The 72089-nt window shown below is 41.1% G+C and overlaps 1 protein-coding gene across 4 annotated transcripts; it reads left to right on the top strand.

Annotated features, from left to right (window-relative positions):
• Positions 1–26221: 26221 nt before the first annotated feature.
• On the top strand, positions 26222–71577 carry LOC131254707 (BRAP2 RING ZnF UBP domain-containing protein 2). Of its 4 annotated transcripts, XR_009175808.1 has the most exons (13): positions 26222–26670; positions 30421–30536; positions 31754–31862; positions 32002–32116; positions 54579–54676; positions 54974–55080; positions 59675–59924; positions 63385–63438; positions 64059–64202; positions 64376–64440; positions 64619–64783; positions 69200–69254; positions 71100–71166. XR_009175808.1 is itself a non-coding variant. In XM_058255406.1 (12 exons), exons 1-12 carry the CDS (start codon positions 26449–26451, stop codon positions 71153–71155), a joined length of 1386 nt encoding a protein of 461 aa, XP_058111389.1. In that variant the 5' UTR covers positions 26223–26448; the 3' UTR covers positions 71156–71577. The 4 variants fall into 4 exon arrangements, 3 of the variants coding, with proteins under 3 accessions (XP_058111389.1, XP_058111388.1, XP_058111387.1); XM_058255406.1 differs by lacking the exon at positions 64619–64783 and having other exon boundaries at positions 26223–26670; positions 71105–71577; XM_058255404.1 differs by lacking the exon at positions 64619–64783 and having other exon boundaries at positions 26224–26670; positions 71100–71577.
• The last annotated feature ends 512 nt before the right edge of the window (positions 71578–72089 follow it).

The raw sequence follows: 72089 nt of genomic DNA, 5'->3' as shown, positions 1-72089 counted from the left end.
AACGTAGATTAAATCTAAACATGAAGGAAGTGGTTAAGGCCGAGGTTCTTAAGCTATTGGATATGGGTATCATATACCCTATATCCGATAGTCAATGGGTAAGTCCAACTCAGGTGGTTCCTAAGAAGTTCAGAACCACCATCGTAGCCAATGCCAACAATGAACTCATGTCAACTAGAGTTACTACTAGTTGGAGAATGTGCATTGACTATAGGAAGTTGAATATCGTCACGAGGAAAGACCACTCCCCTTTACCTTTCATTGATCAAATCTTCGAAAGGCTAGCTGATCACTCATACTATTGTTTCCTTGACGGGTATTCGGGCTACAACCAGATAGAGATAGCCCTTGAAGATCAGGAAAAGAGCACATTTACATGTCCTTACGGCACCTTTGCTTACCGAAGGTTGTCATTCGGACTATGTAATGCCCCTGCCACTTTTCAGTGATGCATGATAAGTATTTTTTCTGATATGGTGGGGTAATATCTAGAGGTCTTCATGGACGAATTCTCTGTCTTCGGTCCATCTTTCAGTGATTACTTAAAGAATCTTAAATGTGTGCTGAAAAGATGTGAAGAAAAGAATTTGGTACTCAATTGAGAGAAGTGTCATTTCATGGTTCGTAAAGGAATTGTCTTTGGATATATCATCTCGTCCAAAGGGATCGAGGTAGATAAGGTAAAAATTAATCTTATCTCTAACATACCTCCACCTAAAAACATACGAGACATGCGATCCTTCTTCGGACATGTTGGGTTTTATAGAAGATTCATAAAAGATTTTAGTCTCCTCTCTCGTCCTCTATGTAATCTACTCCAAAAGGATACAACATACGAGTAGACTTAGCAATGTCAGGAAGCTTTTACTAAGCTTAAGGGCATGTTAACCACTGCACCTATCATGCAGCCACCTAACTGGAGCCTTCCTTTTGAACTTATGTACGACGTGTCTGACTATGCTCTTGAGGAAGTTTTAGACCAGAGAAAAGAAAAGAAGCCCTACATTATTCATTCCGCAAGTAAAACTCTAAATTCTGCCCAAGTGAACCACTCGACTACAGAAAAGGAACTCTTAGCCGTAGTGTTCGCTTTGGACAAATTTAGGTCATACTTGATCGGATCCAAGATCGTTGTTTACACAGATCATGCAGCGCTCAAGTATATTCTTTCTAAGAACGATGATAAGCCCCGCCTAATAAGATAGATCCTCCTACTCTAAGAATTCGATTTAGAAATAAAAGATAAAAAGGGAGTAGAGAACGTAGTGGCTGACCATCTTTCTCGCCTTGATCTCTCTGATTCTCTTGAGACGACACACATAAATGACATGTTCTCTAACGAACAATTGTTCAAAGTCTCCTATTCACCTTTGTTTGCTGATATTACTAATTATCTTACCACAGGTTTCACACCGACACATTGGACTGCGCAAGATAAGAAGAAATTTTTCACTGAGGTGCGAAAATTCTTCTAGGATGATCCGTATTTGTTTAATTATTGCTCAGACCAAATCTTAAGGAGATGTGTGCCAGATGATGAACATCAAAGTGACATCTCCTTCTGTCACTCTTAGGCCTATGATGGTCACTTTTCTACTAAAAAGACCACGGCCAAGATTCTTTAGTGTGCTGGCCCACTATGTTCAAAGACACTCATAAGTTTTCAAGGCTTGTGAGCATTATTAGAAATTGGGAGTATTGTCCCGGTGAAATATGATACCATTGAACCCCATCCTTATCATAGAAGCATTTGATTGTTAGGGTATCGATTTCATGGGACCATTCCCCCAATCCTTTGGACATTTATATATTTTGCTCGCAGTAGACTATGTCACAAATGGGTCGAAGCGATTCCATGCCAGAATAATGACCATCAAACGGTCATTAAATTCTTAAAAGAGAATATCCTTTCCCAGTTCGGAATACCTTAAGCCATCATTAGTGATGGGGCTCACATTTTTGTAATAGGTCATTCGTGAATTTAATAAAGAAATATGGCATCTCTCATAAGGTGAGTACTCCATACCACCCACAAACAAGTGGGCAAGTTGAGATTTTCAATAGAGAGATCAAACACATTTTGAAAAAAATGGTTAACCCTGATCGAAAGGATTAGTCAATCCGATTGACTGATGGTTTATGGGCTTACCGTACTGTATTTAAAACCCCTATTGAAATATCTCCCTTTAGACTTGTCTATGGGAAAGCTTGTCACTTGCCTGTGGAGTTGGAACATAGAGTCTACTGGGTGATCAAAAATCTGAATTTCAATCTGAACAACGCTGGCTCACTACGCAAACTTCAGTTAAATGAACTTGAAGAAATTCGGAATGACACATACGAGAACTCGAGAATTTACAAGGACAAGATGAAGGCATTTCATGACCAACACATTCTTCAAAAATCATTCACACTAGGTCAGAAAGTCATTTTATATAATTCTTGGTTATATTTCTTTCTGGGTAAGCTTCAATCTTATTGGACCAGCCATTTCACTGTTATCAATGTTTATCCTCATGGGGCTGTCGAGATTCAAAATCTAACCAATGGTAATGAATATAAAGTAAATGGACATCGATTAAAGCCATTTGTTGAGAAATTTGATTCAAAGGATATGTCCATACCTCTAATTGATCTTGTGTACCAGGATTGATCTCCTAGTCTGATGGAGGGATAAGTAGGTTTACTGCTTCATAGGATTATGGTAGTTTGCTTTTTGTCGTTCTAGGATAGTCGGCTTTATGCTGTTAGGATAGTTTGCTTTCCATTTGTTCTAGGATAGTTTGCTTTGTGTTGGTTTAACTCTTGTGTTGACCACTTTCACGCTGAGCTCCTTTTGGAAAAGCCTCTTAATTCCTTTCTCAAGTACTACTTTTCCATCCCTTCTCCTTTATTTTCATTGTCTCATATGCATTGCATGCTTATATATTTTACATTGAGGACAATGTAGATTTTAGGTTGGGAATGGGAGATTAGGTTACCTAATTAGTATTTTCTCAGTCTTGAGCAAAAATAGTGAAAATTTTTAAATTTTTCTGGAAATCTTGTGAATTCGAGTGATTTTGAAGGCCATCCTTGATTTAAGAAGTATAAGATACATAATGTTAGTGAATTATGACTCTTGGACTCAGTACCTGTTAGATTTCACAGTTAAGTTCGAATTATTAATCTATGATTAGAAGTTTTTAACAATGATTAAGTCATGATTTCACATGTCACATCTGGCTTACACATTAATGTTTCCGTTTGATATTGAATTGTTAACTTGGTAATCACTAAGCATAGAAGGAACCAACCTGAGGAATTTGTCCATCACGTTTAAAAAAAAAAACAGTTGTAGTCGAAAACGGCTACCTGTTAAAGATCTTTATGAAGGTTGACATAGCGTGAGCCATCGATGGAAAAATCAAAAGCTGGAAGAATAAAAGGACTGAACTATAAGGCAAATTTCAATTTAGGTTTGGTTATCCGGAATGCTCTTTTTGATTGATAATGTTATCGTGAAAATTGAGAATTGGACCTTTAATTGTGATGAGTCAAGATTGCACTCTTTACCCATGGAACTCAATGTTTAGAATTGTTCTAATTGATGAATTAATACTATGAACTTGACCATGAAGTTTACCGTGCACTTGAGTTTAGGAGAAACTAATGCTCAACATTAATGCTTCTTAGAATTTTAGTATCTAGATTGTTTTTCAAAAACCACTTGAGTTTATAGAAATTGTCCTGTAATTCTCAAAATATTTTTCGGATACTTTGCTCGAGACTAGCAAAATGCTGGTTGGAGATTGTGTTGAGGGTCAAATATTACATATTAGACCCCAGTTGTCACTTGGTTTTATGAACATGATAATGCTTAACATTCTATTTTAATCATGTTTGCGTTACAAGGTAAATTTAGGAGCTTGAACTGAAAAGGATACTAAAAGCATAGATTTGATGCTCAAGAATCACAAAGCAAGGGATGGATCTTAGGAGATCGAAATTGAAGAATTCACACGCCAAAGATCCGAGAAAACCCAGTGATTGAAAATAAAAAGGCCTGAAAATCATCCTGGATGCAAGATCATAGGGTTCTCATTATCCATTTGGCACGAAACTTTATATCAAGCCTAAGGAGCATAAAGTAACCATACACGTAAAATTTCATCCCTTGGATCTTTATGGAAGTGGTCCAACGGTAAGATCAACTATAAATCACTGATTTGGGGCCCACCTGATCTCTGGATATGCTTCAAACTTGGGCTCAACCCCTTAAATTGGATGGAAGGATGAATGAAAGGAGCACATTTCTCAAAACATCACTGTGGACCCCACCTTGAGTGGTGTGCTTGTGCACAGCGCACGCACACCCGTAGCGCACTAGACTAAGAAGTTGATCAAAGGTCGCTTACCCAACCGACTTCTTCCTTCTCTAACGTAGAGGAGCGGACAGACGTCCGCTAGGACGTGTGGTGGCCCACCACCTTGGACCATTTCGTTGATCTGAACCGTCCATTCGAACCAGGAGGAGATTTCGACCACAACCATGGTATCCAAAGGGATCCATGCACGTGCTCACAAGAAGACCACTTTAAACACAGGATGAACGGCAGGAAAATTTGATCCCTTGGGCTACACCAAACTCAAACAAAAGTGTCCATTCTGAACCAAAATTTCGAGAGGAATCCAATGGACGGAGTGGATTTCCTCACCGACGTCGATCGTGGGCCCCACAGGGTTCAGCGCAGGTTGATGTGCGTAAGTAACGCATGTCCGAGAATTATGGAAATTTCGGGAAGATGTGGCCTACCACCTCTGATCGGTTGGCCAATCTGAACCGTTTAGATGGATCCCAGGCCAAAGCTGACCCCAGCCATAGAGAAAATCCGGAGCTGAGATGTTCAGCCATCCCGAAAACTTGTTCCACATGCACGCAGTTTGTAGTTTTGTTGTTGTTGCGTAAACTTCACCCTTACACACTCCTAGCCACCAACCTACAGCGCCTATAAAGGAGAGGGAGAACGCACGAGAAGGGGATCATCTAGAGCTGTGGACGTGAGATGTGAAGAGGGAGAGAGAGAGAGCCGTGGAGCAGGTCGGCTTCAAAGAGTTTTTTTTCTTCCTTCTTTAGTTTTTTTTTCCTTTGATGTTTTTAAGAGATTTTAGCTTGATCGTGTCTATGATTGGCTAAACCTCTTAGTTAGGGCTAAGAGGTGAAGCTTGTAGCATGATGGGATGCTCTCTATGGCTTTGATTCATGTTTAAGTTGAACTATCTTTGCTTCTAGTTTGATTATAAGAAATGCTTTTAGTTTTTAATGGTTTGTTGTGACTTAAATTACAATGGATCTGTGATAGCTTTGAGCATGTTTTTTTCATTGATGAGGTTGTGAACGTAGGAACCCCTGTTGTTCACCATCATCTCATGGACATGGTTGGATGATGGAACCCTTCCTAACGTTCATAATTCTCTTAGATTGGTTATGGATTGGTTAAATTCCGTTGTTTGCTTTGTCTCATGAGCATGGTTTTGTAATAGAATCACTTCTAGTTCTCGTACCTATCATTCATAGAAAACTAGATCAAAGGAAGTTCAGAATTGATTTTTAATGAATAATCTTCCAATTGGATGAAGATGGGACTTTGATTCTAGTTGTGTTCGTGAATCAAGCATAGATCTCCCCGATCTCTACAAGTGGATCCTTAGAATCCCTAGTTTCCCACCTTTGAATTTTATAAGTTTTAGTTACATAATTTACAATTATCCTCTTAAATTCTTCTGATTTAAATTACATCTTCTTCTAGCTGGTTCTAGTTCTGGTTACTTTTAAAATACGTACAAGTTTCAGTCCCCGTGGATTCGACCTCGGTCTTACCGAGATTATTACTACATCGCGACCCTACACTTCAGGTTGCGAACAAGCAGCACGGCAATAAACAAAGGTGGGTATAGATAATAAGACCATAAAGTGTTGAGGTAAACATCGGAAATGTAATAAATTCTAAATCCTTCACTAAGGATAACACAACTACAATAAACATGATATACATAACATAAACTAACATATAAAGAAAACTCCTTCACTCTCGTCTCCCTGCTAGGCACCAAGATACACACTAAAATCTTGCTCTACTCCTAAGATCCCTGAATATGTTAAATGGAATGCACTAGAGGCCTACGTAGTGACAAAGTACCCCTAAGATTAACATGCGACATAATAGCCAATCATGGTAATGATTAAAGCAGAAGTTCACAATATACGATTTGTAATTATCTATCACGCATAAAATATAATGAAACAACGTAGCATATGAATCACACAAGACTAATCCTATCTAATGTGTAGGGTGTAAAAACTAATCTCAAGGTTGAGGGCATGTAGCTAATTGGCATACAACGGCCTCTAATGGCTAACCTGCCAATAAAGTACGAAAAGACTCGTCCATATTGACTAGCCACCCGGTAAAATCCATAACAAAAGGGATGCCTATAATAAACTAGCTAGCCAGTAAAATGCTTGAAAGTACGTCCATACATATTAGGCGCTTGATAAAATCCACATGCTTTGAATGCCTATCATCAACAATCAACTACTTAAGCTATGACAAGCTAACCTATCATAATTCTAAGTTGGGGATGCGTGTCCCACTGGCATGCAACGCCTATAATGGCTAATCAACTAGTAAAATATAGAGAAAAGTACATCCACACTGGTTAGGCACTTGGTAAAATCTTCATGCCCCCGGTTCTTTCTCCAACCGCCATAAATCTAAGATAAAAATACATAGTTTACAAGCAACACATCCATAAGGCAAACAAATTCAAACAGTCTATCCTACATCAATCTAAACATCCACAAAACAAACAAATTTAGACAGTCTTGTAAATGCTATCTTATCTAGCTCCTAGATTTGTCAAATTTTGTAGTGTCAAAACCTCTTGGAATCTGTATCTTGTGTAGCTCAACTCTATATCATCCTTGCCTACATTCAAGTACAAGTTTAAGAAGTTCAAATTCAAGTTCAAGAAGCTCAAGTACAAGACCAAGAGATTCAAGTACAACATCAAGACGATCAATTACTAGATCAAGTTTTCAAGCTTCAACTATAACAACACAGTATGCATTACTTAAGAATTCAAGCTCAAGTAATCTTCTCAAGCTTAAGCTCATATACTCAAGTTGAAACTCAAGTCACAAGGTCACTAGTTTAAGCTCATCTTCAAGTATACAATGACAAGCTTCATGTACTTTAAGATAAACTATCAACCGAAGCGAACGATGTTTCAATGTTCAATTTTCACCTATAAGGTATGAATGACCCTAGATTGACTATAGGATAGGTCATATTAATTGCATACTTAATTTGGGTCATTATATAATTTTACTGGCTTTTTCTTGACTAGTCCTAACCTATGTTGACTAGTCCAGACATTGGCTCGACCAGTCTAAGAATTTTCTCTACCAGTCCAAGGTTTGTTGTGAATTTTCAGAATTTCTGTTAGACCCTCGACCAATCCTAGAGACTGCTCGACCAGTTGAGCAGGCTTGACTCAAAGTCCAACAACCTTTCTAGGTCCCACTCAACCAGTCAAATGCATTGCTCGACCAGTCGAGCAGGCCATTTGACCAGTCGAGTAGCGATCTTATCTTATCACGCTCAAAATTTTGAAATATTGTTGATCCTTCGACCAGTCAAACCAACCACTAGGCCAGTCGAGTGAACAGTATTTTTGCTTATAAATTGAGGACGATTTTCAGAGTTTTTCATTCTATTCCAAGATATTCAAGTCACAACTCTAAGAGAACTTATCCCCACATTTGAGAAGCTAATTGGTTAGTATTTAAGATTCTTTTAATAGCTTTTTGTATTTGATTTTGTGATCTCTATTCAATTCTATTTCTTTTGAAAGGGAATATTACGTTTACCCTTTTTGAGATCAAAATCAAATCAAGCTAGCCCAGGTCAATTTGATCTAAAAATCATTTAGATCTAAGAACCTTTTCATATGTGAGTTTGTACATTGAACATCTACGTTGAACATCTATATCGAATTGGTTCTACCGGGCTTCATCAAAAGAAGAATCCTCAGATAAGTACATTTCAATTTTCTGTATTTAGTTTGTAAGATTGCCAAAAAATCTTTCATTTTCGGTTTTAACTGAAATAGACAGAAAATCTCAGTGAGTGGGGTTTTTTATTGTGGTAGCCCTTTTGAAAACACAATTGTGAAGGTTTCGGGTGAACCTTGGAAAACCTATTTCATAGTGAAAGCCAATATCCTGAGGGTAAGGATATTGGGAGTGGAGTAGTTATGTGGTTGTTTTCTAACAGTTGGTGTACACACAAGCGAACTACTATAATTGTTGGAGTTGTTGTGGATGGTTGAATGTGCTTAAGTGTGTGAATGTTGTAATTTATTTTCAGCATTTGTAGTGAATGATTGTAATTTACTTTCTGCACATGTGGTGAATATTGTAATAGCAGTAGAAATTTATTTCTATTTTATTCTTTATTCCTCTGTATTTGTTTGGAATTTTGATACACAGACGTTCTAGAAATCATGTTGTCCTACCATAAGCCATTGGTTTTTTGTGTAAGGTTGTCCTTAGAACAACATCTGTATCGACCTCTCAATACTTGTACATTTGAGGTTGCTATTCATTTCTGTTATTTGAATTGATAAGTGCTATCTTTATTTATTTCTTCCTTATTCCGTATTTAATTTTTTAAATTTAGCAGTCCTATTCACCTTTCTAGGACTCTTAGCTCTGCTTTTTCAAGTCTATCCTATAACAATCTAACAATTTAACTACATCGGGTTGGGGATGCACATCTAGTTGATGTGCGATGCCCATAGTGGCTAACCAGCTTGTAAAATACAGAGAAAAATATATTCGCAATGAGTAGTCACCTGGTAAAATCTCCATGCCTCAGATGCCCATCTCCAACCGATACTAATCCTAATTATAAATAGCCCAGTATACATCCATCAAATTATATAAGGAATCCTTTCAACTACCAACCCTATTAACATAAAAGGTGTCCGATCCAAAGGCAATCATGGCTAAGAAAGTCCCATGAAAAGACAACAATGAGTTCTCCTAAGAAAATGACATAAAGGGCAACATGTTGAAATGGAAATCTTTCAACTAATAAAACGGGGCTACTAATTCAAAGATTCCTTCCTATGATTCGTAAAGATAACAATTAAATACACTTAACTAATTTATAAATATGATGGCTAACCCACATACATGCTTTATGGAAGTAGTAAACCTAGTCCACATGTACATAATTTCTACAGGCGACAGTCAAGGCATATAGTTGCTTTCTAAAGGTGGCGAACAACTACACATGTATATAGAGCTCATAATGGAAACAATGAAACCACATAGCACTCCATAAAAATTGATGGTTAATGATGTAAACAACTTCTAATGATCATAATTCATGGTGCTTAGCTATTTTATCAAAGAAGGATAATTCATAACCCATTTACCATTCAAGTCTATTAACAAAACCTACACATGCTTAATGAGAAAACACATAACCAATTACATATAAAACAAACATTACCTAGAATATCATGGAAAGCTTGAAGGGTAAATTTTCACCTTGTCCCAGATAGGGTTTCTAGGTTCAAGTGCTCCAATCCCAATCTCGCTATTGAACGACGACTCCTACAACAAAGAATTGGGGTTTGGGGAAAAACCAAACCCAAGTGTCACAATATAAGGTTTGAATCAAAATCCATCTAGATTAAACGACGACTCCTACAACAAAGAATTAGGGTTTGGGGAAAAACTAAACCCTAGTGTCACAATCTAAGGTTTGAATCAAAATCCATCCAGATTAAACCTAAATTTAGAAGCTAACAGGGATTTCTACCTATCGATTTTCCTAAGCTAAACCGATCTAGCAACGTGGCCCCGAATTTAGGCCTGAAAGGACGGTCCAATGCCACAACATCAAAGGAAAACTTAAGCACCCAGTTGGGCAACGACTACAGGCTGGTCCAGCTCCAAAAGCTTCGCATGTATGTGCTTTCTAGAACACAAATAGCACGCATGAGCCAACAAAGGGGCAGGGAGGCACATGAACGGCGATGTGCATGCTCAACTCTCTCAATCTCGATCTCCCTTTCTCTCTCCATCTCCATTTCTCACTCAGTCTCTCTCTCTCTCTCTCTCTCTCTCTCTCTCTCTCTCTCCCTCCCTCCCTCCCTCTCTCTCTTCCTCCCTCCCTCTCTCAATCTCTTAAAATGAAAGAAAAGGGTGAAAGGGCCATATATAGCCCTAAACAAAAAGTTGATGGATCATAAGGGTATAAAAACTCAAGGACTATCAGTCGGACTAACTTCAACCAACAACTCTGTCAACCAAACCAACAAAGCACCAATTTCACAGGTTCTCAGGCTACATAGATCGGTCGGACCAACAGGGTGGCCGATCAGACTGACTGAACTACATTTTGGGCACAATTTGAGCTTCATCACCGACTTAAGGTTTTGGATTCTAACCATAAGCTATTACGGGTTGACCTAGGACTTTTGGGTTGGGTTTAATGCGGTTTCGAAGGTTATAGGGGTGGAAGGACCAACCAAACGGTTCGAGCAATTAACGTACGGGTCGGGCATTCAACTTGAAGCACTCATATGTGGGCTCTACCTAATCGAACACTCGAAAGCAAGCGGATGAGGGACCCAATGTCCGAGTCCCACAGGGGTCGAAATAGTCAATTCGGTGGGGTGAGGAATCTATCAAGTTATGAGTTTTTGAGGTCTGGGCTCACTAATAGGTTTTTAGGCTATTCAGGCTCGTCTACGCATGGAGTCGCATCACACAAAGGGTTTTTATAATTAGGGTTTTCGCCCAAAATCTAGATTTTCAAGGGAAAGACGTGTGTGGGCACGTGTAATCGCATGACTAATTTTTAAAAAAAAAAATATCTAGTGTTGCCCGAAGACATCCAATACTCGATTATTGGAAGGCTGGGGCGTTACAACACCACAAGAATTATAGGATAATAACGCCCACCGTTAAAACATTGGGCCCTTTTTAGGGCTCACTATCACATGTATCGATCATCTAACCTGTTCATAAGGTTAAACAGACATGAATAAACAAAAAACACAAATATCAGCTTCATCCAAAACTTTTGTGGCCCTAAAGAAGTTTTAAACATTATGCATTCAATTCCCTCTGTTTCAGGTGTTGTGGTCCACTTGTGCTTTGGATCCTTCTCATTTTTGGGTTCATTCCCTACATGAGTTGTTATAATGGATGGACGACATATATGAAACATATACATCATTGTGGGCCCCACAAATTTTTTTCTTAACCTTAATATTAGTGTCAAAAGTAGTAACGGTCAACACCACCTGGATGAATTCCTTTGGTAGGTTATGATTACCTTTTGGCCCTCATTTACCATCATTTACATGCGTAAGTGAAAAAGCAAATACCCCTAAGTTGTAAATCCATTTGGAACTAATAGCTTTCAGCCCTTTAGGTAATTCAACTAATTTCCAAGTCTTATTTTATATAGAGCTTTATCTACTACTCCATATATGCTCTCCATTGGTTAACATCATGTTGACAAAAAAAAAAAAAAAAAAAAGATCTATTGTGAGTTGGTTTGTATTTATTTTATGAAGAATTGCATTGATGCTGTTTTTGTTGCATATAAGTCGTGATGAAAGCAATGTTTATCGGACGAAGAGTAGTGCCTAGAGCTCCTAGAAATTGCTAGCCTTTGCTCCATTTGTCAAATCATTTGTAACAAAATCAATAGCTTGATTGGTAACAACCATTACAAGACCAAAATTATTTGCTAGCAACATAAGTTTCCTAGAGATATTGAAAAACAACGACGACTTCAAAATCATTTCGATATTTTTGATTTGGAACTGCAATAAAAAGAGTAATTTTATTAAATCAATTACAATTAACTTCATAAGGAATATTAAACATGGGGTTGAGAGAGTAAGCTATTAAAGCTACCAAAGAGGTTGGGAGCTTTGTGGTAGTGTGGGTTGCATGAAAAAAAAAAAAACATAGGTCTAATCCCTCGCTAGGAGATAAAATAATATTCAAAGTTGACAAAGACGATAATAATAAAAATAAATACCTAGTGTAGGTATAGATAGAGGAAGCCCATAAACCTTCTCTTAATTCAGGTAGCTGGTCACATAATAGGAGTTATAGAAAATAGTTGAAGCAATTTAGGTAGCTGCAACCAACATTTGATACAATTTTCATGATTGTATTCACGTGACACCACTCTTGATGAGGCAATGTAAGATTAGAGTTGTACACGAGTCAAGTTAGCTCGATCAGCTCGCTCGATTCGACTCGGAAAAGCTTGACTCGCCTCGGCTCGAAATTGGATTTAGACCGAGTCAAGTTAGTTTTTGGAGCTCGAAAAAATTTTGAACCAAGTTCGAGCTTGCTCGAGCTCGACTCGACTTGGATCGAACCTTGACTCGAACCGACTCAGATCGAACCTCAACTCGAACCAACTCGGATCAAATTAGCTTGGTGACTCGTGTCACGCCCCAAACTCGAAAATCGGATTCACAGGAATCCCGATCACCGAATCTAATGCCGACAGCCTCCGTAGTACCCCATTCTCGGCTCCTAGCATTCATACGCCAGATTCCGATCCTGGGATCCTACAATGAGGACTTTTTTTTTCAATGTATATTTAACTCGTAATAAGCATAATCACAAGTATACCCAAATTACAAAGACAACATCATCATCACATATCCACTAATATAAACATTTGAATACAATACTGAAAGAAAAATACATAAATAAAAAAAATCAAGCTCCAGAGGACTGCTTCACGCTCCAAGCTCAACACTGCTGCAACCTATCATCATTTGCACGCATCTATCGTGCATAAGCTTATAAAAAGCTTAGAGGGTAGTGTAAGTGTGTGCACAAGGTAAGTGCCAAGTATTCAATACAATGCCATTATCATACAAACTGGAAATACTGGTAATCCATAAATCGTACAATATCGGAATAAGCAAAGATACTAGCAAGATCATGAATTATCTAAATAAGCAGAAATACTGACAAGAGCAGGAATTATCAGAGTAAACAGAAATACTCACAAGATCATAGATCATACGATAACAGAGTAAGCGGAAATACGAACAAGTCCATGAGCCAATCAATATCAGAATACGCAGTATATAACAGCTATACAAACGAGGAGTCATAAAGAGCCAAATATCAAATGTCGAGAATGCAATGGGGTATATAATTCCTTATATGTTCACAAATACGTCAGCCATATCTAGACCATATAAATGCAGAAGCACAGTAACCCAAGATGTCGTATGCCGCGGATATAATGCAATATGCGGTGTGAATGGAACGAACATGCTGGAGTGTGAAGTCGAGATGGTAGTACGTAGTATCGCAGGCTATGGGGTCCACCACAAGGGACTTCTATCCAAACTAGTCCCATACCTAAATTTGGATAGTCAGACTCAATGTGGTAAACTCCTGATCTCAGGTTAGTCGCGCGCCCCAACCAAAATCCTGGCCATTGCGAAGGCACACGTAACAACTAGTTGCGTACCACCAACCCGAGTAGATAGTGAATGAATGAATGCATGAATGAGTATGCAACTCCTGCTCACTAAATCCACATATCAGTACAGTTCATCTCTAGGATCATCACCGGGGTTTAGTACACTCCAAATGGCACTGCCGCTCTCCTAGCCGCACAGTCCAAGTGAGCGTAAGAAACCTCACTATCCGCCTGGCCAATAGTCTGCCAATACCTATCCGGCACGTCGATAGAGGACCCATTCACGAGCTGGTCAAACTCAGCCTAGTATTGCTCCCTACCCTCGGGTGGGTAAGGCCACACCCCCTCCCAACCGACCACGACACAGTGGGAGACGCGGCCTCCTGGTATTCGGCACTCGGGCGCCCATGCATGCACTCGGTCTCGATGTTGGGGCGTCTCCTGGCCACGGAGGTTTAGGGATTTTCACCCAGGGACATCTATGGCGCCCGTATGCTAGAACCAAACATTTCCGGTGTCCCATTTGGCCATCCAAGATATGCCTGTGGAGGCTACGACCCTGATGTCGCTAGGGCGTACAGTAATCATAATGCAAGATGCATGAGTCATACAATCCAGTCATGCATCAATCCTGCGCACACCGCGTGCTCATGTGAGATAACCTCCGCCTATCAGGGAGTCTCATAACATGCTCAATGACATATGCAATGATCAACCACATCTCATAACAAACATGCAGATGATGCGTATGGGCATGTATAATGATGCTATGCTGTCACATACTCATAATCAGTATCAATAACCGGCATCGACCATCAATCACAACAATGTAGACATTTAACCAACATTGTCCCCCAAGGTATGGCCCACATAAAACCAAACATATAATGGGCCCACAGCCTTACATAAAGGCCTAATATACAACACAATGAGCATTACTCAAGGGTCACATATACGCAATAAGTGGGCCCTGCTCATGGGCCTCAAATACATGACATATGGGCCCTGCACATGAGTCTCGAATACATCAAATAGGTCATGCATCATGGGCCTAATACACATCTCAATGGGCCTTATTACATAGACCTCCTATTCATATTAGGCCTTAAACACGGGCTGCATATACATTACGCAGACCGAATACACATCTCATTGGGCCTCAACTACAGGTCGCATATACATCAAATAGGTCTCGACAAACGAAATCGGCCTTAATAATCGAATTCGACACTCGGAACCGGCCTCGATACTCGGCCTTGGCAATCAAAATCAGCCTCAATAAATCGGCCTATACAATAAATATCGATGAGAATGGGTTTAACTAGGCTTAAGGAAAGGTCACCATGTGGGCGTTTAACCATCATTACCCAAAAATGTGGACATTCAACCAACACTGCTCCCAAGCAGTAGTCCGCATAGAGTTAATCATAAGGTGGGCCCAAATATCCAATAAGTGGCCTTAATTAGTCATCACAGGTGAGCCTTACACATGAAGCACATGGGCCTACACATCATGGCGATCGATATATTGGGCCGTACTAATGGGCCTCATATACAACAAGTGGGCCGCATCAATGAGTCGTACAATGCACAATAGGTAGGCCCTGCACATACAGCAGATAGGCCCCACTAGATGGTTAGTGAGGACATAGAATGCATACATCTAGTGGGTTACACATCCCACGGACGGTGTGAATAAAACATACATCGAGGCTAGTCCTCTATGACCTGGACGATTAGGGTGGAACATATGAGGTGGGCTCTGATCAAAACGAATATGGGCCTAGACAGACTATATGCTACAGGTACAGGCCTATTAATGGGCCCTAGGGAGAGAGTGACAATGCGGACATTAAACCAACATCATCCTTACAATGTGGACATCAAACCATCATTACTCCCAAGGTATAGTCCACTATAAAATCAACATAAATACCATGGTGGAATCACACTACAATGGGCCTTATGTACGTCCTATTGGGCCTTGACCCATGGGCCTCCAGTACATCAAATGGGCCTCATACATGGGTCTCGTATATACTTATCAAGGTGGGCCTCATTATATGGGCCGCACTAAAAATCATTTCAATAGTTGTAGGTATAACATGTATATTACTCCACTCATGGCCCACATATGATGATTAGCACTATCCAAACATATCCATATAAAATCGGCGCCAATCAAACATTGTCCTGCACTATCTCAACATTATGGACGGTGTGGATACAAAATACGTACATCTAGGCGGGCCGCACAAGTGGACGGTATGGGTGAAGGACACATAGCATGGTGGGCCTATATAGTGTAGGTGGGCCCAACACATGCAGCAAGCGAGCCCTCCACCATCAAGACGGGCAGACAGTGCGGATATAAAATATATACATCGGGGGAAAGTCCCACCATCCAGCGGGCTAAATGGTGTGGATATACAATACATTTATCATGGCGAAATCACACATTGAAATGGGCCTTATATACATCATATTGGGCCTCGACCCGTGGGCCCTAAATACATTTACTGGGCCGCATCACACGGGCCTCAAATACATAACAAGGTGGGCCTTAACAATGGGCCATAAATATGGTAAGTGGGCCACACCACATGGGCCACATGTATATCAAATGAGTCACACTCAAATATAAGTGGTGATAATGATTTCCACTACTAGAATTTCCAATGCCCGCCATAACATTTATTTCCCATCCAATCAAATCATAAGATCTCAAGGATTTCGAAGGTAGTCATTCAATCCTAACCGTGCACTATGGTCCACCTGATAAATAAATCTGTCTTATTTTCGTCCCAAACCTAAAAAATCATTTCCCAAAAAAATGGTTGGACGGTTGGATGAAACACATGCATCATGGTGGAGCCCACTCTAATGGAGGGTATGGTTTACAATACATACATAAGTGGGTCCCATGTGGGGCTTACCATAATGTTTATTTCTCATCCAACCCATTAATAAGGACATTCAGACCGGGGCCCACAGTAATGTTTATTTTCCAAGCAACCTAGGGCCCAACATAATATTTATTTTCCAACTAACTGTTCATAAGGTCACGTGGGCCGAGGGTAGGGCCCACTGTAATATTTATTTATTATCCAATCTATTCATAAGGTCACGTGGGCCTGGATAGGGCCCACTGTAATATTTATTTTCCATCCAAAATGGGCCCACTGTAATATTTATTTTCCGCACAACCTGTTGATGGGGTGGTGTGGACCAAGGGCCCACTGGAATGTTTATGTGCACCCAACCCGTTCACAGGGCCATGCGGTCAGGGAGGGGCCCACCGTAATGTTTATTTTTCATTTAACCTACGTGGGCAGGGAGCCCACCGTTACGTTCATTTGACGTCCAACCTGTTTATAAGGTCACCTGGACTTGGGGTGGATGTGGGGCCCACCGAAATGTGGTTCACAAATCCAGCCCATTCATTGTGTGAGTCCCACCTGACTGACGGTCCATACTAAGTTTCAGTGACATCCAAAACTCAGGTAGGCCCCACCAAATGATTTTATATGTTTTAAGCATGTCTTCACATGATTTTAGATGGTATGGCCCGCCTGAGTTCCGTTTACGGCTGATTTTTGGGGTGGACGGCTGGTCCGAGGGGACCCATCAAGTGCATGGTATTGATGGCCAAAAAGCATCGAGGTGGGGCCCACAGTTGGGCCGTGAGGGCCTGCTCGGTCCGTCCGCCCACCCTCTGACAGCGGCAGCAGCAGATGCTGCTGCCTCTTATTCCTTCTTTTTTTTTTGAAAAACCAGTGATTTGATGGTTTTTGATAGATGGGGCCCACCACAGACAAATCCATCCCAGCCATTGGTCCCTGTGGCTCGATATAATCACATCGAGTCCAATATTAGGTGGTTTTTGATATACAGGAGCATCAGGGAGGTATTTTAATGGTAATACCGCTATTTCCTATGGTATGGCCCGCTTGATTATCAGATCGGTCTCAAATTTCGGCTCAACGCTTAAAATAGGCTAAGGAATGGGATGGACGGTGTAGATTAGTTCTATGAATCAAGGTAGGGCCTGTATGAGTGACCCATCCTAAACTTTAAAAAGCAAAGCACACACATATATATATATATATATATATTTAAAACTGATAGTACACGCCCATGCCAACACACACTTCACGTTAGCCACCCTCACGTCCCACGTCCAGCGTCCTTGGACGCTGGACGGCATGGAATAACATAGTGGTGGGTCCCACGCCGATGTGGCCACATTTCATCAAGGTTTAAATCAAACCGATACTTGTGTGTTTCCACCGCCATAAGGTAGGGTCCACATGACTTGGACGGTTTGGATAAAGGATAATACATACCTCAAGGTGGGGTTCATCCAAGTGGGCCATAAATCACAAAAAAAAATAAGAAAGAAAGAGAGAGAGAGAAGCACCCACCTTAGATCTTAGACTCCTTTCACCAATGTGATCTAGAGCTCCAAAGGAACAAAATTCAATGGTTGAGATTGATTTTAGAGGGTTGGATTTAGGGGTGGAGAGCTTGCAAAAAGGGTTGGAAATGGAGAGCTCTAACGGACGTTGGGAGCTCTCTCTCTTGCTAGGAAATAAGAAAGAAAGAGGGAGGGAGAGAGATAAGAGAGAGAGAGAGAGAGAAAGAGTAATAAATGCATGTCATAATGAATGTAAGGGAGGGGGTTAAGGGTCTAGACTAGCTATAGGTGGCTAGGGGTCTAGACTAGCCATAGGTGGGTAGGAAATTATGAGGATGATGATGTCATGCATGCATAGGGTGGCGTGTCATGCCATAGGTGGGTCCCACAAATGCGATTAAGGTTCAAATAAAGCACGGCCTACATCTTTTGATGTACATCTCGGATTGTCATACAAGACGCGACGTTGGAACCGCAGCGACGATGCGGTCACAATGACATAGGTCTTAGGTCAAGCCGACTCGAAATTACAGGAAGACACTCAAAGTCACATGCAAATGCTATCTACGCATCGCAAGTCGCCGGAATTCGACCGGGAGGACCGCAGGAGCCTATAGAATGGTACAGGCTAGGATACGAGTCTCACAACTCGGTTATTTTGATATGGATGTTGCTCACCGAGTGTTTGATGAAATGACTCAACGAAGTGTTGGCGAGGAAGGAATGGATACGCCGAGTGTTTGATTTTGATGCTACTCATTGGGTGTTTGATTTTGATGCTGCTCTCTAGGTGTTGGATAAAATACATGTAAAAATATTGTTATTGTTTCGCATTCTTTGAGAAATTGAAGATGCATTCTACATGTTTGAGAAAATGCCGCATAAGCTCAAACTCAGCTCAAACTGCTGACCCAACTGAGTCGAGCTGGCTAGACAGTCTCAAGGACCGAGCCGAGCCGAGTTCGAGCTGGGTTAGCTAATGGCCGAGCCGAGACGAGCTGTGCGAAGCTCGACTCGGTTCGACTCATCTACAACTCTATGTAAGATTGGACAATCAAGTATATGTTTCCTAGTTGGTTGGATGTTATCACACATCACATCACATGGGCCCACAACAACCCAACCCAACTATGGGCATGGTTTGGGTGGATCCTTGTATCCACCATGGTTAATTGAAAGATCATTTTAGGGCATAATCCAAAAAATGAAGTACATCCAAACCTTAGGTGGACCATAGAAATAGTAATGATTGAATACCCACCATTAAACAAAAAAAACAAATTCATGGGGCCATTAAAATTTTTTATTTACCATCTAACCTATTGATAAGGTCACAGAGACTCGGACGAAGAGACCACCCAAATATCAACTTGATCCAAAACTTTTGTGGCCCACGAGAAGTTTTTAATGGTTGATTATCATTGTTTCCTATATCATGGTCCACTTAAGAGTTGGATATGCTTCATTTTATTTTTTTTGGATCGTGCCCTAAAATGAGCTTTCATAACGGTTGGATTGCGTGGATATAAAACACATACATCATAGTGGGTCCCACATTCAGGGATCCCACCCACCTTGGTGTATCCGGGTATCCACCAAAGCTGTGCCTTTTTCCCCTTCACATATAAATATCAATGCACCCATAGAAAGACATTTAGGGTCGTCAATGTATTAGAAGGTATTAGATAGTATTGGATTGGAGCTATTTGGGTCCCTACTCATGGCTCAGTGGTAGATTCACATAGGTTTCAAGGAAGAGGTCATAGGTTCTAATACCAGTGCGGTGTGTGAGAGAGTGTGAAAAAAGAAGAAGAAGAAGCTCACACTGGTATGTATGTTTTCCTCTCATCCAAGTCAGGTTGGATGGCAAATAAACATCACAGTGGGCCCTAGAAAGATTTCAACGATGAGTGCCATTAGCTTGCATCTCCCCTGCCATAAAATGATCTCACAAAATGGATGGACGATGTGGATATAACACACACACCATGGTGGGATCCACAAAATGTGGTGACATCAACACACCAGGAAGGTGGGGGTGTGTGACATTTTCAAACAGTGTACTTCGATGGATTATTGGGGAAGTCGATTGTCTGGTGTGCGTGTGCCACACACCACATACCTAGGTGCGGTGTTGACGTCACCAAGTCCTACGGGTCCCACCATAATGTATTTATTATATCCATACCCTCCATTCATGTCGTGAGATCATTTTAATACATGAACCCAAAAATGAATCATATCCAAAGCTCAAGTGGACCATGCCAAAAAGTAGTGGGGACAATGATTCCCACCATTGAAACATTTCTAGTGCCTACCATGATGTTTATTTTCTATCTAAACTATTCATATGGTGTAACGCCCCAGATTTCGGAGGCCGAGTAAATACTCGACCTTTGATATCTCGGGTGTCACTTATGCTTTACGGAAGAAGGATTTTATAATTCATTTTAACTGTCATTTGAGCAGTTCATAGAATTAAAAATAGACTATGGGATGTACTCTAGAATAACCGTGAATTTAATGCAAGTAAATCAACTATCAGTAAAACATATTCATCCAGAGTACGGGACTACCGCTGAGCAAAATATACCAACCAAAATTTACAAATGTGTCAACTCTAAGATCTCATCGATGACCTATGGGGGTCCTACATTGGCCCACTGAACAAATGGGTATACGAGGACTCATCCTCTAAGTCCGTGTGAGCCTTCTCCAACGCATCGGATTCCTAGTACCTGCATCTACGAAAGTGTTTGGTTGGTGTTTTAAAAAATCATCCCAGAGTGGGAGTAAGTGATTAAATCAGTAGTTCCATTAGCATCAAGTTATCAATTCCACATGCGCGAATAATGAGAAGGAACTAAGCACACGATTCCTAGATACTCTTGTTAATGCACATGCATAGTTTTATGATATGATGCATGCCCTCACCATCCAACACTCCCTCAAGCGACACCATATATACGTTCGTATATGACCAACACTCCCTCAATGCAACCTCGACTGTCAAGTCACCAACCTATGCTAATGCAATGCTATAAATATTCATGTTAGCAGAGTATTTAATTAAGTCTGTTCATCCAGCAAGATTTGGGAAGCCGAAACACCTTCATTTAATCAATAGCCTTATCCAGATCACTTGGCTCCGAGCGGCCGTAGTGGCTCTGAGCCTGCGATCCATGATCCAAATTTAGGTATCATCCATCTGTCTCACAAATTAATAATTCCAAAGGTAATGCATTATACCCAAAGGTATGAGGATTAACTCAGTATGGGTCGTCACGCAAACACCGAGTATAATCACTCAGTTCTGAGGTGCGGGCTTGTCACATAACCAAATCAACATAGGGAAGGGCTTGTCACATAACCAAATCAACATAGGGAAGGGCTTGTCACCCAATTCTATTCATGCTCGAGTTGTTCGAACAGTACTCTAGCACGGAACCATCAGCCAGATAATTTGATGGGGGTCGTTCGAAAAAGGATCTATCACCCCATGTGCTCGTTGGTCACTATGAGGAGGCTCATCACCCCAGCGTAGGCCGACAGTACGAACACAGTGTCCCATACCACTATGCCCGGTTCCCGAGACTTAGGGATCGTATCACTAACAGTTAATAGTAGGCCTCTCAAAGGTATGAGGTGCTTCAGATTTAGGCAGGCGTGAACATACATGGTTGGCTAACTGGTGGACTAAATTGGTTGACTCAGGTGACGTACGGTGCAACCGGCACTGGGTGTAAGCATCTTGCGTAGTCCAAATACTGTCAATTGTCCCTCTTCGGCCCGAATTGGTCCGATTGGCCTAAGGTAGCCGATCCGGTAGGGCTGCCCTTCCGAATCTTTCTGATTTTGTTGGCCAACCCAATTACCATTAGACTAAAATTCTATAGCAGGCCACAAACAATTTTACTCAATAATAAACAACCAAATTCATCAGTACCTCAGGATATTCTAGCTAATATGGGTAAACAAAGGCATGCAAGTACATTTTTCAATCATCGCATAATTTACAACAACTAGATAATTACGTACAAGTATCAAGGGGAGAACGTGGAGCATATGGGCATGAAAATTTCAACAAAACAGTTTATTCTAACATGTAATCAAGGATCAACTATTCTAGACAAAATTCATAATTCATGGAGGGTATTACACTAAGAATTTCTCAATGTTTAGCATGCAAATTCCAAATTTCACTATACAATCACTAATTGCGACATAGGTTCGATAATTAGCAACTTAAAGGTAATGATCAGCACCTAGGAGTAGTCTGTCAATTTGTGGTGCTGCTTTTAAGGTTTCAAGTCCGCGAATTGGCGTATCGAGGCCCTACGCCAACTGAATTAGCTTATAAGGGCACATGCAAATAGTTCTACAATGTTGAAATTTGGAGAGGGCTGGAGGGTTACCTTTCTATCACAGGTAGGCTGCTCTCTATGGTGGGGCGCAGTTGCAGGGCCCTTTGTAGGCAGCGGTAAGGGGAAGGAGCTCCTTCCTCCATTCTCCCCACTGCCTCTCTCCCTTGCAACAAAAAAAAATTGTATAGGAGTGAGGGAGTGATTTTTGGGCTTAAATAGTCTAGAAATTGTGTTTAAATGACCATGAGGGTCCTTTTTCTAACATGCATGCCCCTAGTGGGCTTAATTTTGATTTGCAAGGCCCCTACGGGGGCTCGCTGGCTCATCCGCACCATGGTGCAGGTGCCCCATCATAGGATGAGCGATTCGTCCAAATTGGGTAGAGATCAAATGCCTCAATCGACCGTGGGGGCTCTACTTGCAATAAACGATCGTCGGTGATCGATTGAGGCCATAGTTATACGGATATGAGAAGAAAAATATCCTTAACTCACGCTTCGAGTTTGGTTGCGATCTAATGGTTGAAAAGCTGCAACTTCGCGAAAGAGCGAAATGTTTATTTCACGTAAGTTTTGAGATTTCAGCGTAGGGGATTCGCGCGTTTCAAGCATTTAGCTTTTGGCCCAAGTTGAGCAATTCTATGCATTTTCTTGGTTCGTTACTCATGATGGACATCAAACCTAGTGAGATAGACATTATTCTATAATTTCGGACCCACTAACGAGCAGTATAGATCTTGTTTAGATAATCAATGCATTTCTAGAATGAATTAGGTAGTGAGATTTCTTGTGCGCAATGATTATGGTATGAATTAATTATGTTCATAGTGTGGCCTATTCAAAATTAGTAAAAATGGTGATTCAATCATGATCACTCTAAACCATTGGTTCTTGGGCTAAATGAATAAGTAAGTTGACTTGGTTCGTTAATTAAGATACGACCCATAACTGGCTTGACTTTGTGTATATCTTTAATTTAGTTATGGTTGTCTTGATTAGTCAGTGATAGACCGGTTAGATTTGGGCCCTAAATGAACAATTCACGAGGCTAAACTTAATGTTTAAGTGATCAGGCGGATTCTTTTCAGGTACCTCTCACGTATAGGTTCACCCCGAACGTCAAGGGTCAGTAAGTGACAATATAGGCTAGTGATATATAGATATATATATATATATATATATATATATATATATATATAAGGAATTTTGGAAATCCAAAATAGTGAAAATTCAGGGTGTTGCATATAGTCACACAGAAATGGATTAGGGGAAAATTTGTTAAATTGATCCAAAACTTTTGTGACCCCAAGAATGTTCCAACGGTACAAGTTCAATCCCTACATCTCCATTGCTTTTCTGCAGTGTGGTCCACAGGAGCCTTAAATCTGTCTTATTTTTGAGATCATGAATTAAAATGTGCTCGCCAAATGGACGAATAGTTTCAATATATTACATACATCATGGTGGGGCCCACAAACTTGTGATGTCAACACACCATGGAGGTTTCACGAAGCAGATTGCCCGACCTCAGAGGTAGTGTATTGAAGTTATGTTAGCCTAATCATAATGTATGTGTTATATCCAAATTATCGATATGTTTGATGTGATCGTTTTAGGGATTGCGCCTTAAAATAAGCATATCCAGAGCTCAAATGGACAACACCACAAAATTATATCAATTGGATAATTGTTTTTCCTTCATCCAAGTCTAGGTCTGTATGACTAACATAAACATTATCATGGGCCGTAAGAAGGGTTCTAAGTGCTTATACTTAAGCACAACTAAAATTGTCAAAATTTTGTAGTCCTGAAAGGAGCACAAACACTCATGAAGATACGCTTTGACAACTCACAAATACCTCGTAAAGACTCGATCAACATCTCAAGCCTTTAAAGCCTTACTTGGTTTGAAGATCAGAACACTTTGTACTTGTCAACCATCAGGTGGTATTACCTTAGATTGACCTTAGATTAGGTGTATTTCACATAATATTACGATAACATATTATTCTAAGTAAAATACACTAGAGTTAGCCCAACCCGATCAGGTTTGGCCAGCCTAACTACCTTCGGCCAACCCAACATTATTCGGGCAAGTATACAACAAGACAAAATTTCCAGAGCAAGTTCGGCCAACCCAACCTTGAGTTCGTCCAGCCGAACCTGCCCGCTCGGCTAGCCTGAAGGATGTTTGGTCAAGTTTCCAGTGAGATAAGATTTTGGATCTCATTAAGATTCGGCCAGCTGAACTGGAGGTTCGACAAACAAAATTTTGAAAGATTTCTTCCTGCGAAATCCAAATATCCGTTAGAACGCAATTGTTGGAATTCGGCTAGCCGAATTTTCAATGCCTTTGGCTATAAATAGAGACTTTCTCTCACTCTTTCAAAAACTGAAAAAGACAGATTCATCTTCTCAATAAAAAGAGTGAAAGTCCAAGCCTCTTTAAGCTATTTGAGAGGTAATTCTTATATTTGATTCAGCTAATTATATTATTTTTCTCAAGTTTGTTTAAACTGTTTTACTATATTAATCCATACTCTACTTGAGATTTAAAGAATCGAATTTGCAGCATTAGGGTATTGTTCGTTTCATTGAAAATATATTAGATCCCTACATTTTTTTTTTAGGTTGAACGCATACACGGCTTCATTTATATCCCGATAAAGGAGATTGTTACATTCAAAACTACAATTATGTTTTCGACTTGCCAATTGAAGATAAGTACTGTTTTACTTTCATTTATATTTGAGTTTTTCTGAGATAGCCATAAAATCTCAAAAGGATTGTTTTGTGGTAAGCCCGTGAAAATCACAAAGTGGGTTTTGTTGTGGTGAACCCGTGAAAATCACATAGTGGGTTTTGTTGTGGTGAGCCCGTGAAAATCTCATAGACCGTATAAGGTTGTTAAAGTGAACTATGAAAACCTTGAATAGTGAAAGCCAAAATTACGAGGGTAGTAATTTTGGGAGTGGAGTAGGTGTGAAGTCAACCACCGAACTACTATAACTCTTTGTGCATTATAGTGATTGATTTATTTTTTATATGTTTTCTTTGTGATTGATCGTTTTTTGGTAAGTTTAATATTTTGATCTCAAAGTCGTCGTGAAATAAGGTTGTCCTGCCTATATATTTTACATGAAGGTTGTCCTACGAACTATTTGATATCAAGAATTCGGTACTCTAAACAATTGAGTATATTTGTTTTATTATTCCATATTGCATTGAAATATTTTGTATTGCCATATTCACCCCACTTTAGGACATCTATAGCTCGTCCTTTTAAGGTTTTAACAGTGGAATCATTATCTCCATTGATTCATATGGCGTAGTCCACTTGAGTGCTTTGGATACGATGGATGGAGTCAAATCAGAGTGGAGCCATGCCAACCCAAACACAGATTTCCTGCTGAAGGCTTTCACTGGAAGGTTCCTGCACCGGGAACTAAGATGGGCCCACGGTGATGTTTATGAGAAATCCACCCCGTCTATACTTTTTGTGAGCTGATTTTAAGACATGAATCCAAAGTTGAGCTGGATCCAAATACTAAAGTAGGCCAAAAACGTCCATGGTTGAAATATTTGTGGAGCCACTGGTTTTGAATCACCGTAATATTTGTGTTCTCAGTTTATCCCAGTAGGAATAACGTTTTGAACGGTATGGATGGCAGGTAAACATCACTGTAGGCCAGGGAGGATTCAACGGTAGGAATTTTCCTACCCACCTTTTCCATTAGTGCGGTCCATTTGAGTCTTGGATCCTACTAAAATTTTCCTTTCGTCCTAAAATGAGCTCACAAAACGGATGGACGGAGGGGATTTCTCATAAACACCACGGTGTGCCCCATCTAGGTTTCCAGTGCAGGAACTTCCTGCGACTGCCAGAGTCCTCGAGATAAAATCTAGAGTTTACATTTTCAACGCTTACCTTCCAAACACGGAATAACATGTCCTTTGAAACTTGGGATTTCAAGACAAACCCTGACACTGGATGATCATTGTACCAAACCAATTCCATTCTGTCTAATGCTACTGAATCTCGCGCGCCAAACAGGCTTGAAGTCTGTCTGCGAGAATTTTCTCTCATCTCCTTCATTCCTCTATGGTCGCCTTGCTCTCCTCGATCTTTGACCATGTCCGCCACCTCTACCAGCAGCGGTGCAGCCGCCGCAGCAGCAGAAGAAGACGCTTTCCGGCCACCTCTCGCCATGAATTCCGGTTCAGAGCTCACTCAGGCATCGGCCTTGACACAGGCCGTTCATTTCTCATCAGGAAACCCTAGAATAGAAGAAACGAGGGGAATCATGCACCTCTACTCCCAAGATTCTCCCTCTGCCTCAACCTCCGATCTCCCGGTACTCTACTCAATCTCTCTCCCTCCCTCTCTCCCTGTCTTTATGTATATGAATGCATGCATGTACATGGAATTGATACTTCACCTCATATCTCATTGACACATGCAATTTTTCATTCTTTTCCACCCTTGCATAGTACAAATTTTTGGGACTGTATAAAAAACAGAGGGTAATGCAAGTAGAATGTGAATTGAAACTAATTGCAAACTGAAATTTGCGTATCGGATTAAAGCTCAAAACACCCACACGCACAGATAGATGGAAAGAAGAAGAAAGATTGAGAGCAAAGGTCAACAGTCCTCTAGCCTTTATACTAGAGATCACACAAACTATCCACCCTCTTATACTGCAGGAAAAACTCTCAGTAATTCTTATTAAAAGAATTTCATACAGTTCTCCATATGTATGGCAAAAACTATTTATGAATCCTTATTGAATATCGCTTTTCCTAATCTACTAGAATAGGATTTTCTACAAGTAAAAAGAAAGAGGTAAGAAAGCTTAAACAAAAGTAAACAACAACAAATAAGAGACTCCTTCCAAGTGTGCTCAAGCAAGGCCTCACTTGGGCCCCTTCCCATACACACTCGTATGTTGGGGCGTGATTGCATCAATTCTCCCTAGCTTCAATGAACTCAGCTCTGTTGAGTTTTTGATGGTACACTCCTTGTACAGCTCCAGGTTGATGTGTTTGAAATTGTCTATTGAAATCCTCTCCACTTGACTAGAAATTTCTTAGGCGTTGAAACCATCTGATTGTCTAGCACATCTTCAATAGCTTCGTTCAACTGGTGTTGTGTTTTGAGTATCTATATAGCTCATTCTTCTATGCTCTCATCTTCTTGATGTGTAAGGTAAACTTAACGTCTTCCACATTGAAAATAGGGCTGATCTTCATTTCAAGGTAAACTCGATCAAGTATGCATTTTCACTTGGCTTCCTTAGAACATGTTAAAGACCTGCCTTTCCAGAATTTAACTTGATATAGGTTTTTGTGGGAAACCTCTCTAGTTTGAGGCACACCATGACCTAATCCCCTTCTTGAATTTGTGCAAAGTGTCGCTGAATATCTACATGCAAAAGCCTTGGTGTGTTTCCTTGATATTCAGTGCAAAAGCCTTGGCATCTTGGCTCAGTCTAGTTGCAATAATAGGTGGAACTAAATCAATAGGCTGTTGAGATCTAATGCTAGTCAAATCTCAAAAGGAGAGAGTCACGTGGTGGGTTTCACAAAGTTGTCATAGGCAAACTCAGCATGGGACAACATGAGCTCCCATGAACCTATGCTCACGAACCAAGTGTTGAAGAATTTTCAATACTGTGGTTGATGACTTCGATCTTTCTGTCTGCTGGAGGATGATAAATGATTGAGAACTTTTGTTTAGTTTCATCTTAGACTACAAAGTTCAGGAAAAGTAACCCATAAAGTTAATAGCACTGCTAGACACAATTGTCAAGGAATGTCATATGGATAAACCACCTCCTTGAAGAAAACATTGGTGATATATGGAGCATCCAATGTCTTCTTATAAGGGAATGGGCTATCTTAGAAATCTATCGATCAGGACATTGATAGATTCATAACCACATTGAGTCTTAAGTAATCGCAAGATGAAATCCAAGCTGGTATTTTCCCATGGGGCGTTTGGCACAATAAGTGGAGTATGAAGATTAATGTTCTACTTGTTACACTTGCCTAACTGACATCCTTGACACCATAGAGCATCATTTCCAATGTCTTTCTTCAAACTTGGCTAGTAAAGCAGTCCACAACTAGGGTTGTTGTTTTTTCTATCCCAAGTGACCACCAAGGCCACGTGAATGGTGCTCTTGCATCACAAGCTCTAGCATGGAGCTTTTAGATACACACAACCTTATGTCATATAATAGGCACCCATCAAGCAAATTGTCTTTGGGTACTCAGTGCTTGAGCCTATAGAACATGCTGAAAATTCTTCCCAAAATCACCATTGGCTGCATAGTCTTTCTTGAATTACTCGAACCCAACTATGGATACTATAGGGTGAACAAGAAATGCATTTTTAAGTTGAGGGCATTTACTACCTTATTTTCTACACCGAACCAATGCTTCAGATAATATATCAACTAGAGGTGTACACGAGTCGAACCGAGTCGAGCTTGCACAGCTCGACTCGGCTCGGCCACTAGCTAACCCCAGCTCGAACTCGGCTCGGCTCGGTCCTCGAGCCTGACTGGCCAGGTCGGCTTCGTTCGGTCAGCAACTTGGGCCAGTTCGAGCCTATGCTGCATTTTCACAAACGCTTGGAGTGCACTTTCAATTTCTTACTGTATGTAAATGTGTATAGGTATTTCATCAAATACCTTGTAGGCAACATCAAAATCAAGAAAAAAGGTTATTTGTTTCATATACATACCTTCCTTGCCACCAGCCGACACTTCGTTGAGTCATTTCAACAAACACTTAGCAACATCAATATCAAAGTAACCGAGTCACCGAACTGGTTCGATCCGAGTTGAGTCAAGCTCGGGCAAGCTCGAACTCGGTTTGAAATTTTTTCGAACTCAAAAATCAGCTCAACTCGGCTCGAACTCAGTTTCGAACTGAGTCAAATCGAGCTATTTCAAGTCAGGTTGAGCGAGCTAACCGAGCTAACTCGGTTCGTGTACAGCCCTAATATCAACTTCTAAACATACACGCTTCACCTAGCATGATGGGCTCTCAATTTCTTTTGGGATTTCAAGTAACGCAATACATCATGATTGGAACAAAGCAAAAACTCTTGATGAATGGGGTACTGATGCCCAATGGTTTCAATATTGACGATATGGCCAATATTATTGCTAAAATAGGTGCTCGGTACAAAACAACCAGGAAATAATAATATTGTATTTTGTGTCAACAATATCGTGCGGTATTTTGAAATATCGCGAGATAGTCATCAAGATTCCTTTATGAAGTTCCTTATATCGTCGAGACATGTGATATGTGTCGATGATATCGAGGTAGCGTATGGGAGGTGAAGAAAAGATGAATTTATTTTTGAAAAAAAAAAAAAACATTTTTTGGGGGAATTTCTAAGAGAATCTCTTGGTGGGATGTAGTGGTCATAGATGTATTTTTACTTCTTTTTTTTTTTTTTTTTGATATATTTTTTGTGTTTCTCTACCTGTATGGTATGATTTAGCAATTATTTGAACTCTTTTTTGATATAATTGCAACACTTCTATAAAAAAAATGCATAGTTCTTTGATTTTCAGCTTCCAGTTTTTACTCGGACCAACATCTGTACACGTTGGGCCTGCCTTTAAATGATCAGACCATTCAGCCGGCAGGCACCATTATAAATTGGCCATGTTGCAAGAATCTTCTCTGGTGTACAATTTTAACTGTCTGATTGGTGGACGTTTACGAGACAGTTCATTTTCAACAGGAAAGAAGAACTGCTGGTTGTATGACTAGATTTGATGATGGAGGTAGTTTTTGGGACATTAACAAACAGTCTTTATCATGGGTTTTGTTGCCAATCTATGTTGATTTGCTGTCCTGTCCCTATCCACCGCCTTAATGGATTGAACTATATTTGTTTCTATTACTGAGGTTGTTGCTTATCAAAGAAAAAAAAAAATACAGAGAGGTCGGGCGTGCCATGTACTTTTGCTGGCTGAACAAAAAACAGTATTTTGCTTGTTAGAGCACATTGTATATTTCCTCCTAGAAACACAGGGTTCGGAAAAATAAGATTTTCTTTTTCTTTTGATCTTTTTTAGGTGGGGAGGAAACCGCTTGTTTGCGTGCTTGCCGTTCCAAATCATATGACATATGCAGATTTTTGCCAGTTCTGTGGTTCGTTCATTCAACATAGTTTGGAGATGCGAATTGTCAGGTTGAATTCAGGAACATGTTTTGCTTTATAACTGTTACTACTGTACCACCACTAATGCTTTCATGTATTGGCTATTGGAAGAAATACTACTAAAAGTTGCCATCGTAAGTGAATATTTTAATCTCCTCTTCCTGCCATATCCACTCCAAATATGGCACCTGTCTAGGATGACCAAAACCATAAACCTGCTGTGCCATCAAATGCATGGATCATAGCTCAAAACCACCAAGGTTGGTCGGTTCCAGCTGTTTAATTGATGCAATTTTAGATGCTGAAACTGAATCGTTGCATTCCTTTTGCTCAACATTTTTTAACCAGCCAATTATAGAACATTGATTCAATAACTAAGATTAATCCTATTGCCTTGATTTTTGGGCTATTACTCATCTATGTGAAGTAGGGCTGTCAATGGGTACTTGACCATCCCCGCCAACCCCCCCACAAAAAAAAAAAAGGACCTGGTTAAAGATTGGGTCTAGTCAGATTTAAGGCAGGTCCATTGTCTCTAGCCCGATTAAAATTGGATTGGGTTGGGTCCGGTTGGTTCTATTAGTAATATTGCATATATAAAATGTCTTCATTATCTAAGCCTTTTCCCAATTCCCAACTAATTGGAGCCAGCTACATAAATCCTGTTTCACCATTCCACTACGTGATGTCAGGATTCATGAAATAAGTTGTGGCAAAAATTTATGCCCGCTGCCAACCTGACACAATCCTCCTTTCTCCAGGCTTGGGGCTGGTAATGGGTGCACCACACTCCCACTTGCAATGATACTTTATCCATTGAATACTTATTGATTAATCTGGCAATGGAGGGAGGTTTGCCATTTGCCCAACATGCATGTGTCAAAGGGGCACCATGTGTGGTCCCAACTATATAAAGGTCCTTATCATCCCGTTCGTTTGGATCTGGGTCCAAGTCAGAGAGAGACATAAGGAACCATGACCCAGCAAGATCCAAACCCAATCAGCCCTGGTACAGCTACTGTAGAACCTGACTTGAACCTGACCTGTTGACAGCCCTATGTGAAGGCCCACTAGTACGGGGGTCTCAAATCTGAAAATCACCGCAACATGTTCCCCATGCACAAAAGAATAGATAAGAGGTAGAGATGAAAATGTTCTCCTTAAGGTGGCTGGCAATTGCTTCATAAAGTTTGAGTTGATTGGATTGTGGTTCTCTGATTGACCTTGATGTTTATTTGGGGATTTAGGAATGATGGATTGGAGGATCGCTATAGCATTTTGATCAGGTTTGATAGCCAGAACTCCGCGGATAATTTCTACCGGTATTTCAATGGGAGGCATTTCTCCTCTTTGGAGGTTTGTGCTACTTGTGATATATAGTTTACTATTTGGAAGAATGATATGGTCATACCAGTCTGACCTGTTAAGTTTCTGTTTCTTGAAGTCGAAATGTTCTCTTATTTCATCAAATTTATTGCTTTTCGGTTTGATATAGGTAGAAGTTTGCTGTGTCCTTTTTACTGTCGATGTACAGTACACAGGATCAATAGAACATGCACAGACTTCCCTTGCAAGCTCAACAGAACAGCCAACATGTCCGGTCTGCCTTGGTAAGTCCCCTGCTAATAGCTTTCAAAAACTAATTGAATTTCCGACAGTCCTACTAGTATAATATAGATGCTGAACTACTTTTAACATGTTTATCCAATTTGTCAGTCCATTCGATGCTACATGAAGGTAGTCTGCATGATTTGAGGAAAAGGAATATGGTGCTTACAAGGGGTGGCAAGCCTGGCCAGATCTGCACTAATGGCCTCTTTGGATTGGTGGAAAACAGGATTAGACCGTGGAAAAGGAAATCGATTTCCTCTGATGTGATGGTTTCCCTCATTTACAAAAGACGAGGATGGTAGAAATCAGCTTTCCTTTCCACAGTTTTCTTCAGAAAATGGCCATTTCCTTTTCTGCTCTTTGTTTTGTTTTGTTTTTTTTTTTTTTTTTTTTAATTATTATAATTTTTAAAAAAAAGAGGTAATAAAGAATTTATCAGAAAGCTCGAATCAACGAACAAAGAATACAATGCCAAAAGACGCAATCACGCCCATCTATCCAAATACAATGAGGCCACACAATTAGCCTCCTCAGCCCTTGCCCAAACATTGTTGAAACAACAACGATTTCTCGCGCCCCAAATAGCCTAGAACACTACTATAATGAGTCTCCACCTAGCTTTACCGGACCTCCCAACACCTCCACCATGCCACGCCTAAAGAAGATCGTCCACTGACTTCGGCATCACCCATGTCAACTGGAATAGTGAAAAAAAGCAACTCCACACCTTAAAGGCAAGGGGACAATGGATAAAGAGATGATTAATCGTCTCCTCATTACCCATACACATGCAACAAATATTTGGAAGAATCATCGCCCTTCTCTGCAAGTTATCGATCATAAGGATTCGCTTCCGACAGATTAACCAAATGAAAACCGCCACTCGAGGCCCCCCATAAAACCAATGATGAAACGGATGGCATGGGATACGATGAGGAGTCTGGAATTACCTTGAATAACAACTTAACGGAGAACTTCCCAAAAGTGTTTCTGGCCCACACCATAGAATCTTCCTCGATAGGATTAATCTTGACATTTCTAAGAAAGTCTTGGAGGCTAGAGAATTCATCGATCTTTGTATCCAAAAGATCTCTGCGACAAGGCGGCGTCCAAACTACTGATTCCCCCATAACCGAGAAACAATCAGCTATCAAGATGAATCGGTCGGGGGCTAGCCTAGCAATTCTCGGGAACATAGTCCGCAATTCATGCTCATCACACCACTTGTCAGCCCAAAAACGAATGTGAGAACTCTTTTCCTAATGAGAAAGACGTGCCCCTGCGAACAAAATGTTTAGTAGATGCCATCGCTTTCCAAATGGCGGAGGCCCGATGAAGCGATGGAGATTTCACGAACCAACCGCTTTCCTGTGTCCCATATTTACTGGCCACAACTTCTCTCCACAGTTTCCCTTCCTCTACTCCAAACCTTCAAACCCATTTTCCCAATTAAGTGGTGTTCATATGCCCCAAAGGTTTGATGCCTGCCCCTCCTTCCTTAATCAGCCTACACACCTCGGCCCACTTGAGGAGATGAACTTTCTTCCCTTCACTATTGCCATTTCACAGATCTTGTCTTCTCCACTTTTAAAGCCTAGAGTGAATTGACTTCGGGCATTGGAATAAGGACAAGAAATAGACGGGCATGTTCGAGAACACTGTCTTGATGAGGGTTAGACGACCCCCCAATGACATAGAATGCCCCTTCCAACAAGCAAGCTTCCTTTCAACTCTCTCTATCACTCTGTCCCAAAGATGGATAGGCGGTTTTCCCAAACAAAGCGGCATGCCAAGATAAGTGGGTGGGAGGGAGCCGGATTTGCACTCGAAAATGTCTGCAAGATTTTGAAGCTGTTCCTCCCCAACGTGGATGTCAAGAAGCTCTGATTTTGCGGCATTAACCTTCAAGCCTGACACTGCCTCAAAGCAAACAGTCAATTTACGGATATTGTCCACTGCACTTGCCTCTGCCTCACAGAACAGAAGCGTATCATCCGCATATTGAAGGTGAGAGATCTAGGGTCCATTTCTAGCAGGCTAGAAACCTTAGAATAATCCGAACTCCTCTCCTCTCCACAGCATAGCACTAAGAGCTTCACCCACTACTACGAACAAGGGGATGAGGGATCCCCTTGCCTCAAACCTCATGAGGACTGAAAATAACCCTTAGGCGACGCATTAATAAGAATGGAATAGGAGGAGATTGGATGCAAGACTTAATCCTACTCCACTTTTGGACGCACCCAACCTCAAGAGCATGTAGTCTAGGAATTCCCAATCCACATAGTCGTAGGCCTTTTCGATGTTAAGCTTACACACTAGCCCACGTTTCTTCTCCCTAAATCTAGCATCTATGCATTGAAGGGCTATCAAAGCATTGTCTAGAATCTGCCTGTCTGCTACGAAGGCTCCTTGGTTGTTGGAAATTACATCGGAGAGCACTTCCTTGAATCTGGAAGCCAAAATCTTCGCTAAAATCTTGTATGGCGCTCCAATGAGACTAATCGGTCTGGAGTCTTTAAATTGTTATGCTCCTTCAACCTTCGGAAGCGGCATAATGAAGGTAGCCCCATTTTGGAAGATAATCATCCCTGCTCAAAGAATTCCGACAAAAACTCCATCACATCTTTCCCAACAACACACCAAAATTTCTGAAAAAACAAAATGGGGAAGCCATCCGGGCCCTGGGCTTTATCCCCACACATTGAACGCACCACTGCTATCACTTCCTCTTCGAGATTTGGTTTTTCTAGCCAAAATTGCTTCCTTATCAATCTGGCAAAATCAAACATTGTCCAAAGTCGGTCTTCCCCACTTCTCGGCGGAAAGAAGATTCATATAATAAAAGAATCAGATATCCTATCCTTATCTGAGATAGTGGCCTCATCAATCAATAAGGACCCAATTCTATTGGCCCTAGCCTTGGCACTTGTAAAACTGTGAAAGAAACGAGTGTTCTTATCACCCGCTTTGAGCCAAATCGCCCTAGATCTTTGCAGCCACTTGATCTCCTCTTCTTTGGCCTTTTGCGCATATAAAGATGACTATTCCATTCTTCTCTCTCTATTTGCTACTGAAAGGGCACTGCTTTCTTCCACTAAATCCAGATCATGAATCTAATCAGCCATATTTTCAAATTCAGCCTCCCTAGCTGCCAAGACCTCTTTCTTCCACCCTTTGATCTTTTTTTCTTTTTTTTTCAAGAGCTTGAGCTTCCTACATAATCTGAACCCAACATAGCACTCCACCACAAAAGATCCCCACCAGTCTGCCACCAACTGACCAAATCCTTCCACCTCTAACCAAGCCGCTTCAAATATAAAAGGTCTAGGGCCCCAATTGTCCTCCGATACTTAAAGGACAATTGGTCGATGGTCGGAAACCATTCTAGGCAGCCCACACTGTACTGCAAGAGGATATTTCTCAATCCAATCAACGGAAACCAGAAATTTGTCGAGACGCGACATAGATGCACATTCTTGACCATTTAACGACATACATTTGGCCCCCTCCATAGGCAGATCTGCCATCTGGTGACGATTCACCCAATCAGAAAAGTTGGCCCATATTGCTAGTGATCCTCGCCCCTTTGGATTTCTTGAAGGAGAACCGGGTGACGTTAAAGTTGCCACCAATACACCAAGGGTACCCCCATTTATATCTCATCGAATCAAGCTCCTACCAAAATAGACTGCGGAGATTTTTCACACATGGGCCATACACAGATGTCATAACCCATTGGAAACCTGACGAAATGTCGCAAAGTAAAACTGAAACAGAAAAAGTACCGACAGGGGACTATCTTTCTCCATTGTTGGCATTCCACATGAGGGTAATCCCTCCCGCATTACCCACAACGTTAGTAGAAACCCAATCAAAATGCTAGACATTCCAGATAACTCAATCGTACCTAGGGGAATAGACTGAAATTTTGATTCTCGAACCATCACTATGTTTGCTTTCGAATTCTTGCACACCTTGACCTGAACTCTCTTTACTTTGCATCCCAGGCCTCTTATGCTCCAAGATAGAATTATCATTGATCACCACCCTTCCCTGGTCTAGCCCTCTTGCCACCACTGAGTTTAGTTGCAACGTCATAATTAATGGAGCACTCCAAACTCAACAATTCTCTAATGCCTTTAGGGGATCTCTTGCATCTCAGATTCTGTTGTTCTTGCTGCTGTTGGGCTGCCTTCCCCTGCACAAACTGAAAGAAATCGCGAACGTCTTTGTCTCTGGCGTTGAATGATAGACCTGTTTGAACTCCCACTCTTTCCAACACGTCTTTAGCCCATTGAAAATGCTTCTCAAGAATGGAGCTCGTAGTGCTGTTGACTGTATCTACCACCCTAACGACTGAAAGGTTTGGATTCTCCCGGGCAGCGGGATCCCGACCTATCTCGGCATAGAGAGGGGTGACTATTAAAGACGTGTCCAGGAGATCTTCTACCGAGTAGCCATCGGACATCCTCATGTCAACTCCCATCCTCCCCATATGTGAAGGCTCTTTCACTACCGTTGAGGATCTGTCCACCCTCGATTTGTGAGTGCGCAAGGATATGTGACTGTCTATATCCACTGCTGGAACGGATCCGAACAGAAAGATGCTGCAGGGAAGTCGTCCTTCCTCCTCCAAATACTCAAGAGTCTGAATCCCCAAAACTCTTTACCGAGCTGAGAGGAGATCTCAAACTCCCCTCTGAAAAGTCACCTGAACTGTCACACGAGTTCACCAGACGCAATCGATTTGGCTTTAGGGCTTCGTCACATCAGACCCTTAAGGGTCATTTGGCACCATGTATTTGGGGGGTTTAGGGGGATTTTTGAGGATTTCAAATCACCTGGTATGTTTGGCATCATAAAGTAATTGAGGGTTTCAAATCCCCTCAAAGAGGGTTTTTGAAATCCACGGTGAAAGCTTGGATTACATCTAAAATCCTTCCAAGAGTTGCATGTGTAACATGTGTGTCACTAGACTATTAATCTATTGGGCACATGGGCCACTGATGATATCCCAAAACAATTACATTATCAATTGCATCACTATAATTAATTTAATACGATGATCTGCGCTGTCCAAACATTGTCCATGTAAATCAATGGTTAAAAATCGTTGGTTAGTCACTTGGATGTGATCTTCTACTTGTGGCCCATCTGAGACTTGAAATTTCATCATTTTCTGGCAAAGTATATATTTCAGGGCTTGTTACAACCATTGTGTCAAACATTACATACATACACTAATTAGAGATATTAAAGTTGATTTAGTAATTAAATTCAAACCCCTGTAAATATACTATGCATAGCTACTATTGGATTAGAGGGGATTTTGAATTTGGGGTGCCAAACATAATGGGAATATTCCAAATCCAAGGGTTTCAAATCTATGGGGTTCCGAATCCATGCTCCGCAAACTGGTCCTTAAGTCAAACACACGAGCCAGAGTCCACATGTCCTTCTTGCACGAGGCAACATGTGTCTCGAATATGCACTGCTGAGCTAATATTTCTGCTCCCTCGTCTCTACATGCGTAAGCCGCAACAGGCATCTTCTGTTCGGTTGGACTCCTGGGGGAGAGCTGAGTCTACTTGATGCGAACACGTCCCTGGAATCATACGTAAGCATAGCATGAGGTTGTGAGACGAAAGGCGGGGTGAGAGTCGAGTCAGGCCTAGACTTCGAAGCTACTACCGAACCTAGTCTCAGAGCGGTGGAGCCAACCTCTTGTACTCTCGCGGAATAGCTCCCGCCACGTGTCGACTACCGATCGTCTCCCTGGACATCTGGCACCTCAGGACGAATGGGCTCCTTGCACACGCCCTTCTCTTGGATTGCAACTCCGCTGGAACACTAGGTCCGTGCTCCATCATCACCCTCAGGAGGTGAAGGCAACTTGGTATCCTTCTCTTGATCTCACCCTTCACCATTCTTCTGTGCTCGCCATACTCCATTCCATCTCACTAGAGCGTCATCATTTAATTCCTTCTACACCCACAAGGGGAATCACTTGTTTTCGACCATAACCGACACCACCGAGGGGGTCTTCGAACCCTTTTTGTGTCGAACCCTCACCATGACCACCCCTAGCTCCCCTCCATTTTCCATTTCTGCTCTAAAACCTATGAAATGAGTTTCCCATCCTTTTTCAGAAACAACTCTTTTTCTTTTCTTTTTTTTGAAAGGTGATAATTTCATTAAAAGGCAAAAAGCCAATATGTACAAAAGAATAAAAGAAAAACCCACAAAGCATTACTCCCGACCCAACGACAATTGAATCACCCTATTCGACCCTGCCTCCCACTCCATAACCAAAGATTTAGCCCTCCTAAAAACATATATCGCTTTCTTGCTCTTGTTGTTGAAACAACGGCAATTTCTTTCTAGCCACAAAGCCCAAATGATGGGGACATCACACGCACACGTACACCGCCCCCCTACGCACGTACACAAGGAGAAGGAGCACCCCACCGTCGATCTAGATTGATGACGACGTCCAGGGAGGACCTCCTACCTAGAAGACGGAGTTTTGGTTCGTTGGAGTGGGCCCGATAGTCAAGTAAAGCACATCATGGGATCTCATGATTGTGGCCCACTAGTCTGATTAATTTCATATTTTAGGTTTTGTTTATTAATGTTATTTAGAGTATCATGGACGGTTTAGATTTCTTTAATTAGTTTTTATTTTTGTTTACTTCATCGCCAAGTAATAGGTTGCGATATAGGGTTTTCCTATAAATAGGCATCCCTTGTAGGTTTTTTTTCTCATTGAAGCTTAATAAAAATTCTTTGTTTTTCTACTCTTCTAAGTTCTCAAGTTGTGGAAATCCAATTGGGTGCGAAGCCCTCCTTTCATCGAAGGGCTAATTACAGTAGTGCGAAGCCACATCGATCCCGATTCGCCCCCATCCTCTACCATCTCTATTTCTCATCTCCTACCACCATTCGCGCTTCAAATCCGTCCTTTATTGCAACAGTTTTCCTCTTTACAGTAGAATTTCAGATTCTGGCCCTATAGGAGGGCTGAAACTTCGGCGGAGCACCACGCACAGACCGCGCATCCGATCGACACGAAACTTGGGGGTTTTGAGGCCCTTCCCTAGCCGACCAGAGCCAAGGAGGCGCTTCCCGTGTTCGGCGCCCCCTCGCACGTGCGGCCAAACCCCTGCACATGTGCGACAGGCTTAGCTCACTGTCCGAGCGCGGGGACTATCTCCAAGTTCAAATTTTCGCCTATTTTACTCCTCTCATGCCTATTATCCTTTAGCCTAAGCCTAGATTGCATTACTTTCAATTTATTTGCCCCTTTTCTTACCTTAAGGTTATTTGAATTGGAATTGGTGAATCCCTTGGATTAGGGACTGATTGTTGTGCATGTGTGGATGATTTTTACTTCCCTTTGAGTATCATTTGGTCCATAATTTTACTGATCCAACCCTAGTCTATGTAGGCCTGGACCCGCACAGATTCCCCTTGCTTGAATGTTTGAACTTTTATGTGGGGTGTGGAATTTTATGTGATTGTTTCTGAATTAGTATAATCTAAAGCCTGAGATCTTGCATATCATATTTAATTTTCATGTCCTGTATCAAATTTGGTATCAAATATTAGGGTTCTTGTAGGGGAATGCATTGCATGTTTAGGGTTTAGTTTATTTGTGTTCATTATGCATCAAGAATCATCATATAGAGCTGTTTAGAGGTTCATAATTTCTGATTTAGGTTGCTGAATTTTCTACTATCAGAAAATCCGTATATCTCACTGTTGGATTTTCTGTTGACAGATTTTTTTGGGTAGATAGGTTGCTGGAAATTGAGTAGTATTGTGTCGTTTTCTCCATATAGAGTCCTGTAGGAGCATTTAGTCCTATCTAGGTGCATATAGTCGTAGTAGGTCTTTAGATTTAGTAGTTGTATGCCCACACGTACGGGTCGTGGTTTTGGTTTGCACCCTATACTAAACAATGAGCAACTGCAAGAATCAGTGAACAAGTTAACATAGCAAGTTGATTCTTTGAGTAAGTGCTTGAAACAACGCATAGATTAACGCCTTGACCAATTTAATGATCGCGTTACCCAACTAGAGGCCTCACTCGGGGCAAACCCTACCATTAGGGAAGATGTCCAATCTCAGGCAGGTGGTCAGGAGGTTAGACCAAGGAATGGAGACGGCCAAAGAGTTGGTTATGGGCGCGCACCTGTGCACCCACCCTGCGAGGGACATCTTGACCAATATGACCCAAACACAACTCCTCAAGGGATTTAGAGTAGATGCCCATACGTTTGATGACCACTTGGACCCTAAAGCCTTTTTAGATTGGTTGGCGGATATGGACCACTATTTTGAGTGGTATGACATGTCGAATGCTCGACAAGTCCGGTTCGCCAAGATGAAGTTTGTGGGCCAAGCAAAGAGGTTTTGGGCAATGGTAGAGCGAAAGAAAGAAAAAGCGAGGGAACTCCCAATAGTCCATTGGGGAGAAATGAAAGAAACACTTAAAGAGAAGTACCTCCCTTTCTCTTATCACTTGCGGTTGGTTGAGGAGTGGCAGTCTCTTCGACAGGGTTCTATGAGTGTTGCTAACTAAATTGAGAAGTTCGAAGAGTACTTTACCCGTTGCGAGGTTGATGAGGACCTCGTACTCACCCTTGCTCATTTTAAAACGGGCCTCCATCCTGACATTGGGAGAGAATTGCTCGCCAAAGATATAGACACTATTGAGCAGTTGTATCACGTAGTGTTAGACGTCGAGTAATACCTCAAGGCATCTGTGGGAAGGCGATTTGACTTTCGCGATTCTAGTGCTAAGGCCAACCCCTTAGGGGTTAAACCTCACACTGGGTACCAGAACAAACCTTCCAACAGTTTTCAACTCAGGCCTAAGGATGACAAGGGTAAGGAAATTGCCGGGTCTAGTTCACGTGGAAGTGGGGTAACTAGGTATTTTAGGTGTCAGGAGTTTAGTCACTTTGCCCACCAGTGCGGCACGAGAAAGGGCACCAAAGTATTCCTTATTAATGGGCAAGTAGTAGTGCCCCTAGAGAGTGATGGTGAGGAGGAAGAATATGAGCCAATAGAAACCCCTAGTGATGATGAAGAGGGAGCGCAAGAGTCTGTGACCCTCGCAGTTGTGCGTTGCGCCTTTGCTCAAGCCAAGAATATTGACAATTAGCGTCATAACACGATCTTTTATACTTACACAAAGTGTGGAGAAAAGAGCTATAAGATGATCGTGGATAGTGGTAGTTGTGCCAACGTGGCATCGACTAATATTGTGAGCCGTTTGGGCTTAAAGCTGGAAGCCCATCCTCAACCCTATAAAGTCTCCTGGGTTGATGAAACCTCCATTCCAGTCTTGCACTGTTGTCTTGTTCCTATTCAGTTTGGATCATATAAAGACACTTTGGTGCGATGTTGTTCACATAGATGTTGGCCATATCATTCTGGGCAGACCGTGACTTTATGACAGAGATGTCACCATATTTGGTCATTCAAATGTGTGTACATTTTGGTTTGAGGGCAAAAAGGTCAAGCTAAATCCTCTGCCACCCAAGAACACGACCAGAAAAGAGTCCACCACACAGAGTGGTGTGAGCGGCTCGAAAGAATTGAAGGAATCGAAGTCCAAGTCCAAACCTCTCCATATTCTAAATGCCAAAGATTTTGAGCGAGAAACAGAGGCGGACTTGATAGTATACGCCCTTGTGGCTAGGGAGTGTACCAGAGGCTAGTGTAGAGTTACCCACTGAGGCCGTTCAGGTAGTGCATGAGTTTCGTGAGGTCTTTCCTGATGATCTACCGAATGAGCTTCCACTTATGAGGGATATATAACATGCTATTGATTTAATCTCTGGGGCGACTCTACCAAACCTCCCACATTACAGAATGAACCCAAAGGAGCACGCTGAGTTAAAAAGACAGATTAATGAACTCCTAGAAAAGGGTTTCATTTGAGAGAGCACGAGCCCGTGTGCCATGCCCGCCCTTCTTACACCTAAGAAGGATAGCACATGGAGGATGTGTGTTGATAATAGGGACATCAACAAAATTACAGTCAAGTATTGGTTTCCTATACTGCGTCTTGATGACATGTTGGATATGATGGCCAATGCTACCATCTTCTCAAAGATTGACCTCAAAAGTAGTTATCACCAAATCTGTGTACGCCCTGGTGATGAGTGGAAGACGGCTTTCAAGACGAAGGATGGGCTATACGAGTGGCTAGTTATGCCTTTTTGGGTTAACTAATGCCTCAAGCACTTTCATGTGTGTGATGACCCAAGTGTTGAGGCCCTTCATGAGGAAGTTCCTGGTCGTATACTTCGATGATATCTTGATTTATAACATGACCAAGGAACAACCTAAAGAAGTGTGCGTTTTTGTCTAGTAGTGTTATTTTCTTAGGTTTTATTGTGTCAGCTGACGGCGTATCGGCGGATCCCGAAAAGGTCAAGGCCATAGTCAATTGGCCTGAACCCCGCAATATTCATGAGGTGCGTAGCTTTCACGGCTTAACCACATTCTATAGGCGGTTCATTCAAGGTTTTAGTTCCATTATGGCTCCCATCATGGATTGCATTTTTAAAAAAAATGAGAGTTTCAATGGACAAAGGCAACCTCGAAAGCTTTCAAGAAAATAGAGGTCAAGATGACCGAAGCTCCAGTCACGCGACTTCCGGATTTTTCAAAAGCTTTTGAAGTCGCATGTGACGCGTCTGGAGTCGACATAGGAGGAGTACTTAGGAAGGGCATCCTGTCGCCTTTTTAGTGCGAAATTGAATGAGGCGAAGCAGAAATATTCCACCTATGACAAAGAGTTCTATGCGGTAGTGCAATCACTGCGCCATTGGTGTCATTACCTATTGCCGCAAGAATTCGTCTTATTCTCAGATCACAAGGCCTTGAGATACCTTAACTCTCAGAAGAAATTAAACCCTAGGGCATGCCAAGTGGGTTCAATTCCTTCAAGAATACACTTTTGTGCTTAAGCACAAGACCTGTGTAGAGAATAAGTCTGTCGACGCGTTAAGTCGTTGAATCGCATTACTCAATTCCATGAGTGTCGAAGTCACGGGCCTCGAGCGCATCAAAGAAGAGTATTCTAAGTGTCCAAATTTTGGCATTGTGTCTGCGCCGTTGTTAGAGAGTCCGTCAAGAGCTAGCAGTGAGTACTTGATTTTAAACGGATATTTGTTTAGGAGTGACTGCTTGTGCATACCACGCACCTCTCCACGATTTTTTGTGTATAGGAGTTACATTCAGGAATGGTTGCGAGTCATTTCGGTCATGACAAGACCATTGCCCTAGTGGAGGATAGGTTTCATTGGCCAAGCCTCAAGCGAGACGTGGCCAGAATCATAGGGCAGTGTCGTACGTGTCAAGTGGCAAAGCAAAAGAAACAAAATACAGGATTATATACACCTTTACCAGTTCCATTCATCCCTTGGCAAGACATTAGTATGGACTTCGTGCTTGGACTTCCCAAGACTATTCGGAAACACGATTTCATATTTGTTGTCATGGACCGTTTTTCTAAAATGGCCCACTTCATTCCTTGTTCTAAGACATCTGATGCATCTCATGTTGCCAAGTTGTTCTTTAGTGAGGTCGTCAAACTACATGGGTTACCAAAAACCATAATGTTTGACCGTGACGTGCGATTCATGAGTTACTTTTGGAAGACACTATGGCACATGATGAATACTAGGCTCCAATTTTCTTCTGCCTACCACCCTCAAACCGATGATCAGACTGAGGTGGTTAATAGGAGCGTAAGGAGTTTGCTCAGATGTTTAGTGGGGGAGCATACCAGGACATGGGACGCCGTACTACCCATAGCTGAGTTTGCGTTCAATAATTCTGTCAATAGGTCCACAGGTCTAAGTCCTTTTGAAGTCGTTACTGGTTACAAGCCTAAGAAGCCTATTGATCATCCCTATGTCATTGTCCCATAGGCCATCAGAGTCTGCAGAGTCTTTTGCGCATCACATCCATTCATTGCATCAAGAAATCAGGAGCAAGATCACTACTAGTAATGAACATTACAAATTTTCTGTAGACCAACATAAATGTTTCAAGGAATTCAATGTAGGGGACTCTGTGATGGTCCGCATTAGGCCCGAGCGGTATCCTCAAGAGGCCGTTCGTAAATTACACGCGCATGGCGCTGGACCCTTCAAAATTATAAAACGAAACGGTCTCAATGCGTATGTGGTAGATCTTCCACCTTCCATGGGAATTAGTTCCACATTCGATGTGGAGGATCTAGTTGTTTTTCAGGGGACTCCTGATACTTTGTTCGGCCCTTCACCCATTCATCCTGATTCCCCAGATCTGTCCCTTGATACATGGCCTCTTGACTTTTCTTCCCAGCCTCTACCTCCCATCCTAACCTTCACACACCCAGAGAGGAAATAGAGGATATTCTGGACCATCAGATGGTTTCAACGTCAGACGGTGGGTTTCAGAAGTACCTGGTTAAATGGAAGTCACGCCTAACTTCAGACAACACGTGGCTCACTGAGGAGCTTTAGAAACTTGATCCCGACATCTTGGAGCGGTTCAAGAGTTTTGTTTCGCTAATGACGAAATCTTCGAAGCCAGGGAGAGTTGATGGAGACATCACGCGCACACGCACACGCATGCCGCCCCCCTACGCACGTACGCAAGGAGGACCCCACCATCGATCTGGATTGATGATGACGTCCAGGGAGGGCCTCCTAACTAGAAGACGGAGTTTTGGTTCGTTGGAGTGAGTCTGATAGTCAAGTAAAGCCCATCATGGGATCTCATGATCGTGGCCCACTAGTCTGATTAATCTCATATTTTAGGTTTTGTTTATTAATGTTATTTAGAGTATCATGGACGGTTTAGATTTCTTTGATTAGTTTTTATTTTTGTTTACTTCATCGCCAAGTAATAGGTTGCACACATGGCGCGGGTTTTTGGGTATACGGTTTTCCTATAAATAGGCACCCCTTGTAGGTTTTTTTTTCTCATTGAAGCTTAATAAAAATTCTGCGTTTTTCTACTCCTTTGAGTTCTCGAGTTGTGGAAATTCAATTGGGTGCGAAGCCCTCCTTTCATCGAAGGGCTAACTACTGTGGTGCGAAACCACATCGGTCCCGATTCACGCCCATCCTCTACCATCTCTATTTTTCACCTCCTACCACCATCCGCGCTTCAAATCCGTCCTTTATTGCAACAGTTCATCTTTACAGTAGAATTCCAAATTCTAGCCCTGCAGTAGGGCCGAAACTTCGGCGAAACACCACGCACAGACCGCACATCCGATCAACACGAAACTTGGGCATTTTGAGGCCCTACCCTAGCCGACCAGAGCCAAGGAGGCGCTTTCCACGTTCGGCGCCCCCTCACACGTGTGACCAGACCCCTGTGCACCTGCGACAAGCCTGGCCCGCTGTTCGAGCACGGGGACCATCTCCGGGTTCATATTTTCGTATATTTTACTCCTCTCATACCTATTCTCCCTAACCCTAACTCTAGATTGCTTTACTTTCAATTTATTTGCCCCTTTTCTTACCCTAGGGTTCTCTGAATTGGAATTGGTGAATCCCTTGGATTAGGGATTGATTGTTGTACATGTGTGGATGATTTTTACTTCCCTTTGAGTATCGTTTGGTCCATAATTTTACTAATTCAGCCCTAGCCTGTGTAGGCCTAGACCCGCACAGATTCCCCTTGCTTGAATGTTTGAACTTTTGTGTGGGATGTGGAATTTTATGTGATTGTTTCTGAATTAGTATAATCTAAAGCCTGAGATCTTGCATATCATATTTAATTTTCATGTCCTGCATCACTAAAGACCCGCTAGACAACTCGGCCTCCATTTCCTCTTATTTCCCTATACCCCCTCCATGCCAAGAAAGAAGAAAAGTATCTATTATACCCGGGAGCACCCAAAGTACCCCAAAAAGCTGGAAGAAATGGATCCAAAGCTCCCTTGCATGGGGACAGCGAAGGAACAAGTGATTCATTGATTCTGCATCTTGGAGACAGAAGGCAAGCATTCGAAAGAACCATATTTCTTTTGCGATGATTGTCAACAGTTAACACCTTGTTCCTTACAACTAGCCATCTGAAGATTGCAACCTTCAATGGAGCGTCGTATTGCCAAACATGTCGTCGAAGAAGTCCCGACATTTTCCCCAATCACAGTTAAAGATTGATACAACGATTTAACTGAAATTTTCCCTGATTTATCCTTCAACCATCTTAGCGAATCCGTGCTTGAGCTAACTAGAGAAATCTTTGCCAACAATTGGAGAAGCCCAGACCATCATCCATTTCATATTTTCATTGAAGTCATATGTACTAAATAAAGGTTACTTAAGGATTCTTTTCCTTTGTTTTCCTATTCCATAGTTTCCCTTGTTAGACAGGCCATATACCTTGTATACCTTATATAGCTAGTATACCTTGTATAGTTCATTTCCATAGGTAGAGGATTCCGATTTTATTATTTTCCTTGTATAGATGACTGTAATCTTTATATATTCAACCCCTTAGGGTTGTCTCAAATACAGAAAACCTCTTCGCTTCTCTCTGTTTTCACTGTTTTCATGGTATCAGAGCCCTACTGATCTAAATCCGGCACCCCCTTCGTCACCGGCACCACCTCCTAATAGATCCAACTGCCCCTACAGCGTCACACAGCCAGTCCGGCCGTTTCTATTGCGTCCGGCCACCCCTACTGTTGCGTCCGACCACCCCTGCGACGTCCGACTGCCCTTGCTGCTCGTCCGCTCGCCCCTACTGCGTCGTCCGACCACTCTTGCTGCTCCCTCAGCCCTTTCGCACGCCCCTCTGCTCTTAACCCTGTTGCTATTGCACCAGATCCAAAAACTGCAACCCTTGTTGCTGTTGCTATTGCGCCAGATCCAACAACCCCTGTTGCTATTGCTATTGGGCCAGATCTAGATCCAGAAACTACAATCCCTTGGGTATCTCCTTCTGTTGCCTACTGTGATCCTTCTGCTTCAAGGTACATCCAAAACCTCCTTCTGATACGACTCTTCCCGTGGTTTACATTACTTCAAATCTATGGACAAGGACTCGTCCCGTACAGAGGCCCCACGTTGTAGTTTTGATGGTACCAACTACTCTCTATGGGCCATCCATTTTCAGAGCTTCCTTAAGGGTCGTGGTTGGTGGGGACTAATTGATGGATCTGTTAATATCCCCACTTCCACAGATGCTGAGAAATTAGATGATTGGGAAATGAAAAATGGACGGATTATTACCTGGATTCTCGATTCGGTCGATCGGTCTATTGTTGTTGGCCTGACACCTCACTGCACTGCTAAGGCAATGTGGGAGCATCTCCAGACAATTTATCAACAGAGTAATGCGGCTCAGTTATATCGCCTAGAACAAGATCTTGTTAACCTTACTGAGGGTGACGACAGTATTCAATCATTTTACTCCAAAATTGTCACAATTTGGATAGAGATGGCTATGATGGATCCAACTTTTCCTCATGACTTTAAGATATTCCAAACTATGCGTGAGAGTGCGCAAGTTCGACAGTTTCTTATGAAGCTACATTCGGAATTTGAGCATTGTCAGGCTGCTTTCTTGAACCGTAGCCCTACTCTTTCATTGAATTCGATTATTAATAATTTATTGGCTGAGAAACAACGACTGAAAGCTCTCTCTCTTCCTTCTGCAACTCCGGGATCATCTGATCTGGTGCTTGCTGTGTCCACCACTACACCAAACCATGGTTCCACTCCTTTGACTTGTCGTGGCTGCAACAAGGTGGGTCATGCCGTCGCTCAATGCAAAGATTGGTGCGCTTATTGTCGATGGACTGGTCATGGTATTCAGGACTGCCGTTCACGTGCCTATGTATCTTCTTTCGGCTGTGGACGTGGTGGTCGTGGTCTTGGCCGTGGTCGTGCTCTTTCTGCTACTTCTACCACTATTTCTTCCAAGCCTTCTGTTAGTGATACTGCATCTACTATTTCTGCTAAAGGTCTTTCCTCACCTTTGACTCCTGCGATGCTCCAGCACATCTTGCAGGCCCTTTCTACGACTGGTATGTCAGGTATATCCCCATCTTCTATATGGTTCTTCTATTCGAGTGCTTTCAATCATATAACTGGTGTTGTATCCCATCTTCGCGACATTCGTCCCTACACCGGAAATTAAGATATTTCTACTGCGGATCGCACTAGACTACCCATTCAGTCTGTTAGATCATTGACTCTCTTCTTCTGCCCATTGCCAGTTCACACTTCGTGATGTGTTTCATGTCCCTAACCTCTCCTCCAATTTAATTTCTGTTGGTCAACTTGCATTCAATAACTACTTAGTCATATTTCTTCCCAACTGTTGTTTTGTGCAGGATCTGGCAACGGGGAAGGTACTTGGGATGGGTAGGCGGCATGGTCATCTGTACATGCTAGACTTTGATCCATCTGTCACTCCGGCTCGTTGTTTCTTTTCTCCATCTTCATTAGATATTTGTTCGGCAACTAAATTGTGGAAATTGTGGCACTTTCGCGTGGATCATCCACATTCCGATCGGTTAATTCAGTTATTTTCTTCTGGCATGTTAGGGAATATTTCTCTTAATAAAAATGATTTGGATTATTCTTGTTCTTCCTGTTGTCTTTCAAAAAGTAAGTGTTTTCCATTTCCTCTAAGTACTACAAAATCATCTTCTGTGTTTGAACTTGTGCGTACGAATGTCTAGGGTCCTTCACCAATTACGTCTCTCTCTGGGTTACGATACTATGTTATATTCATTGATGATTTCATACGTTACACCTGGATTTACTTTCTGCAATCGAAGTCACGGGTTTTTGAAAAATTCAAGTTATTTCACTCTATGGTCGAGACTCAATTTCGGGTTCCAGTTCAAACTCTTCGCTCTGATTCAGGAGGGGAATATCTCTCAACCGATTTTCGTACATTTCTTCAAGGTCATGGGATTATTCATCATACCACCTGTTCTGATACTCCACAACAGAACGGGGTGGCTAAACGAAAAAATCGTCATATTGTTGAAACTGCCAACACTATGAGTGTTACTCATTCTTTCTGGGCGGAAGCAATGTTACATTTAGTCTACTTGATTAACCGGATGCCAACCAAAGTTCTGAACAGTAAATCTCCCTACTTTGTTCTCACCGGCTTACCTCCTGCATATTCCACATTTCGTGTTTTTGGTTGTGTATGTTATGTTCACCTGGCTTCATGTGAACGTAACAATCTTCAAAATCGGTCAAATGTATGTACTTGGGATTTGGAGAAACTCGGAAGGGTTTTCGATGTTATGATCTTGTTTCTCGTCGTGTTCAAGTTTCACGAAATGTTATTTTTCTTGAACATATTGCCTTGCATTCATCTCTTCATCCTCCTCACACTCCAAACTCTCCTGGTCTAACCGCCTTTCCTAACATTCCTTTTGCCTCGAGTACTCTCCCTCGTCTGTTGCAGTTTTATTCACGTCGACCACGTACAGATCCACCACCTATTACTCAACCCGAACCTACTGTACCTATTGCAGATCCCGAACCTACCTCGATACGTCGTTCTGCTCGTGTACATCGACAACCTGATCGCTTAACATGCTTTATGTCTGCCATGAATGCTAATCTGGATACTGTATCTATTCTTACTTTATACACTCAGGCAGCCACTCATGATTGTTGGAAGAAGGCTATGGCAGAAGAACTTACAGCATTGGATGATAATCAAACGTGGGACATTGTCACTCAACCCATTGACCAACAAATGATTGGTAGCAAATGGATTTATTTTGTCAAGCTCAAGTCTGATGGATCGTTAGATCGATACAAGGCTCGGCTTGTCGCTCAGGGATACAAATAGGAATACGGAATTGATTATGATGAGACATTCGCTCCCGTATCCAAGATGAAAACTGTTCGTACTCTTTTGGCAATATCATCCGTTCGCTCTTGGCCACTCGCTCAGATGGATGTGAAAAATATTTTTCTTCATGGAGACCTCCAAGAAGCAGTATATTTGACACCTCCTCCTAGCTCTTTAATCCCTGACAATAAGGTATGTCGCCTAAAGAAAGCCCTATACGGCCTCAAACAGGCACCTCGGGCATGGTTCCAACGCTTTCACGATGTTGTTACGGGTGTTGGCATTACTCAAAGTGGTCATGACCCATCCTTATTTTTGTGCACCATTGCTCGCGGAATTGTCATTGTTCTCGTCTATGTTGACGACCTCCTCCTGACTGTTAGCAATGCTATTGGCATCTCGGCTTTAAAGGAAGTTCTGCAATCATCCTTCAAGATGAACGACCTTGGCCGTCTGACATTCTTGGGCTTAATTTTTCACGTTCTCAACGTGGGATCTTGGTTAGCCAGCGTAAATATACCAAGGATCTTCTCGCCTTGGCATCATTAACGGATTAGAAGACAGTTCAGACTCCCTTAGAACTTAATGTTCAATATGGCCGTGACGATGGTGATCTCCTTGCGCAGCCCGCCTTACACCGCCGTTTGGTTGGGAGTCTGGTTTACTTAACAATGACTCGCCCTGATATTGCCTACGCTTTCCAAGTCGTCAGTCAGTTTGTTTCTGCTCCTCAAACTCTTCATATGACTGCGGTTTTGCGCATCCTACGGTACCTACGTGGAACTCTAGATCTATCACTGTTCTTCTCCTCCACGGCGACTCTGGACCTTCGTGTTTATTCGGATGCTGATTCGGCTGGTTGCGCTCTCACACGAAGATCGACCACTGGCTACTGTGTTTTTCTCGGCACTTCTCTCATCTCTTGGAAATGTGAGAAGCAAGCCACTATTTCCAAATTAAGTACGGAAGCCGAGTATCGGGCGATGTCCGTTGCTTGTAGTAAGCTTGTCTGGTTACATGGACTTCTTTCCGACTTGGGCATTCCTCTACAGAATCCTACTCCACTCCTGTCGATGATCTCAGTGCCATTCAAATTGCCTCTAACCCGGTTTTTTATGAAAGGACGAAGCATATTGAAGTTGACTGTCACTTCATCCGAGAGAAGTATCAGTCTGGGCTCATTTCTCTTCCACATGTTGCATCCCATAATCAGATTGTAGACATTCTCACCAAGTCTCTCACTTCTGCACATCGCTCATTTCTAGCTGGCAAACTATTACTTGTCGATGACCAGCATTAGTTCGAGGGGGGATGTTAGACAAGCCATATACCTTGTATACCTTGTATAGCTAGTATACCTTGTATAGTTCATTTCCATAGCTAGAGGATTCCGATTTTATTATTTTCCTTGTATAGATAACTGTAATCTTTATGTATTCAACGCCTTAGGGTTGTCTCAAATACAGCAAACCTTTTGGCTTCTCTCTGTTTTCACTGTTTTCATCCCTTAGATGTGATGTTTTCCCTAATATACTTTTTGGTTTCCACCAATCCAAACAGGCCCTAAGAGGCCCAAGGCATGAGCCCGGTCCATTGGCACAAACCCAATCCTGAGAGTTTTGGCTCTGGCTCTAGACCAGCGCGGTTAATTTCCATGTCTGGATTATTAAACTAATTTTCAGTTGTGCTAGAATAGACAATTAATTTTCAATTTGTAAGTCCTAACTGTACAACTATCTCGTGCTGGAATTGATGGGCTTCTAATATCCTTGGATCCATGCTACAATCAATCGGGTGATACAGTTGGAAGGTTGTAGGATGAATTCCTACTGTCCGACTAGTATGATACGACTAATTTTAACCCCTCCTATCATTGGCACAAGGAGGAAAACCCCAAAGAAATGCTTTCCTTCACTCAATAAACAAGCAAGATCATGAGTTACACATCCAAGAGGCCTTTTGGAGCTTGATAAGATAAACCCTAATAATGAATCCTAATAATATGTAAAATGTTCAAAACACCATTGAATCCTATCAAAACCATATAGGCCTTTTGTAACATGGCCATAACACACTAAATGGTATCATAATTGCGTGATATATTGGACTCATTAGAAAGCTAACCCAATAGGCTTTCAAATGGGATGACTTTCATGTTATTCCACCATCATTTTCTACACAAAATGTGGCCTACCTGAAAAATGATGTAAATACTAAATGAAACTGTTCCAACTCACTCTACTAAATAACTATTCTTTTGGTCTAGAATGCACAAAATTGGTCCATCAGATTAATCTAGAACCTCAAAGTGGTCCAGTCCGGACAGTGGAATAATCCAAATCACTGATGACAATTGTTGGATGGCCCTGATATGAGATTGATACCCAATCTAATTGGGTTGTTCTTTAATCGGACAATGTGTGAGATCATTTGGTTTCATCATCAGGCCTGTATAAACTGATGAGGACATCCGAGCACCATACCAGAGGAGGAGGGTTGAGCCAGTCTCCTTATGGTTAGACGGCCATTACATGGGGCCCACTTGGCCCAATTCAGATTCCTAGCTATGTTGAAGACCCCACGTGCGTGTTCACGCATCTTTGAAGACCCCACACTAGGAAGGTGCATGTGGGCTGCATATAGGAGCTTCATAGACACATCAGACCGTTGGATTGGGTGGACACGATGATCGGACCATTGGATCATTATCAGCGAACATCTTGATCATGGACCACATGGGCCACGAAATAGTTTAGCTGTTTAGATTGTCTACAGGCTTAATTATTTTTGGTATACCTTATATTTGTGTCGAGATTATGGAGTTAGGAACTTTTAATTTATTAAACGTCTTTATATTGAGAATCTTATCTGAGAGTGTCTTTTTGTAAAAGGTCTTTTTTGAGACTATAAAAGAGAGAGATGGGTGTGTGAAGCCCTAATGCCATTATTTTGAAGAAAAAAAAACTTTGTGTTTTCTTTTCTTCATGCGATTTAAAGAATACTTCATGTGATTTGGAGCTTGGGTGTGGTGTGGTGTGATTCCATTCCCCATTCAACGGAGGTGCAAGGTTTCCATCTATCATCTTCCTTCTCTCTTCCTTTCTATCCAAAAGATGTATTTTTCCAAAAACTTCATCTCTTTTCTTCCCTTCCTAGTCAAGACCATCCAAATCATATTTTTCTTTAACTTCTCATCATCCAACTTCAACCCCAACCGAAATCAACCATTGAAGACCCAAAAAACCTAGCCAACAACCCACACGTATGAGCCCCTAGGCTAACCGCATGGACAACTGCTCAATCCTTTGATTTCTCATTGCTTCCCCTATAAATCCCCCTTGATTTTCGATCTATAACCCTACCCTAAACCCTAGATTCCCAATTTCTAAAAACCCTAATTCTAAAATTCTCAATTCCCATGAACCCTAATTTTCCAATTTTCTGATTTTTCTCTTCCTAACCCTAATCATAAAACCTAAAAATCCATCTCTTGAGTGTGGAACTTGCCTATGCTAAATTAGAAGTTTTATCCTTCCATCGGGCCTAGTTTTAATTGATTTATGTGATTCCTTAGCATGCAAGCATGTGATTTAAGTTAAATTAGATTTTATTGCCTATTGTTTACTCTTAATTGCTTGGTGGATTAGCATCTTTTGTTAATTGAATTACTTTATAGGCTCTTTCATAATCTTCACGTTGCATGCTAGCATTAAATCATGTGTCCTGTATCATAAATCTTAATCTATCTGTGTCAATCCCTTTACACCAAGCCCAAACGAGACTTGATCTCATTTTGACTTCAACCTAATCTAGATTCTAATGCGTTAGTTATAGGTGGAAAACCGCACATGATTAAGTAGGTAAGGTCCAGAGCTCCTCTCGACTGGACCGGACTTGACCTGACCCTTATGCATCTGGAAGTGTAAGAGGTTCTTATAGTGGACCACTGTGTGTGGCCATTGGCCGGTGGCTTTAACAGTGTCAGGTAGCTGTGTGAGAAAAACAACAAGCTGTTTATTCCTTCTAGCATCGAGTGTTATTTCGAACTTCATCTCTAAAGATGGGGTTTGTGCCTCACACCTCCTTGTGTCTTGACTAGACACTTAACTGGTAAAGGTTTTCATGGTTTAATGATGAGGAATTATGACCCCTTGATCTTGTGCAAACTTGTTTACCTGGCCTCTTTCCAGTTTTGGTTACCTTTTGTTTTATTTTGTTCCGTCTTTTAGTGGAAGAAGGTTTAACTCGCCAAAAGTTAACTTCTATTGATTTGAGAGTGCACTGTACATCTTGTTAGTTTTTTATTTTCTTCTTTGAATTTGCTTATTTTGCTCATGCTTTCTTTTCTCTGCACATCTCCATAATAATAAGTAGCTTGATTTTTTTATTTTTTATTTAATTACATGTATGGTAGCCAATCACACGCCCGTGTGCACGCACACATGAGCGTGCAGGCGCGGGCACAAAAAAACCATGCATGGTAAGTTTGTCTCCAAAAGAGTATGGGAATTCTTCTGTGGGATGACTGCTAGAATTTTTCATGTGAGCCATTTGCATTTAATTCTTCTGATTATTATTATTATTACTATTATTTTACAGAGAGACTGGACCAAGACATTAGTGGGATTCTCACAACAATTTGCAATCATTCTTTCCATTGTTCTTGTATTTCAAAATGGACAGATTCGTCTTGTCCAGTAAGCAATTCCTAACTTTGGCCTTCTTTTTTTGCTGTTATTTAGAGAATATAAATTTGTTATTCAATCTATTTCGTTTTCTGATCTTTTCGCACATGTTTTTTTTTTCTCTCTCTGAAAAATCAAAATACTCAAATGCATCAACTTGCCAAAGCCAAAGAAAGATTTGCTGGCCAAGGCCACACATATTTTTGAAATTTCTAAGTGAGCATAAAATGCCAGTTATTGGTGAAGGTGTACCAATAGCACATTTTGGTAATTTAAGTGTTGTAACTTGATTTCTGTATTCCATTTCAGGTCTGCCGATATTGCCAGCAACAGCCTGAAAAGTCAACATGTTCTATCTGTGAATCCTCTGAAAATCTCTGGATTTGTGTTATCTGTGGTTTCGTTGGGTGTGGAAGGTATGTCAAAATTTGCCCCCCTTATAAGAGTCAAACCAATATGATATAGAAGCCATAGTTTTCCAACCTCAGACTGCCACCAGGTTGGGTCAACTTGGGGCTCAGCGGGTCAACCAGGCAGGTCAAGAAATTAAATTTAAAGTATAGATTTATATATTTATTAACAAATTATATAAATATATAGAAAATTAAATTTACATTTGTTCGACATAGACTCCATCGATTTGTTGTGTGGCGCCAGATCATTATGGGACTTGAGCCCAAACATTCGGCAGATCCTAAACATTAGTGGCCACACCACATGAAATTGTGGAATGGGGATGCCCACACCTAGGGCCCACCACAATGTCAAATATGCCATCACACCCGTTCATAAGGTGAGTCCCACCAAGATGATGGGAAAATGTAAAGATCAGCCTGATCCAAAACTTTGATGGGCCTCAAGAAGGTTTCAATGGTGAGTGGCCCAGCCCCACAATTTCCTGTGGTGTAGCCCACTTGAGCTTTGGATCTTCTGATTTTTACTCTGACATCCAAACATAAGCTGGAAAATTGATGGACTGAGTGGATGTCCCACAAATATCACAGTGAGCCTCACAACTTTTTGTTGTACATGTTTCTTCTTAGAAAATTGGGGACCTAATGATACTCAGGCAGTGAATGACGCCTGATATGCAAGCACTTAGAAATTGTGTACTTGACATAAACCAACCAACTTGTGGAACCTGTGGTTTCCAAGTAACAGGCCCCAAAAATTGGTGGGTCCTTGTTTGTTGAAACAGGACCATTGGATATTTTTCATTTTTGACCGTCCAATAAATGTCCACCAATTATGTAGTCAGAAAATCAAATTCAGTGATTTTTTTTTGTTCTCAATACATCTAAACTATTTCTACTCTGGACAGTTTAATTTGATTTTACTTGAATGAGACTAACTATCTTCAAAAGAGATCTATTATCCTCCCCAGTGTTTGAGTGATTCGAAATCTATTGATCATTTCTTCATCCATTGCTCCTTCGCTCGAAAGGTGTGGGATTGCTTTCTCGATATTCTCAATGTTGTGTGGGTGATGCCGAAGTCGGTGGAAGATCTTTTGTAGGCCTGGCATAGGGAGGGTATAGCAGAGGAGGTCAAGCGGTGTGGCAGCCTTTCAGTATGGTTGTACTTTGGGAATTTGGGGGGAAGGAACGACCGTTGCTTCCGAAATAGGAGTGCCTCCATGGAAGAGGTTGTCAGTAGTGTTCGTAGTATTAGTATCATTACATGTATCGCTGAACATGTATCAATATCACCGATACCCAGAAATGTATTGTTGACTGAGGGAAACATTGGGGAAACACGGGGAAAATGGTGGAATTTCTCAATGAAACTTAAGGAGATGCTAAAATACACATTTGCATATTTTGGAATTAAATAAGTGCAAAAAAGATGCATACAAAATACGTTTCTCTTTAATGAAGGTCTAAAAGTATGTAATGCTAACTTAGGGAAACATTAGAGAAACATGGGGAAAATCATGGAAATTTTCAATGACACTTTAGGAGACGCTAAAATACACATATTTACATATTTATGAATCAAATAATAGTGCAAAAGGTGCATATTTAGGAATTAAATAATAAGTTTCCCTTTAATGGGGGCCTAAAAGCATGTATCGTTGACTCGGGGAAACATAAGGAAAATAGCAGATCCATAGGTCCATCCATCCATGCATTGCACCTATCTACATAAACACACATTCATGATCCATTCATCCAACCACCCATGGATGCATACATGCATACAATGACAAAGACATATACACACACATGCACATGGTTCTAAATGATGGTATCGGCCACCGTATCGGCCACCGTATCGGCCCCATGGAAAAATGATACGATACGGCATCACGTATCAGAATCTGGTCCATATCGGCCTGATTTTTTTAATTAAAAAAAATATATGAAAAAATATCAGAAAAATAGGAAAAACTGAGAAATCCACAAATCTTCTTCTTCTTTTTTTCGTGTGTGTGTGTGTGTGTGTGTGTTTTGACCATGTATTCAATGGTGTATCGGACCATCCTTTGATGAGAATGTTATCAGTCGATTTGACTTCTTTAAGGTAAACTAAATAGGCTCTAATTGAACATAAATTAAACATGATTTGGTGAACTTGCCCATTACATTGGAAATACAACAAAAAGAAGATGAAAATATAAAAAAGAAAGTGAAGGTTTACCATTCTTTCTGATTTTTCCCATAACAGTCCACTTCGCTTCAATTTGTTGAATCCTATTCAAATCATTTGTTTTGATCCCAAAATAGGTCTAGATCTAGCCTAAAATGAGTTTTTAAGATTCTTCCATGGTTTAAACGAAAAGAAGAAGAGGAGACATGAATGGATTTTTGAAAAAATAAAATCAAATCAAATTTGGGGGTTTATGGGTGTATCAGCCTTGTATCGGCACCGATACAGCCCGATACGGTCCAACCGATTCCGATACGGGCCGATACAACCCCGTATCATGTATCGTATTAAGCCGATATGGATATGATATGCCCGTATTGGCCGATACGATACCGATTTTCAAAATCATGCACATGCATGATCCATCCACATCCCTCCATGCATGCATGCATACTCACACATCTATCCATCCATCCATTTAACCAACCATCCATGCATCCATCTATCCATCCATGCATGCATACAAATGCACACATGCAAACATGTATTTCATCATACAACCATGTACTCATAAAAGAAAATTGAAATGATTTTTTTTTTCAATAAATAGAGTTTTGGCGATATCGCTACATTTATGTTACTATCGAAATATTGCCAACACATTGGCGATACAAGCGACACTTGGAATTCATGCAGTTGAAAATATTGGCAATACATTGGTGATATTGATACATCGACGATACCAATATATCGCTAATACCTAGAATTTCTAATCCTACCAATGTTATTAGTATCGCTGAGCTAGAGATATTAAATAATATCAATGATTTTATCGATAATATTAGGGATATTCAAAACAATGGTTATCAAGAAGGTCAAATTCGATTTGTTGGGATGGACTTCCAATGTAGAGGTGACGAAAGGTGTCTATTTTTTATCCTTGTTTTGTCTTTAGTTTTTATGGTAGTATTCTTTCCCGCCTCGCTTTTACTTGGGGAGTTTCTCAATAAGACTCGTAAACTTTCATAAAACGAAAATTACTTAAATGATACACATGCAATTTCTAAGTAATTTCTAAGTGCTTGCCTTTATCCAGCTCATGCTGCTAGTGTATCAAAGTTTTCCTGAGAAACTTGCGTCAATGGTCCAAACTCATTTGGGCTTACTTTCATTGAGGTTTGCTAGTTCCATACACATGTGGGAGCCTTACACATCTACATGCAGGTGCATTTGTCATAATGTGGTACATGTGTGAGATCGGAGCTTTTCCATCGAGTGAGCTACACTGTCTAGATCGCCCGGCATGGTCAGGTGGCCACACAATGTCAAAACAAATAAATGGCTACAAAGAAGAAAAAACAAATCAACCATCAAAATTGCTCTTACGTTGTGGCCCTCTTGAAAAGTGAAACTGCATGATTTTCTGGGAAGAAGATTTTAAGCATAATTTCCAACCTTATGAAAGTTCTTTGCACTGATGCCCGCATGTGGATCTGTATGATCTACATGCGCGTGGAACTAGGAAATCTCTTTTCCCACTTTCATGTTTTCCAATTGAGAAAAACTTTGATACTGTGGTAGAGTGTGGTGGATGATATGTAGGCACTCTTCAAAATTACATAGAAAATGCATACATAACATAAATTCATTAAACTGTTCAAATTATTGTTCCAGGCTTACGTATATCGTGGATAATAAATTACAATAATTAGACTATGTGGCCATCAAATAGGTGGACACTTATTAAAGGTTAAAAATGAAACTTATCCAATGGTCCTATTTCAACAAACAAGTGTCCAAGAATCGGCAGTTAGAACTGTCCAACCAATTATATCATGGGACTAACTTAACGACGGCGACTTCCAAAGTTTAGTCGGTCACTTTGAGTTAGTGTATGCATGTGTGGTATGTCTGTGTGCCTGCATATCAAGTGCTCCTTTAATATCGATTTCTAGTAGCCATTCAACTTTCCAGCTTCCAATTTTTTTTTCCCTTTTCTTTTGAATTTTGACTTGTGTGAGTCCTTCCTACCCCAGTGGGTAGGGATGTCGACAGGCCAGGCCTGGGGTCAGCTTCGGCCCGGATTTTGAACTGTTTGGGCCAGGCCTATTCAAAATTTTGATTTTGCCTGGCCCAAGGCTGGCCCATCGACAGCCCTACCAGTGGGTCTAGGACTCATTCGTGACCAGGCAAGTCAGCCCCTAGTCAAATGGATCTGGGTACAACTTCACCCAGTCACCCAGTTGGCGACTGGAGCAAGTTGACTCATCCAAGTCACGGGTTAACCCAGAAGGTTGGCAAACTATGATAGAAGCTATAATATTTGAAGCATAATTTTATTTTTTTTTATCAATGGATTATTTGTGGAGATCTTGTATATATTGCACATTATCAAGTATTTTAAAAATAGTTGGTTAACAGGTATAAGGAAGGTCATGCTATCAGACATTGGAAAGAAACACAGCACTGCTATTCTCTTGAACTGGAAACTCAGCGGGTCTGGGATTATGTTGGAGATAATTATGTTCACCGGCTAATTCAGTCTAAAACTGATGGGAAGTTGGTTGAGCTAAATTTCCACTGTATTCATGCGAATGATGGATGTGGAAGTTGTGAATGTAGTGCAGATTCTGGAATCAGTGAGGCACTCTTCAACAGTAAAGTTGAAGCTGTGAGTATTATTTTTTTGGGAATTTTATAAAATACTCCCTAGTTGTTATAGAATTTACATTCCGGTAGCTTGTCTTACATGTTTTCATTAACTACGTCATCAAGTAAACTAAGTTTCATTAAGCTACCTTCCATTAGTTTTTGCTAACGATGGTTGCTTAAGTGGATAATTTTTTACGAAAATGTCCTTTCAATAAACCAGCAAAAATAAATAAAGATTAGTACTATTCAATTGATTTTAATTTTGGAATTTTGGCTCAAGTAAAATGATCTCCACAATTTAGTCGGTTTTGGTTTGAGTGTGCCACATGTATAAATTATGATTGCGCTTGTGTACCAACCGTCATACTCTAACAAAGTATCTAATAAGTGATAACAAAAAAACCGCCCTTCTCTCCTACACGGCTACACCTCACGCTCTATTTGGAGTTGTTGATGCTCCATACATCTCTTCAAGCATCTAGTGAGGTATAGGTGGTGTGCCTACCCGCCAACTGCACGAAGTGGATGGACCTTTCATGAAATCCACTCCATCCATCAATAAGTTGCCTCGAGTTTACCGTAGAACCCAAATACAATGATGATTCAAGACTCCGGTGGGCCAAACCGTGAGAAACAATTGGAATTTGCAAGTTCACCATTAGTTTTGTGTATGGCTCGCTGTGATGTTTGCCACGTAATCGATTCATCTGACCTTTCTCATTAGGATGAAAGAATTCTCCAAAATAATACCCTATTTCAAAATTCAAGTGGGCCATACCATGTGAATTTAGTGGTTTTATTTATAATTTTACACCATTCCCTATGGGGTGGCCCACCTGAGTGTTAAATCTGCCCGAGTGTTGCAGTCATAGTGAACCATGGGCTAGGTTACCAATGGATGGGGTGGAACTCATGAAAGTGGGCCACACCACAAGAAATAGTGTGAATGGAACACCCACCATTGAAAACTTATTGGGACCCGTAGAAGTTTTCGACTTGTCTGATATTTGTGTTTTCCCTTCATCCTAGTAGGAATCACCTTATGAACGGGATGGATGGCATATAAATATCATGGTTAGCCCAAGGAAGATTTCAATGATGTGGTGTGGGCCACTTGGGTCTTGGGTTGGCCTAATTTTTGGGATCTCATCTTAACATGATCTACTGAAAGTTAGGGAAAGATCAGGTTTTACATGGACATCTGATGCAGGGACATATGATGACCTAATCCTATATGCATGTATAATCAGGTTAAAGAGCGTTCAAATAAATACACGAATCAACTAACCGTTTCCAATCAAAGAGATTAGGTAAATTTCAACACAAAGATGAAGTTATTCCATCAGGATCATGCCCCTTAGCATAAAATCGTGTTAACGGTAAAAAGAGAGGACCTAGGGATATGAGGATATCTTAGATCTAGCATAAGTCAATCCACAATCAAGTTTGGATCTGATTCTACTGACTAACCATCCATCTTTTCCATTCAAACTAGAAAGGAGATTTCTAGAGAGGAACGAAAGGGGTGAAGAATGAAGGGTTCGAGATGAAGAAAGTACACGTCCTTTTGTCGTCAATAGAAAAGGAGGAGGATGATTCTTACATTTTCCTGTACCTCGAAGATCTAGAAAGAAAGAAACCTGAAATCGGGGGTGGAATCCTCAACACCCAAGGGTCAATCCTGAAACTCTAATCTCTTGAATAAAGAGGAAGAAAAGATACAAATTTATATTCATTCAATAATAATGAAAATATGGTTTCTCATAACGTATATATAAGCTATGAAAAAAGTAAAAGTGCACTAAAGCCCCTGAAAACAAGAAAAATAACAAAAATATGAAAAAATAAAGAAAGTGTAATAAAGCCCTGAAACAAGAAAAAGAACAAAAACGCCTAAAACTAAAACACCCGTGTGGTAGAGTGTGAAATCCGACCTATGGATCTATGGTCAGGGTATGGTCATACCGCTCATGCACTTGTAACACGTTAGAAAATGGGTCCGATGGACCCAACGTCCATCCACATCGACTCCTCTGCTCCGGTAATCTGTCGGTGACGCTTCCTCCTCTGGTACACTCTAAAGGGTGCACCACTAATGTCCGCATCAACATCTCAGTGGTCCCCATAGATCTATGCAACAACTCCCTGTAATAGATGCTGCAAAAAACTACAGAACCATGCTTGGATGCGATTTTCCTGTAACCTTGCCTACAGGTGTGTCGTCCACTCTGACCATCAGTTTTTCAAGCACATGTTATTACATGATCCAAAAAATGACACATTCAAAACTTGTGGGCCATGCCACGAAAAACAGTGGGGATTGAACGCCTATCACTGGAACCTTCTTGGGAGCTAGTGAAGTTTTGCATCAGGGTGACATTTGTGTTTTCCATTCCTTCTAGTGGTAATAATCTAATGAACGGTTTAGATGGCATATAAACATCACTGTAGCCCCCACAAAGGTTTCAATGGTGGGTGGCCAATCCTCACTATTTCCAGTGAAATGGCCCACTTGTGTTTTGAATCTGCCTCGTTTTTTGGCTTACATCCTAAAATGAGTTGGCAAAACAGATTGGAGTGGATGCCACATGGATATAACAGTGGGCCCCATAGAGCTTCTGGGATTATAGTAATATGTGCCCAGCATGCCGCATGTACCTACAAGAGTTACGCTGCTTGTGTGACTATGCGTGGCCATGTGGGGGTGTGACAATTTGCTGATGTGGATGGATGACTTCATGTAGATAAGATCCTTCCTATCTATCAGGTGCACCACCCTATGTTTGGACGGGGGCCCAAAACTTAGGTCAACAAAGCTCAGGTGGGCTACACAATGCAGGGCAGTTGAGATGGGCAGTCCCACCATTAAAACCATCCAAATTGTGTGTGGGGTCCACTGTGGTGTGTATGCTATCCAATCTACTCATCCGACATGCCATACCAGGATGATCAGATTCCCAAATATGTGGACATTCAAAGCCTTGTGTGGGACACACCACATGAATTTAGAGTTTTTAGCCATTGTTGTAAATGGTTCCCTATGGTGTGGCCCACCGAAGTCTTGGGTTAGATTTATTTTTTGGATCCAGGGTGAACATGTGGCAGCACACCTGATGGATGGGCTGGATCTGATGCACATTCTACCCCTGTGTTGCTCAGTTAGTTGTAGGCCCACCCTTCACGTGATCATGCATAGTCAGGTTAGTGCAGTCCCTTACGAAAAGGTTTCTTTTATTAATAGTTTTCTTTTTCTGAGAGGAAAGGCCAGTTTTGTCATTTAAGAAAAATATCTCACTTAATCCGACTACCATTAGCATGAAACTTAATGAGGTAGTTAAAATGAAAACATTTTAACAAAAGGCTCCGGAATGTGAATTCCATAACAATCAGAAATTTTTAAAATTCCTTCTAATGTTTTTTTCTTACCCCCTTTTTTTTGGGTTTAATGTTCCATTCAATCTCATAAATTATTTTGGCAGATTGTTGACGAGTACAATGACCTCCTTACGTCCCAGCTTGAAAACCAAAGAAAAGTATGTATATTGACCATCTTTATGTGAATGATAGATTTTGAAGACATGTTTTCTTACTAGCTATCAAATGTTTCAGTTTGATGTTTTACTTAGTCTCACAAAACATGATACTAAAAACTTTCTGTAGTTATAAATGCTTTTCTAAGCCCACAAGCACCCATGACATACACCTTCACATTTGGTCATTGGTGACAAATTCGGTACATGAGTGGGACATTAAACTGCCATTCAGATGGGCCCTGCCATGTAGATGACATGGTCCAAAAATCAACTATTCAATTCATCAGGTTGGACACATGTATGAGAGCAATGGATGGTTTGAAAAAGTTACCGGCTGTCTACATTGAACGTACACACGTGATCCATCTGATGAGCGCACTGACCTTTTTCCGAGTCAGGTCGTCGCAATCCTGGGGCCTACCTGATGCAGACCTTCGATGTCCCAAGTCCATGCCAACTGGAAAATTTGAGTGAATATGCATGTGGACATTATAAAATTTTATAATCATTATTCATCCCTGAGAAGGGTTTGAGTTCAGAATACTGTGCACCACAACCAAAAGTTGAATATGTTTCTGGGTGCTCTGTTGTATTTATCGTTACATCTCTTTACATGGCAGTATTATGAGTCGCTATTGCTAGAGGTCAAGGAGGAAACAGACACAGAAATCTCTGAAGCTGTTGAGAAGGCTGTAGGTTCTAAACTTCTGAAGATACAATGCAAGCTTGACAAATGTGCTGAGGAGAAGAAATTTCTCGATGAGGTTAGTACCTTCCTCTTCTTATCTCGCAGAGTATGTTGAGAATTTGGTTTTGCAGTTTTTGTAACTTGAATAATCTGATAGGGTATGTGCGTATACATTATTAGTTTATTTCTAGTTCTTTGATCATTTTAATTAGTACATACTACATAACATGGTCTTGCTCCTGCTTGTAGATCAATGAGAATCTTATGAAAAACCAGGAGATATGGAGAGCAAAGATTCTGGAAATTGAAGAAAGGTGTGTCCGCCATCCCCTCATAAATCCTCATTTTTTAGCAACGAAACAAAGTGATATTGGCATAAGGAGACCTAACTTCAATATTGGTCACATGTGCTGATGGAAAGGGGATTGAGTTTACTTCATGCTGTTATAGACATGACTGAGATGCTATGATTTTGGATGCCCTGTTAACTAGGAAACTCATCAAAGACTTCATTGAACTGCCATAATTGTGTCATTGACCATACAAAATGGCCATACAAGTTGGATCACTGGAATTTCTATTGCAATTGCCGCAAACGGCTTTTAGTTGATAAGTTTCACAAGATGCTTGGTAGCAGGAAAAGGATACGGCTGTCAGGTATCCAACTAATCTTGAAAGATGAAGTGTTGATGTCTTCACATGTCACCACTACATTTTCAATCTTATAGAAGACTGAACTGATGAACCATGACAGTTTTGAGTAAATGTGGTTGTGGAAGGAAGTCATCAAGGACATCATTGTTGGATCTTGTTTTCACCTTTCGTTGGGTTACGGCCAATATTTTAAATATCGTTATCATGTAATGTATCGCACCCTTGGGATATGGATACATATCAGTTATTGCATGGGATATATCGGCTGTATCGCATAATGTATCGATGTTGTTGGGAAACATGGGAACATTGGGAAATTGGTCGAATTTTTCAAAGAAACTTCATGGATTGTTGAAAAAGACATCAATACACTTAGAAATCAAAACATTACAAAAAAAAAAGTGCACATAATAGGGGTTTCCTTTGTATGGGGTCCTAATTTGTGCGCTTTCCAACTGAACTGATTCAAGTATATTCAAAGTCTATTCATTAATTTATAAACGTAAGAAGACATGTATGGAAACACTAGCAATGCATTCGAAAGCAAAAGAAGAATCATTAGATCAGGTTACATACATGTTTAATTTTGTGTTTGGATACAAAGATTGCAACTGATTTTCGAGAAATTGAGAAATTTTGATTTTTCTTAATTTTCCGCAACTTGACCCATCTCCCCCAAATCTTGAAATCGAAGTTCCAAATCCGTGATTTTTTAAGGAAAACATGAAGAATCATAGATTTGTAACCATTTGACACTGGTTCAACGTGATTTACACCAAAAACATGGATCGAAAATAAAAAATGCTCACTGGATCAAATAGGTGGGATGTATTAGCACTACCAATGTATTTCGAATTGCACAGGTGGGATACAAGATATATCGTGAGATATATCGGCTGATGTCGTTGATATTTAAAACACTGGTTACAGCCATATTTCCCAATGGATTCATGTGTATGTTGTTGAAAATTTCTCTTCATTGGATGGCTATCATATAGTTGCACAAATCATGAAGCAAAGTAGTAACAATTTCAGGTGCTAGATTAGTGTCAGATTAAAATATTCACAGGTCTAAACAGCTAGGAATGGGGAATGGGGGTGCAAATCTGAAGTGCAATCCGAAGCAGAATCTGCACCTTGTTAGAAGGTTCGTGCATCGGTTATTGATGTGGATGGTCAATTTCCACTTAGGCCATGTCTGGAAACCATGGATTCTGTGGCAAACAATAAACAAGCAAAAGGGTTTTCTGTTGATGTGACAGTTTGTGTTCTTTGGATAGCAAAGAAAAGGGTGGATTCCACCCAGCAATCATTACACTTTTCCATAAATTGGATTCTTGCCACAAGAAAGTAGGTTAGTATTGTGAGAGGAATATGAGATTTTTACTTGCAATGCAAACAAAAACTCGAAATTGGAATCCATGTTTTAATAGTTCTCATGGACATCATAATTGGATAGTTATTGTTTTTCCTTTCTTTTCCCTTGGATTCCATGTATCCAAACACCACAACATTAGTAAAATCCTTAAAGAGATGCCACCCATTCCAGATGAGAGTAGCCTTTATGATACATGTATATTATCATTCAGGACTGCAAAACCTCGTAAAGAAGCATCCTCGGGAACCCTTTGCTACGTACTTTATGCAATGGGGAATCTTTCTTCGTTTCTCATCAATGTAAGGAGTAGCATTAAATCAAGAAAATAGTTTGTCAAAGTAGAATGCAACCCTTCCAACCCCAGATGTCACATCAACCCCCAAAGTCAAATATGAAAGATCCCCCATAATTTTCCAACATCAGCTGCAAGCTACAATGTGCTGCATAATGGTATGCACCTGCTCCAAGATGTCAAGAATATGATAACGTGTCTGCTAATTTGGAAGTCAGGCTAGTCTCATGGTTAGAAGAAAATGGCATCAAGCAGATGTTTTTTATTGGTCAAACAGAAAGATTTGAATGGAAAAACCTTGAGACGGTTAAGTCATTACTAAAGTGCAGACGCTGGAAATCAAGGGATCGCTTTGAAGTTGAGGGATGATATATAAAGAAAGGGCTGGAAAATCATGTAAACTTTTTAAGTTCATTGTACATTCCATAGACTTTATTCACAGTGGAATGTCTCTATTCCGCTGTTCCCATGTTTTGAGGTGAATTGATGAGGTGCTAGGGTGGACTGCAATTCACCACTTTGTATTTGAGAGATCGTATAAACACTATGAGGTACCCATCTTATCTACAATGACAACTACAAAGGTGTCTTTAAACAGTACCATCAATTCCTTTTCATAGGAAAGGAAACTAAATAGCTAACACTTCAAATTGCTGTTGCCTCTATCACTGGATCTATGTTGAGTGTGTTGTTGAAAAGTGTATAACTTCTGCTTCAGGCTTGAAATTTTGAGATAAGCAGGTGTATGGTGTGTTATTTTGGGAGCCAGTTTAGCCTGATCAATTGATTGCCTACTCACTGAAACTCCTCAAGCACTCAATTTCCTGTTCCTTATCTTGTGGGTTCAAGCTGGTAACTACATCACCTACCTCCAGATGTAGTTTCTTTATTATGGGATCTGTCTCTTGGGTTTTTAGGACCTATGGAATTTTGGCAGCGGAAACATGTTTCCTGAAAGGGGACATGATCAGTTTATCAGATTCATCTATGGTGGCATTGGTGGTTACTGTAAGATTGCCTTGATGGAATGCTTCACTGGCATTTGAGCATACTACAAGTGCTTTGGTCACTCATGATGATGGTGATCAAGAGCTTGCATAATTTCATAACCTAAAGTCTTAAATTGAATTTCTGAGACAGCGACCTGTGGGTAGGCACGTCAATATATATCGCATTTTGCTTGCAGAGGAAATCAATACTGGTCTAATGATGACTTATTACTGGCCCTCAACATATCACCTAGCTCATCTATATAAAACTTTCCTTATGTTTTATGTATAAACTGCACAATGCAAAATTTATGGCTTGGGCGTCTACATATTTTTCAGCTTCCCAGATTGCCACTAACCTCAAAACTCATTCTCCACTCTTAGTTTGGCATGATTTCATCTGCTTTTTTAGTCCACCATGATTTTTTTTAAAAGTTTCAGTGTCATCATATTCTAGTTACATGTTCATGTCTATTAGTTCTTTTTAGCTCCTCAAATTCTTATCACAAGTTAGTGTTTATTCTTTCAACATCTGCAGTGCTTTTAATTTGACCTATTCCATTGAAGGGGTTATGATTGTCAGTTGAAGGAAACTTTGTCATATAACATTAACGCTGGGTTTCACCATATGAATGCCCTGGATTACGGAGCATGAGCTCCGCTTGTACCAAACGATATCCTGGGGATACTATGCATATCCTTGGGATGATGAGTATATGATTCCTCAAGCCTGATTGCCAGGGACCTATTCCCCAGTGGGTGAATTAGCGTTCTTTGCATCAGCGAACATGCAGTTTTCCAACATCCACCATCCCATCCATATGGGACCCGCAGTTCTGATATTCAAACCACTAAACATTTGATCTAGTGGGTCCCACCATGGATGGGGATGTGTCCAAAACATTCCAGATTCAAAGATCCTGTGGATCAGAGGCCTGCAAATAGAGAGTTATGGGGAAAGTACCGTATTGGTCCTCATTCAACAGAAAATAATCCAAATATCATGGGTTGGGATCTTCCAATCTGGTAGATCTACAGGCATCACCCAATCCACTGTGAGACCAAATAAGACTGACAATTTGGATCACTGAACCATGCGATGGACCTGTATCCAGTGCTCTGCATTAGAAGACCATATGCTACAGTTTGCTGATACACCAGAGCCACAATTCCCCCTCCTTCGTGTGGATTAAGGGCACATTTGGGAAGTTGGTGGATGTTATGGAATGTGCACAGACCCATGAGTCACTGCTTTTAAGTATGAATGTGCCGAGTCTGTTATTCTCGGGTACTTGTTCTCAGCCGCTTTTTGAGGACAGAAACATAGGGTACTTCCTGCATCTGCATATCGCGAGGTGCAACAAGCATCTTGCTCTGCAAAATGTGGCCAGGTCATAACTCATTCCACATCATTGTGTAGAGCATTGGAGCTGTTCATGAGGCAGGCTACACTGCATACATGGACCTTGCTCAAAAACCAGATCTGTTCATTCATCAGGTGCAGCCACATGTATGGAAGTAATGGACTGTTTAAAAGAAATTGCCAATGGTCCACAATGAACGTGCATGAGTGGACCAGCCTGTTTTTCAGCCAGGTAATCAACATGTACGTGCCATGTTGGTGCATGTGGCCACTTATAGAGGTGCATTTGTGCATATGTAAAATACTGTTTTCTATTATAGTTGAGTATGGAGATTCAACCTCAACTTTTGAACACCATACTTTTGTTTTATACATAATTGCCTAAATTGGTTTGCAGGGAACGGATGGCTGTTAGATTGAGAGATGAAAAGATACTTGACTTGGAAGAACAGGTACATTTAGTTCTTTTTATGGAGAGTTAAGGTGTCAGTATCCTGTCTCATTGACTAGGCTTGTGCTAAATTTTCTTCTTTACATATTGTCCTTTAGAAGGATGTGTTTTAGGAATTATATATATATATATATATATATATATATATATATATATATATATATATATATATATATATATATATATATAGGAAAAGGTTCTATGCGGTCGAGCTCATGGGAACTTCCCACGAGGTCGAGCTGTGTGGGCCCCACGATGATGTATGTCAAACATCAACACCGTGCATTTGATGGGTCCCCTTTAAATTATGGGATATTCCAAAAATCAGCCGTATACGAAACTCAGGTGGGCCATACCATCTAAAATCATCTGAAGACATTCCTAAAACATATAAAAGCACTTGGTAGGGCCCACCTGAAATTTGTGTGCGTCTAAAACTTGGTCTGACCCCTAATCCAAGTGGGACACACATAATGGATGGGCTGGATTTGTGAACCCCATCTCGGTGGGCCCAACAAATGATTATGAATGTTTTAATGGAGAGGGTAACCCCCCTCAACTTTTGTATGTGGTGTGGCCCACACAAGTCACAGATTGACTTGATTTTTAAGCCCTAGGCCCACCATGGAATGGTGCATCTGACTGATGGGGTAGATGTTCGACATGCATCACGGTGGGCCCACACAACTAGACCTCATGGGAAGTTCCCATGAGCTTGACCACATGGAACCTTTTCCCATATATATATATATATATATATATATATATATATGGGGTCATTGATCCAAGGGTTTGCACAGTTCTCCCTGGTCAAGAGCTTGTACAAGTGGGGGCCTGTGGTCAGGTGATCCAGTCCAATGATCTGATTAGCTTCACCCCGCTGTGGATTTATTATGCCCATATACCAAATTTGAAGATGCAAGCTGATCTGATTTTTGCACTTTTCTGAATGGAATGGACAATTGCTGCATTTTTATTTAAAGATCTATATCTAGGCCATCAATCAAGGGGCCAGCATTGGTGTTTAAAACTCCGATCGGAGTGGCCATCAATCAAAAGAGAATCTTGTGGATTCTCATTTTCTTTGTCATTCTTGAGGAATTTGGAAGGAGAGAAACCGCAAGATTTTTTAGAATAATTATGCTTCATGTGCAAGTATGAAAAGGAATATCTCGGCAATGGTAATTAGTTGGGCCGTAGTGTGGTCCCAGTATCATGGCTGCTTGTTTTCTGACCTCATGGGGGATTGGGACTCTGGAGATTCTGGGTGGTGTCCTGAGCTAAGGGATTTTGTGTCCTTTTCTGCTTTAATTTTTATTGTGCTTTGCCTTTTATTTTCCCAAGGATGGTGACAAGAGGGTCACCTCCTGAAATGTTTCGAGATCTTTTTGGTTTAAAGAATATTAGTCATCTTCTCATCACAAAGAAGAAGAAGAAGAAGAAGCTCGGACTGGGTGGTTGGACCTATTTGGACCAGAACTAGCCCCAAAAATGGGCTAGGCAAAACCAGTGAACCAATAGTGCAAAAAGTTTGAACCAGCAACCTCTGCTTGGAAAACAAGCTTGTTAATTCCTTTTGTTTTTTTTAAGTTTAAATTGACTATATTCCTGGGACAAATTGAGTTGGAATGGATCTGATAAGTTGGAACCCACGAAAAACAGGTTAGGGTCCAGCCTGAGTTTAACTCATTGATCAGGACTATCCCATTGGGGAGATTTTTGGGATACCATCACCTTGGATATCCCATCAATGAACCATCAACCTCACTCATTAAAACTCAACAATTTCTATCCCTCATGTATGGTGGTTGCAGCTTAACTCGCTCTTGCTTGAATTTTGTGGCAGCTTAGAGATCTAATGGTGTACATAGAAGGGCAGAAGACATTGGAGCAGCTGCCTAACTCGGATGAGATTAAGGAAGGTACGATCTTGCCAATACCAGTAGAGTCTTCTTCTTCAAGAAACAGCAGTAAACGGGCCACAAGAACTAATAGAAGGAGAGGCTGAAGGCACTGAGATTTTCTTCATTGGATCCTTCTCATTTTGTATGATTGGTTGGTTATGTTGATAAGTCCAAATCTGTCTCTGTTTTTTTCTGAAAAAATTCTTCTTTTCTTTTTTGGGTGGGTTGCCCTCTACTGTTATTGGCTGGCTGGGACCCACACAAGGCATGACCCGTCTCCAACCTTGTGTGAGGTCCTTTATTTTTGTTCTTGAGAAATGTGGGTGAGATTTGTTGGCGATCATCAGGCGTCCCCACCTGTGTATGTGTCTTCGCCTGAAAATTATGCCAATCTGCTCACTCGATGGGTCCATTTCTTTCGTTCTTTTGTTGCTTACTTGATGGGCAGATCATTCTTTTTATTTTGACCAAGGTACATGCACTGTGGACCTGCTGCGGTGATTTTGCACACTCGTTAGGAAATGTGGCTCTTGGTAGGCTGGTCACTGGCCCAACCAGGGCTCTTTGTAACATGCAACATGTGGATAGAGACCTCTTAGTAACAAGCTTTTCCAGTTGGATGGTGATGAATAGTGGGGTACAAACAGCTTTGGCATTTTAAGATGTGGTTAGATCAAGTTGGGTCCACTATCCATTTCCAATGAGATCTGATTGGATGCCTATAAAATTCACGGGTTTATTAATATATTTTTCACCTGATCATCCCCGTTATGTTGAGCAAGTAGACATGCAGCAATTGATGGAGAGCAGAAGGGGAAATGATCACCAACAGGTAGGGTGCAAAAAGGGTCTGGGGTAGCCCAAGGGATCCCTAGAACCAACCCATTTAATCATTCCCACCATAAAATCTGGTCCAGTTTGAATTGGGTCCA

The sequence above is a fragment of the Magnolia sinica genome, chromosome 9 (assembly GCF_029962835.1).
Source record: "Magnolia sinica isolate HGM2019 chromosome 9, MsV1, whole genome shotgun sequence".
Taxonomy (NCBI): Eukaryota; Viridiplantae; Streptophyta; class Magnoliopsida; order Magnoliales; family Magnoliaceae; genus Magnolia; species Magnolia sinica.
The sequence above is the reverse complement of the archived record's forward strand: the minus strand, read 5'-3'. Positions and strand labels throughout refer to the sequence as shown.

Coding starts and splice junctions, on each gene's coding strand:
- LOC131254707 (XM_058255404.1), top strand. CDS start 26,449: ATGTCCGCCACCTCTACCAGCAGCGGTGCAGCCGCCGCAGCAGCAGAA. Junction 54,677..54,973: donor GGACAGATTCGTCTTGTCCA/GTAAGCAATTCC, acceptor ATTCCATTTCAG/GTCTGCCGATATTGCCAGCA. Junction 59,925..63,384: donor TCAACAGTAAAGTTGAAGCT/GTGAGTATTATT, acceptor TTATTTTGGCAG/ATTGTTGACGAGTACAATGA.